This window comes from Nomascus leucogenys, chromosome 10 (assembly GCF_006542625.1).
Source record: "Nomascus leucogenys isolate Asia chromosome 10, Asia_NLE_v1, whole genome shotgun sequence".
NCBI classification, from domain to species: domain Eukaryota; kingdom Metazoa; phylum Chordata; class Mammalia; order Primates; family Hylobatidae; genus Nomascus; species Nomascus leucogenys.
The window spans coordinates 49,490,402-49,562,490 of record NC_044390.1 but is presented as its reverse complement, the minus strand read 5'-3'; the positions used below and the strand labels follow the sequence as shown (position 1 = coordinate 49,562,490).

General features: G+C 43.4%; 1 long non-coding RNA gene across 4 annotated transcripts; it reads left to right on the top strand.

Annotated features, from left to right (window-relative positions):
- The first annotated feature begins 23,815 nt into the window (after positions 1-23,815).
- LOC115836959 lies at positions 23,816-44,473 on the top strand. 4 transcript variants are annotated; one of them, XR_004031976.1, is made up of 5 exons: positions 23,816-23,915; positions 27,306-27,465; positions 32,144-32,239; positions 35,497-35,640; positions 43,962-44,473. It is a non-coding gene; the product is annotated as an uncharacterized LOC115836959 (long non-coding RNA). The 4 variants fall into 4 exon arrangements; XR_004031974.1 differs by lacking the exon at positions 43,962-44,473 and adding an exon at positions 35,754-36,260; XR_004031975.1 differs by lacking the exon at positions 43,962-44,473 and adding an exon at positions 36,032-36,260 and having other exon boundaries at positions 35,497-35,931.
- Positions 44,474-72,089: the final 27,616 nt, after the last annotated feature.

Here is a 72,089-nt window from a genome sequence, read left to right as displayed (position 1 = left end):
CATTTTCTTAATCCAGTCTATCATTGTTGGACATTTGGGTTGGTTCCAAGTCTTTGCTATTGTGAATAGTGCCGCAGTAAACATACGTGTGCATGTGCCTTTATAGCAGCATGATTTATAATCCTTTGGGTATATACCCAGTAATGGGATGGCTGGTTCAAATGGTATTTCTAGTTCTAGATCCCTGAGGAATCGCCACACTGACGTGCACAATGGTTGAAATAGTTTACAGTCCCACCAACAGTGTAAAAGTGTTCCTATTTCTCCACATCCTCTCCAGCACCTGTTGTTTCCTGACTTCTTAATGATGGCCATTCTAACTGGTGTGAGATGGTATCTCATTGTGGTTTTGATTTGCATTTCTCTGATGGCCAGTGATGATGAGCATTTTTTCATGTGTTATTTGGCTGCATAAATGTCTTCTTTTGAGAAGTGTCTGTTCATGTCCTTTGCCCACTTTTTGATGGGATTATTTGCTTTTTTCTTGTAAATTTGTTTGAGTTGATTGTAGATTCTAGATATTAGCCCTTTGTCAGATGAGTAGGTTGCAAAATTTTTCTCCCATTTTGCAGGTTGCCTGTTCACTCTGATGGTAGTTTCTTTTGCTGTGCAGAAGCTCTTTAGTTTAATTAGAACCCATTTGTCAATTTTGGCTTTTGTTGCCTTTGCTTTTGGTGTTTTAGTCGTGAAGTCCTTGCCCATGCCTATGTCCTGAATGGTATTGCCTAGGTTTTCTTCTAGGGTTTTTATGGTTTTCAGTCTAACATGTAAGTCTTTAATCCATCCTGAATTAATTTTTGTATAAGTTGTAAGGAAGGGATCCAGTTTCAGCTTTCTACATATGGCTAGCCAGTTTTCCCAGCACCATTTATTAAATAGGGAATCCTTTCCCCATTTCTTGTTTTTGTCAGGTTTGTCAAAGATCAGATAGTTGTAGATATGCGGCATTATTTCTGAGGGTTCTGTTCTGTTCCATTGGTCTATTTCTCTGTTTTGATACCAGTACCATGCTGTTTTGGTTACTGTAGCCTTGTAGTATAATTTGAAGTCAGGTAGCGTGATGCCTCCAGCTTTGTTCTTTTGGCTTAGGATTGACTTTGCAATGCCAGCTCTTTTTTGGTTCCATATGAACTTTAAAGTAGTTTTTTCCAATTCTGTGAAGAAAGTCATTGGTAGCTTGATGGGGATGGCATTGAATCTATAAATTACCTTGGGCAGTGTGGCCATTTTCACGATATTGATTGTTCCAACCCATGAGCATGGAATGTTCTTCCATTTGTTTGTATCCTCTTTTATTTCATTGAGCAGTGGTTTGTAGTTCTCCTTGAAGAGGTCCTTCACATCCCTTGTAAGTTGGATTGCTAGGTATTTTATTCTCTTTGAAGCAATTATGAATGAGAGTTCACTCATGATTTGGCTGTCTGTTTGTCTGTTATTTGTGTATAAGAATGCTTGTGATTTTTGTACATTGATTTTGTATCCTGAGACTTTGCTGAAGTTGCTTATCAGCTTAAGGAGATTTTGGGCTGAGACAATGGGGTTTTCTAGATATACAATCATGTCATCAGTGACAATTTGACTTCCTCTTTTCCTAATTGAATACACTTTATTTCCTTCTCCTGCCTAATTACCCTGCCCAGAATTTCCTACACTATGTTGAATAGGAGTGGTGAGAGTGGGCATCCCTGTCTTGTGCCAGTTTTCAAATGGAATGCTTCCAATTTTTGCCCATTCAGTATGATATTGGCTGTGGGTTTGTCATAGATAGCTCTTATTATTTTGAGATATGTCCCATCAATACCTAATTTATTAAGAGTTCTTAGCATGAAGCGTTGTTGAATTTTGTCAGAGGCCTTTTCTGCATCTGTTGAGATAATCCTGTGGTTTTTGTCTTTGGTTCTGTTTATATGCTGGATTACATTTCTTGTTTTTCCTATGTTGAACCAGCCTTGCATCCCAGGGATGAAGCCCACTTCATCATGGTGGATAAGCTTTTTGATGTGCTGCTGAATTTGGTTTGCCAGTATTTTATTGAGGATTTTTGCATCAATGTTCATCAAGGATATTGGTCTAAAATTGTCTTTTTTTGGTTGTGTCTCTGCCAGGCTTTGGTATCAGGATGATGCTGGCCTCATAAAATGAGTTAGGGAGGATTCCCTCTTTTTCTATTGATTGGAATAGTTTCAGAAGGAATGGTACCAGCTCCTCCTTGAACCTCTGGTAGAATTCGGCTGTGAATCCATCTGGTCCTGGACTTTTTTTGGTTGGTAAGCTATTGATTATTGCCTCAATTTCAGAGCCTGTTATTGCTCTATTCAGAGATTCAACTTCTTCCTAGTTTAGTCTTGTGAGGATGTATGCGTCGAGGAATTTATCAATTTCTTCTAGATTTTCTAGTTTATTTGTGTAGAGGTGTTTATAGTATTCTCTGATGGTAGTTTGTGTTTCTATGGGATCGGTGATGATATCCCCTTTATCATTTTTTATTGCATCTATTTGATTCTTCTCTCTTTTCTTCTTTATTAGTATTGCTATTGGTCTATCAATTTTGTTGGTCTTTTCAAAAAACCAGCTCCTGGATTCATTGATTTTATTTATTTATTTATTTATTTATTTATTTTATTATACTTTAGGTTTTAGGGTACATGTGCACAATGTGCAGGTTTGTTACATATGTATCCATGTGCCATGTTGATTTCCTGCACCCATTAACTCGTCATTTAGCATTAGGTATATCTCCTAATGCTGTCCCTCCCCCCTCCCCCCACCACACAACAGTCCCTGGAATGTGATGTTCCCCTTCCTGTGTCCATGAGTTCTCATTGTTCAATTCCCACCTATGAGTGAGAACATGCGGTGTTTGGTTTTTTGTCCTTGCGATAGTTTACTGAGAATGATGTTTTCCAGTTTCATCCATGTCCCTACAAAGGACACGAACTCATCATTTTTTATGGCTGCATAGTATTCCATGGTGTATATGTGCCACATTTTCTTAATCCAGTCTATCATTGTTGGACATTTGGGTTGGTTCCAACTCTTTGCTATTGTGAATAGTGCCGCAATAAACATACGTGTGCATGTGTCTTTATAGCAGCATGATTTATAGTCCTTTGGGTATATACCCAGTAATGGGATGGCTGGGTCAAATGGTATTTCTAGTTCTAGATCCCTGAGGAATCACCACACTGACTTCCACAATGGTTGAACTAGTTTACAGTCCCACCAACAGTGTAAAAGTGTTCCTATCAATATCGTGAAAATGGCCATACTGCCCAAAGTAATTTATAGATTCAATGCCATCCCCATCAAGCTACCAATGACTTTCTTCACAGAATTGGAAAAAACTACTTTAAAGTTCATATGGAACCAAAAAAGAGCCCGCATCACCAAGTCAATCCTAAGCCAAAAGAACAAAGCTGGAGGCATCACGCTACCTGACTTCAAACTATACTACAAGGCTACAGTAACCAAAACAGCATGGTACTGGTACCACAACAGAGATATAGATCAATGGAACAGAACAGAGCCCTCAGAAATGATGCCGCATATCTACAACTATCTGATCTTTGACAAACCTGACAAAAACAAGAAATGGGGAAAGGATTCCCTATTTAATAAATGGTGCTGGGAAAACTGGCTAGCCATATGTAGATAGCTGAAACTGGATCCCTTCCTTACACCTTATACAAAAATTAACCCAAAATGGATTAAAGACTTAAATGTTAGACCTAAAACCATTAAAATCCTACAAGAAAACCTAGGCAATACCATTCAGGACATAGGCGTGGGCAAGGACTTCATGTCTAAAACACCAAAAGCAATGGCAACAAAAGCCAAAATTGACAAATGGGATCTAATTAAACTAAAGAGCTTCTGCACAGCAAAAGAAACTACCATCAGAGTGAACAGGCAACCTACAGAATGGGAGAAAATTTTTGCAACCTACTCATCTGACAAAGGGCTAATATCCAGAATCTACAATGAACTCCGACAAATTTACAAGAAAAAAACAAACAACCCCATCAAAAGGTGGGCAAAGGACATGAACAGACACTTCTCAAAAGAAGACATTTACGCAGCCAAAAAACACATGAAAAAATGCTCATCATCACTGGCCATCAGAGAAATGCAAATCAAAACCACAGTGAGATACCATCTCACACCACTTAGAATGGCCATCATTGATTTTTTGAAAGGTTTTTGTGTCTCTATTTCCTTCAGTTCTGCTCTGATCTTAGTTATTTCTTGCCTTCTGCTAGCTTTTGAATGTGTTTTCTCTTGCTTCTCTAGTTCTTTTAATTGTGATGTTAGGGTGTCAATTTTAGATCTTTCCTGCTTTCTCTTGTGGGCATGTAGTCCTATAAATTTCCCTCTACACACTGCTTTGAATGTGTCCCAGAGATTCTGCTATGTTGTGTGTTTGTTCTCATTGGTTTCATGGAATATCCTTATTTCTGCCTTCATTTCTTTATTTACCCAGTAGTCATTCAGGAGCAGGTTGTTCAGTTTCCATATAGTTGAGCAGTTTTGAGTGAGTTTCTTAATCCTTAGTTCTAGTTTGATTGCACTGTGGTCTGAGAGACAGTTTGTTATAATTTCTGTTCTTTTCCATTTGCTGAGGAGTGCTTTACTTCCAACTATGTGGTCAATTTTGGAATAGGTGTGGTGTGGTGCTGAAAAGAATGTATATTCTGTTGATTTGGGGTGGAGAGTTCTGTAGATGTCTATTAGGTCTGCTTGATGCAGATCTGAGTCCAATTCCTGGATATCATTGTAAACTTTCTGTCTCATTGATCTGTCTAATGTTGACAGTGGGGTGTTAAAGTCTCCCATTATTATCGTGTAGGAGTCTAAGTCTCTTTGTAGGTCACTAAGGACTTGCTTTATGAATCTGGGTGCTCCTGTATTGGGTGCATATATATTTAGGATAGTTAGCTCTTCTTGGTGAATTGATCCCTTTGCCATTATGTAATGGCCTTCTTTGTCTCTTTTGATCTTTGTTGGTTTAAAGTCTGTTTTATCAGATACTAGGATTGCAACCCCTGCTTTTGTTTGTTTTCCATTTGCTTGGTAGATCTTCCTCCATCCCTTTATTTTGAACCTATGTGTGTCTCTGCACATGAGATGAGTTTCCTGAATACAGCACACTGATGGGTCTTGACTCTTTATCCAATTTGCCAGTCTGTGCCTTTTAATTGGAGCATTTAGCCCATTTACATTTAAGATTAATATTGTTATGTGTGAATTTGATCCCGTCATTATGATGTTAACTGGTTATTTTGTTCATTATTTGATGCAGTTTCTTCCTAGCCTGGATGGCCTTTACAATTTGGCATGTTTTAGCAGGGACTGGTACTGGTTGTTCCTTTCCATGTTTAGTGCTTCCTTCAGGAGCTCTTTTAGGGCAGGCCTGGTGGTGACAAAATCTCTCAGCATTTGCTCGTCTGTAAACGATTTTATTTCTCCTTCACTTATGAAGCTTAGTTTGGCTGGATATGAAATTCTGGGTTGGAAATTCTTTTCTTTAAAAATGTTGAATATTGGTCCCCGCTCTCTTCTGGCTTGTAGAGTTTCTGCTGAGAGATCAGCTGTTATTCTGATGGGCTTCCCTTTGTGGGTAACCCGACCTTTCTCTCTGCTGCCCTTAACATTTTTTCCTTCATTTAAACTTTGGTGAATCTGACAATTATGTGTCTTGGAGTTGCTCTTCTCGAGGAGTATCTTTGTGGCATTCTCTGTATTTCCTGAATTTGAATGTTGGCCTGCCTTGCTAGATTGTGGAAGTTCTCCTGGATAATATCCTGCAGAGTGTTTTCCAACTTGGTTCCATTCTCCCCGTCACTTTCAGGTACACCAATCAAATATAGATTTGGCCTTTTCACATAGTCCCATATTTCTTGGAGGCTTTGTTTGTTTCTTTTTATTCTTTTTTCTCTAAACTTCTTTTCTCGCTTCATTTAATCTTCCATCAGCGATACCCTTTCTTCCAGTTGATCGCATTGGCTACTGAGGCTTCTGCATTCGTCACATAGTTCTTGTGCCTTGGTTTTCAGCTCCCTCAGGTCCTTTAAGGACTTCTCTGCATTGGTTATTCTGGTTAGCCATTCGTCTAATTTTTTTCAAGGTTTTTAACCTCTTTGCCATTCATTCAGACTTCCTCCTTTAGCTCAGAGTAGTTTGATCATCTGGAGCCTTCTTCTCTCAACTTGTCAAAGTCATTCTCCATCCAGCTTTGTTCCGTTGCTGGTGAGGAGCTATGTTCCTTTGGAGGAGGAGAGGCACTCTGATTTTTAGAGTTTCCAGTTTTTCTGCTCTGTTTTTTCTCCATCTTTGTGGTTTTATCTACCTTTCGTCTTTGATGATGGTGACGTACAGATGGGTTTTTGGTGTGGATGTCCTTTCTGTTTGTTAGTTTTCTTTCTAACAGTCAGGACCCTCAGCTGCAAGTCCATTGGAGTTTGCTGGAGGTGCACTCCAGACCCTGTTTGCCTGGTATCAGCAGCAGTGGCTGCAGAATAGTGGATATTGGTGAACTGCTCCCTGATCAATCCTCTGGAAGTTTTGTCTCAGAGGAGTACCTGGCCGTGTGTGGTGTCAGTCCACCCCTACTGGGGTGTACCTCCCAGTTAGGCCACTCGGGGGTCAGGGACCCACTTGAGGAGGCAGTCTGCCTCTTCTCAGATCTCAAGCTGTGTGCTGGGAGAACCACAACTCTCTTCAGAGCTGTCTGGCAGGGACATTTAAGTCTGCAGAGGTTACTGCTGTCTTTTGTTTGTCTGTGCCCTGCCCCCAGAGGTGGAGCCTACAGAGGCAGTCAGGTCTCCTTGAGCTGTGGTGGACTCCACCCAGTTCAAGTTTCCCAGCTGCTTTGTTTACCTACTCAACCCTCTGCAATGGCAGGCTCCTCACTCCAGCCTTGCTGCCGCCTTGCAGTTTGATCTCAGACTGCTGTGCTAACAATGAGCGAGACTCCATGCGTGTAGGACCCTCTGAGCCATGTGTGGGATATAATATCCTGGTATGCCATTTGTTAAGCCCATTGGAAAAGCACAGTGTTAGGGTGGGAGTGACCCAATTTTCCAGGTGCCATCTGTCACCCCTTTCTTTGACTAGGAAAAGCAATTCCCTGACTCCTTGTGCTTCCCAGGTGAGATGATGCCTCGCCCTGCTTCGGCTCGTGCACTGTTCACTGCATCCAGTCCTGCACCCACTGTCTGGCACTCCCCAGTGAGATGAACCCGGTACCTCAGTTGGAAATGCAGAAATCACCTGTCTTCTGTATCGTTCATGCTGGGAGCTGTAGACTGGAGCTGTTCCTGTTTGGCCATCTTGGCTCTGGGACCTTCTCTTTTTTTTTTACAATACAGTATCAGGGGATTATGCTTTGGTTTCTTCTCACAGGAGATATTTGCAAACAGAAACAAATCTCTTTAAATGTGCTAACCAATGCTTTGTCAAAAAATGATTAATTAAAATATGGTATCAAAAATGTACACTAAACGGCAAATAGTTAATAATGTAAATTAGAGAGAGGAAGTTGACATTTGGAATTTTCAAAAGAAGCTGTTAATTGAGTATATTATTACAAGCCAGAGTTAGGCTGGAGGAATGGGGAGAAAGGGGTAGACTTGAGAAGCTGCTTGGGGCACCTGTGAAAAATGCAGGAAAATGTCAGTCCTCTGTGGAGTCTGAAAATATTTAAGTGGCAGGCAATTTCCATGAGGTAGCTCTAATCCTTGAATTCCTACTTTTAAAAAATCTAACTGAAATGCTTTTTTTTGGTAAATCACTACCTCAAGGGAAACAAAATTTAGGCTTAACCAACTATAAACTGTCAATTAAGCTCTGACTACATAACCAGGAAATTTTTACACTCAAGGTAAAAAGTAAGAAACTATGTAACTGTAACTAACGTATTATTGAATTTAAGTTTTTGCATCGTGCACCTTAAAAAAAGTCTTTCTGGCTGGGTGCGGTGGCTCATGCCTGTAATCCCAGCACTTTGGGAGGCCAAGGTGGGTGGATCACTTGAGGTCAGGAAAAAAAAAATAATCTTTCCTTCACGCTCCTCCCATTGATCACAAACTACAATATTTGAAAAACACTTTCATTTAATTATTTAATATTTTTGCAGTGACTCCCATAAATTTTTCTTTTTTCTCTTTGAAACGGAGTCTTGCTCTGTCCCTCAGGCTGGAGTGCAGTGGTGTGATCTTTGCTCACTGAAACCTTCGCCTCCCAGGTTCAAGCCATTCTCCTGCCTCAGCCTCCAGAGTAGCTGGGATTACAGGCACCCACAACCACATCTGGCTAATTTTTTTATTTTTGGTAGAGACGGGCTGTTGGTAGAGACCACTGTTGGCCAGAGTGGTCTCAAACTCCTGGTCTCAAGTGATCTGCCTGCCTTGGCCTCCCAAAATGCTGGGATTACAGGCATAAGCCACCGCGCCTGGCTGACGTCAATAATTTTTATTTTATTTTTTTCTGAGTCGGAGCCTTGTTCTGTCACGTAGGCTGGAGTGCAGTGGCAGGATCTTGCTTTGCTGCAACCTTCACCTTCTGGGTTAGAGTGATTCTCCTGCCTCAGCCTCCCAAGTAGCTGGGATTACAGGTGCCTGCCTCCATGCCCTGCTAGTTTTTTTGTATTTTTACTAGAGATGGTGTTTCACCATGTTGGCCAGGCTGGTTTGGAACCCCTGACCTCAAGTGATCCACCCTGATTACCTTGGCCTCCTGAAGTGGTAGGATTACAGGTGTGAGCCACCACACCTGGCTCCCAAAATATTATTATTTTAATATGTGAGCAATATTTATTAATAAAGTATATATACTTGGAACTAAATTTTTGAAACCAACTCTGTATTTTACCTTTTTAGCACATTGCAGTTCCAAGCAGGAACATTCCAGGCACCCAGTAGCCACACACGGCCAATAGCTGCCACATTGAAGTACAGCTTCAATGTCAGCAGAGGTGAAGGGCTTGAACATCCCTTTTCTGCCACAGGGGAGGTCTCTACCTACCAACAACTTCTTCAGTTAAAAAGATGAAACAGATAATGGCTACAGAAAAAGCAGAAGGTAGGAAGAATAAAATAACCACAGGCGGACCACTGCCGGCCACCTGTTGTTTACCTTTCTTCCAGGGAACAAAAAATTCTCAGCCAAAGGAGAAGAAAACTCTGTTTTCAGATATGTTCACAGTCTTGATTTCCAATGTTTAGATATGTAGAAAATAGGTTAAGGCAAACTTATTTTGCTATTTGGCCTTTGCCCTAATTGTCAGGCTGCAGTTATCTGTTTTCTCCTATGGTGTGGGTGACTATGTGAGTATAAGGACCAATTACATGCATACATGTCTGCATGTATTTTTTCATTACTCAACGTTATTTCACAAGACATCCAAATTTAAATTAGGGGAAAAACTCAATACTTTTAGGGTGCCCACTGTTAGAAGGTAACTAATAACCAATCTGTCATTGAATCCTGGCATCCTATCTGCACTGACTGTGTGTATTAGTTAGCTACCGCAGTGTAACAAACCATCCAAAACTTTTTAGCTCATAATTGAGATGGTCAGCCATTTAGGCTGGGCTCAGTGGGACCATTCTTTTGGTCTCAGCTGAGCTCCTTCAGACATGTATCATCAGCTGCTTGTTGACTAGGCGGCTGTGCTTCTGAAGGTGAGCATCTGCTTCTGGGGCTATCAACGGGAGCACCTTGCTTCTCCTCCTCATGTTATCTTATCCTCTATCTGGCTTACATGGGCTTTACTCATGGAGATGGCGCATTCTGAAAGAAAAACAGGAGCATTCGAAACCTTTTGAGCCTAGGCCCCAAACTAGCCCACTGTCATATTCACAGATTTCCATTGCCCTGAGCAAATAAGGCCAGCCAGATATATGGTTTGGAAACCAGATTCTGTACTTCAATGGGAAGAGCTGTAAAAGCATTGGGAAATGAATATAAAAGAGATAATAAGGGCCAGGTGTGGTGGCTCAGGCTTGTAATCCCAGTATTTTGGGAGACTAGGGCAGGGGGGCAGATTACCTGAGGTCAGGAGTTCAAGACCAGCCTAACCAACATAGAGAAATCTTGTCTCTACTAAAAATACAAAATTAGCCAGGCATGGTGGTGCATGCCTAATCCCAGCTACTCAGGAAGCTCAGGCAGGAGAATCGCTTGAACCTTGGAGGCAGAAGTTGCAGTGAGCCAAGATTGCACCATTGCACTCCAGCCTGGGCAAAAAGAGCAAAACTCCATCTCAAAAAAAAAAAAAAGATAAAAAATTGCAGCCAGGCATGGTGGCTCAAGCCTGCAATCCCGGCTCTTTGGGAGGCCGAGGTGGATGGATTACTAGAGGTTAGGAGTTCGAGATCAGCCTGACCAACATGGTAAAACCCTGTCTCTGCTAAAAATGCAAAAAATGGCTGGGTGTGGTGGTGGCTGCCTGTAATCCCAGCTACTCAGGAGGCTGAGGCAGGAGAATCACTTGAACCCAGAAGGTAGAGGTTGCAGCGAGCCAAGATCCTGCCTCTGCACTCCAGACTGGGCAACAAGAGTGAAACTATGTCTCAGAAAAAAATTGCTACAATTTTTGAAATCATTATCATTCTGCCTTTTGCCTATGTGGTTTATACAACTATTTCACCTCAAGAAACTTGTTCAGTCAGGCGCAGGGGTTCACGCCTGTAATCCCAGCACTTTGGGAGGCTGAGGTGGGCAGATCACAAGGTCAGAAGACCCAGACCAGCCTGGCCAATATAGTGAAACCCTGTCTCTACTAAAAATAACAGCAAAATTAGCCAGGCATGGTGGCCCATGCCTGTAATCCCAGCTACTCAAGAGGCTGAGGCAGGAGAATTGCCTGAACCCGGGAGGCAGAGGTTGCAGTAAGCTGAGTTCATGCCACTGCACTCCAGCCTGGACGACAGAGCGAGACTCTGGATTTAAAAACAAAACAAAACAACAACAATAACAAAAAAAAAAAACAGCCGGGTGCGGTGGCTCATGCCTGTAATCCCAGCACTTTGGGAGGCCGAGGTGGGTGAATCATGAGGTCAAGAGATCGAGACCATCCAGGCCAACATGGTGAAATGTCATCTCTACTAAAAATAGAAAAATTAGCTGGGCATGGTGGCACGTGCCTGTAGTCCCAGCTACTCAGGAGGCTGAGGCAGGAGAATCGCTTGAACCTGGAAGACAGAGGTTGCAGTGACCTGATATCACACCACTGCACTCTAGCCTGAGTGACAGAGCAAGACTCTGTGTCATTAAAAAAAAAAAAAATTGACCGGGCACAGTGGCTCATGCCTGTAATCCTAGCACTTTGGGAGGCCAAGGCGGGCAGATTGTCAGAGCTCAGGAGTTCGAGACAACCTTGGGCAACACAGGGAAACCCTGTCCCTACTAAAATAGGAAAAATTAGCTGGGCGTGGTGGTGCATGCCTGTAGTCTCAGTTACTCGGGAGGCTGAGGCAGGAGAATTGCTTGATCCCGGGAGACGGAGGCTTGAACCCAGGAGGCAGAGGTTGCAGCGAGCCGAGATCACACCACTGTACTCCAGCCTGGGAGACAGAGTGAGACTCTGCCTCAAAAAAAAAAAAAAAAAAAAAAAATGCAGAAACATTTTGAAAGGACAAAATAATTTGGGAAAATAGCTGAGGGATGAGTTTAGAAAATTAAAGCCCAAAAACACATTATTCATTTTAATGATCGAAAAAATTTGAGGACTTTTTTTTTTTAAATAGAGTTTCACTCTGTAGCCCAGGCTGAAGTGCAGTGGTGCAGTCTTGGCCCACTGCAACCTCCACTTCCTGGGTTCAAGTGATTCTTCTGCCTCAGCCTCCAGAATAGCTGGGATTACAGGTGCACACCACCACGTCCTGCTAATTTTTGTATTTTTAGGGTTTCACCATATTGGCCAGGCTGGTCTTGAACTCCTGACCTCATCATCCACCTGCCTCGTCCTCACATAGTGCTGGGATTACAGGCATGAGCCACTATGCCCGGCCTGGAAAAATTTTTAAATAAAAAAAAAACTTTAGAGAAATTAAATTCAACAGAGTTTAATTGAACAAAGAGTGACTTGCAGATAGAGTAGCCTGTGAATCCAGAGTAGGCTCAGAGAGATTTCAGCATAGCCACGTGGTGGACAAAGACTTATGGACAGACAAAGCAAAGTGACATACAGAAAATGGAAGTGAGGTACAGAAACAGCCAGATTGATTACAGCTTGGGGTTTGCCTTATTTGAACATGGTTTGAACAGTTGACATCCTTTTATTGGCCAAACCGTAGTGGTTGGTACAAGAATGGGTACAGTCTATTTACATATCCAGTTAGGTTTCAATTTATTGTGTAAAATAAATAAACAAAAACTACTGACTAAAATTAAACAGGAAAGGGGGCAGCTAATTTAACAATTTCTCCCTATGGTCATAGACCAAAACTTTTTTTTTTTCTGAGACAGAGTTTTGCTCTGTCACCAGGCTGGGGTGCAGTGGCACTATCTCAGCTCACTGCAACCACCACCTCACAGGTTCAAGCAATTCTCTTGCCTCAGCCCTCCAAGTAGCTGGGACTATACGGGTGTGCCTAGCTAATTTTTGTATTTTTAGTAGAGATGGGGTTTCACTGTGTTGCCCAGGCTGGTCTCAAACTCCTGACCTCAAGTGATCTGCTTCCTTTGGCCTCCCAATGTAGTGGGATTACAGGCATGAGCCACCACACCCAGCTGAGATAGACCAAAATTTAGACGTTGATATCACTGTGTCACCATCAAAAATGAACTTATTTAGTCTCAAATCTCACTGTGAAATATCAGAACTGTGGGTTTTGTAAAGTGGAAACAAGAACTTCAGGTTATTATTTTATTATTATTATTTTTAAAGGATTAGGCTACAGGGGACCTCTTTGTGTTGAAATCTGCTATTTACAGAAGAAAACAAAAACTGGTTTGTATTTTTTTGTTTTTTTTGAGATGGAGTTCCTCATTCTTGTTGCCCAGGCTGGAGTTTAGTGGCGTGATCTCCTCTCACTTCACCCTCTGCCTCCCAGGTTAAAGCAATTATCCCGCCTCAGCCTCAGGAGTAGCTGGGATTAGAGGCATGTGTCATCATGCCCAACTAATTCTGTATTTTGCTTTTTCTTTTTTCTTTCTTTTTTTTTTTTGAGACAAAGTTTCACTCTCGTTGCCCAGATTGGAGTGCAATGGAATGATCTCGGCCCACTGCAACCTCCGCCTCCCAGGTTCAAGTGATTCTCCTGCCTCAGCCTCCCGAGTAGCTGGGATTACAGGCGTTTGCCACCACACCCAGCTAATTTTGTATTTTCAGTAGAGATGGAGTTTCTCCAAGTTGGTCAGGCTGGTCTCAAACTCCCCACCTCAGGTGATCCACCCACCTCAGCCTCCCAAAGTGCTGGGATTACAGGCGTGAGCCACTGCGCCCGGCCTTAATTCTGTATTTTTAGTAGAGACAGGGATTTCTCCATGTTGGTCAGACTGGTCTTGGACTCCTGACCTCAGGTGATCCGCTTGCCTCGGCCTCCCAAAGAAAAACTGGTCTGTTTTAAGATCTACCTATTTTCTTAAATTTTAGGTTTGATAAGCTCGCTTTTAGCATGAGTGACTCATTTTGTTTTGTTTTGGTCTGTTTGAGATGAGTGCACATGCTCAGTCCAGATGATGGCCATACATAATTTTGTTTAAAAAATTCACCCCAGGCCGGGCACAGTGGCTCAGGTCTGTAATCACAGCACTTTGGGAAGCTGAGGCTGGTGGATCAAAAGGTCAGTAGATAAAGACCAGCCTGGCCAATATGGTGAAACCCCATCTCTAGTAAAAATACAAAAATTAGCCAGGCGTGGTGGCACGCACCTGTAGTCCCAGCTACTTGGGAGGCTGAGGCAGAAGAATCTCTTGAACCTGGGAGGCAGAGGTTACAGTGAGCCCAGATCATGCCACTGCACTCCAGTCTGGGCAATGCAGCGAGACTCCATCTCAAAAAAAAGAAAGAAAGAAAGAAAAAAAAATCACCCCATTTGTTTAAGTTCTTACATAGGTCATGGTGTGACCAAAACTCAGGGCCTTAGTGCCACTCTGTTTCCATTTATTTTTTATTTTTTATTTTTTTTTAAGATGGAGTCTTACTTTGTTGTGCAGGCTGGAGTGCAGTGGCACTATCTCAGCTCACTGCTACCTCCGCCTCTTGGGTTCAAGTGATTCTCCTGCCTCAGCCTTCCGAGTAGCTGGGACTACAGGCCCATGCCACCATGCGTGGCTAATTTTTTGTATTTTTAGTACAGACAGGTTTTCACCGTGTTAGCCAGGATGGTCTCCATCTCCTGACCTCATGACCCGCCCACCTTGACCTCCCAAAGTGTTGGGATTACAGGCCTGAGCCACCACGCCAGGCCAATTTTTGTATATTTAGTAGAGATGGGGTTTCACTATGTTGGCCAGGCTTGTCTCAAACTCCTGACCTCATGATCCACCCACCTCAGTTTCCCAAAGTTCTGAGGTTACAGGCATGAGCCACCACGCCTGGCCTATTTTGGGTTTTTGTCCTTATCATGTCATTCATAGGTTATGGTGTCTTCATAGTCACATACATCTTTGAGTTTCTGTCATTCTGGTTTAAAAGAGACCATTTGACATTCTAGAAATGACTGCATGCAAACATTTACAACTTTTGAGAGAATACAGTGAAGTAGGGAGATACAACTATTTTAAGTGTCAGGAAGATGATACCAAGAGTTTGAAGCATGCTTTTTAGCCAGGGTCCCCATGAAAAACCAACTAAAATTAAATAGGTCAAATAGTTAGCTAGATAAGTGGTCTACTCAAATAGTTAGCTAGATAAGTGGTCTACTCATTTCAACCAAGCACACTGTTCATTAATCCTCTGCAACTGCATCTCTGTGGATGCAGAGTAGGCTCAGGGAGCCTACCCAATGTATTTCTGCAGGTGCAACTATCAGTGTTAGCAAGTTCACAGGTACTTCTTTGTTCATCCAGTAAGTAATTAAAAGAAATAATATTATTTAACACAACTTTAGTAAGTAAATTTAAAATCTATTGTGTAACCATAGCCTTTACAGTATAATCCCCTATAGAGCCCTGTTGGGGGGATACATTTCTAACCATTGCCTCATTTACTCTATACCATGGAATGAAAGACCTAACAAATGATGGCCATTCAGAAGAGTAAGGGCATCCTGGCAATGCTGCTTAACTTATTGTGAAAAAGTTGTCTTTAACTTACGAAGTAAGTTAAGAGCAGTGGACCAATATTCTGTTTCTGATATTGTGAGGGAACAAATATCCCCTAAAAATTTCTCACCCACACTGGCCCTTCATCTTTTATCTATCAAGGTGTAAGTTTTTTCATATATAATCTTGGCTGCAAAATTCTCTATATTTGAGTATACCCCATAAGTGCACATAAGAGACCCCTTTCTTTATTTCTGTTGTTTGTAGAGCCATAAAAAACTGTGAAGTAAGGGTGTCATGATAGCAGAGAAGTATGATCATGTTCTGAGTGAGTGTGTCTCACCATGAAACAAGCAAAAAAAATACTGCTGTTATTTTGAGATAGTGAGTTAGCATTTTGTGCAAATATGTACTATGTAATGTTTTATTGATATGTAATATGCATAGAGAAATACATGCACAAATTCTTCATTCAAGTAAAGCTCAGTGAATTTTGAAGAAATACACTTCTGTAACGAGATAATAAAACTAGGCTGGACACAGTGGCTCATGTTTGTAATTCAGTACATTGGGAAGCCAATGCAGGCAGATTGCTTGAGTTCAGGAGTTCAAGACCAGCCTATCCAACATGGCAAGGCTCTGTCTCTACTTTTAAAAAATACCAAAAAAAATAATAATAAAAGATCCAGGCAGGCTGGTGCATGCCTGTTGTCCCAGCTACTGGGGAGGCTGAGGTGGGAGGATTACTTAAGACTAAAAGTTTGAAGCTGCAGTAACCCAGCATTCAGCCACTGCACTCCAGCTTGGGTGACAGAGTGAGACCTGTATGTGTAAACACACACACACACACACACTCTTGCACATGGTGGGGGATGTGAAAAAGAGAAAGTGTGGCTCCTGCAATTCAGTGAGACCTGGTTCTCCATCTTGGGAATTGCCCATCCACACTGAAACCACAACCTAGCACTTGCCAATTCTCACACTAAACCTCCTGAGATACCACTGTTTACCCTTAAAAAAAATTGAAATATTTCACCTAAAAGAAGGGAAAAAGAAAAGAAGGATTTCACATCTAAAGCCTTTGTTTCCTTTATAAAACAACAGCCCCTTGTCATTCGTGTTGTCCAGAGGTGTCTGACAACACTAACACACTTATGGAACCAGCCAGGAAAAATGGGCCTCTCGGGTGACAAAGAGGCACAATGGTAACTAAAGGCAATCCATTCTCATCTCTACATGATGCCCCCCTCTCATGAAGTGGTGTTAACGATGTGAACCATATTCACCAGAGGAAAGTATGTTCAGAACAACACAATCGTGAGGCTGCAAATCAAACTGGGGGCGGGAAGCACGTAGGTTTCCATGGCCAAGACACTGGTGGCTATCCTTGGGTGTCATTTAAAAATTTGAGGTGAAAAATCCTTTTCTTCCAGTTAGCTCAGGAAAACTAACAGACATTACTATTGGAATTCGTTTTACTTTTTAGAATTTCTAAGACATAAAGCAGGCTTCAAACACACCAAAAGACATTCAGCTATACCTGAGGCTGAGGACCTGCCTCCTCCTCCATGTTAGGGCCCTGACAGCCGGCAAAGAGAAGGAGCACAGGGGCCAGGTGTGGTGGCTCACAGCTGTAATTTCACCACTTTGGGAGGATGAAGCAGGCATATCACCTGAGGTTAGGAGTCTGAGACGAGCCTGGTCAACAAGGCAAAACCCCTTCTCTACTAAAAATACAAAAATTAGCCATGTGTGGTGGTGAGCACCTGTAATCCCAGCTACTCGGGAGGCTGAGGCAGGAGAATCATTTGAACCCAGGAAGCAGAAGTTGCAGTGAGCTGAAATTGTGCCATTACACTCCAACCTGGGCAACAAGAATGAAACTGCCATCTGAAAAACAAAACAAAACAAACAACAACAACAACAACAACAAAAACAGAGAAGGAGCACAGGCAGGTGGGGACAGAGAGCAGCCTGGGCCTATAGGGATCCCCAACCACCCCCAGAGCTGGTGTCTATAGGAGGGACTGTGTGGCAAGAATCAGGTAGGGAGCTGGGCTTCATGGAGAGGTTACCACCACTTCTGTACCTTTAAGTTTTCCCAAGGATTTATGATTCCACTCTGGTTCTCCCCAGGTCCCCCACCCATCCTACCCTCACTCCCTCATTGTGTGTTAGGCAGGTCTGGTTAAAACGGGGAGAATAATACATTCAGATTGTAGCCTTCAAGGTATTCCCATCTGGGGTACAGGGAGTAGAGAGGCAAGTCAGAGTCTGTGGTGGTGCTTACTTCTGGGCCTGAGGGCAGGAAGGCCAGGGCTGGGCACATGGATATCTGGGGAAACACCACTGCTAATTCCTTCTCCCCACCCGGAGCTGCAACCAGGCCAGGACAATCAAAATTAATAAAACCAGTGCAGCTCACATCCTGCACAAAACTAAAGTGTACCCCAACCCCCAGTCCTACCACAGATCTGCAACTTTCCAACCTAGAACACAGGAAGCCCTCCGTCTTTTTGACCTAAAGCCTGGACTTTAAGCCAGGTTGGGCCTGGGGGTAGTGGCAGCAAAAGCAGCAGCCACAATGTCAAATATACCAATGACCTGAGAAATCTCATCTGCACGTCATTCACTCAGAACAGACCTGGAGTTGTGTACAAGTTAAGAAGGCCAGATCTATATACTCATGGGCATGGACACCTTCCACACTTGCTGGGGAGAATGAGAGGCACCTGTTTCCCAGCTGCAAGCTGATGGCCACATACACCATTCACGTGTTTTCATTTAGGCCTCTGTATTGTGTATTCATTGAGCCAATGCAAATATATATTCTGGGGGCATCATTTAGGGCAACACCACGCCCCACTTGTTCTGGGGGACAGTCAGGAGGGATCTGGTCGGCTCCCAATTCCCTAGGACAAAGGTGCCTCCCCCTTTCCAGCACTCATATCCAGCAGCGCCATCTCAGGTATTTTTTTTTTTTTTTTTAAACATGAACAGCCTTAGGAAGCAGGCATGGTACGACAGGCTCAGCCCCAGCCCAGATAGCATTCAAATCTTCCTGGATGGGGTTGATGCCCATCACTCACCTGCTCTTTAGCACTGCCTTTTGTTGGTTACTCAGGGCCTGGGGAGAGGTAGTGGGGATTGTAGATCCAGGGTGGGAACCATCTCACACCCAGAGTTCACCTGGCCACAGGCCAGCAAGCAAGTCCAAGTGGCACAGCTCTAGACCCTGAGCCTTGGCACCTCCAGCTGCAATTTCTATTTATATATCAGGATTTTAAAAACCAAAAATAAACACACAGAAACAGCCACTTTGATTGAGGAGAAAGTGGGAGCCTAAAGCAGCTGATCCTCAAACATCTCCACCAAGCCCCAGGCCAGGCCATCTGAACACTCCAAGGCCACGATAGTTATAGAGGATGACAGTTCCCACAGGTACTTGTCAAGCACTGTGCTAGCTTCTCACAGAGTCTCAGAATGCCTCCTTGCCAATACCCTGTGAGGGGAGGCCTTTCCTCACTAGGGCACAAGAGGTTCCTAAGCTCTTCCCAGGAAATGGTTAACAAAGTGTGGAGCTGGGGGAAAGCCCAGTCAGAAAAAGTGACTAGCCAGGGCCTTCCTAGACTCCATCCCTTCCTCCACATGCGGCCCGGAGGTGATGCAAGCAGCCTCCTAACCCCCTCCATCCCACTCTCTCCTCAATCAAAATGTCTGTTTTTGTGTTTACTCATTTATTTATGGTATTTTAAAAACCTGATTTTTTTTTTTTGAGACAGAGTTTTGCTCTTGTTACCCAGGCTGGAGTGCAGTGGCACAATCTCAGTTCACTGCAACCTCTGCCTCTTGAGCTCAAGCAATTCTCCTGCCTCAGCCTCCTGAGTAGCTGGGATTACAGGCATGCGCCACCATGCCCAGCCAATTTTGTATTTTTAGTAGAGAAGGAGTTTCTCCATGTTGGCCAGGCTGGTCTCGAACTCCCGACCTCAGGTGATCCGCCTGCCTTGGCCTCCCGAAGTGCTGAGATTACAGGCATAAGCCACCGCGTCTTGCCAAAAAAAACCCCTGATATTTTACTTATAGTACTTTTAGGCTTGTATGTATGTATTTGTATAGGTTTTACTGGAAGGAAGAGGGCTTAAGACAGTAATATTTTTAAAAGGTCTCAGTGGGGAATAGACTTCCATGGCACAAATGATGACGCTGACCTCGTTCTGTTGCTTTTGGGCAAAGTATAAATAGTGTGAGAATTAGCATGTGCTGGGTTGTGGTTTCAGTGTGGGAAGGCAGTTCCTTAAGATGGAAACCAAGTATCACTGAGTTGTAGGAGCCACACTCACCTTTTATCACATTCCCCACCACTGTCTTTCACTTTTCTTCTGTGCTTGAATTTCTTTCGACATACATATTATTTTGAGTATACATATACATATATATATATATATATATATATATACAGAGAGAGAGAGAGAGAGACATATATATATATGTGTGTGTGTGGGTGTATGTATGTATATGTTTGTGTGTGTGTACACATACAGGTCTCACTCTGTCACCCAGGCTGGAGTGCAGCGGCCAAATGATGGGTCACTGCAGCCTCATTCTCCAGTGATCCTTCCACCTCAGCCTCTCAAGTAGCTGGGACTGTAGGCATGCAACATCACACAAGGCCAATTTTTAAAATTATTCTAGAAACTGAGTCTCACTATGCTGCCCAGACTGGTCTAGAGCTCCTGGGCTTAAGCAATCATTCCACCATGGCTTTCCAAAGTGTTTGGATTACAGGTGTTTGCCATCAAACCCAGCCAAAAATATTTTTAAAAGAACCATTACAACCAAATTATGAGCTATGGTTGTGCCACTGCACTCCGGCCTGGGCACCAGAGTGAGACCTTGTCTCCAAAAACAAAGCAAAACAAAAAAACTTATGACCAAATTAAATTTCTAAGGCTGTGTCATCTGTGTCCCCTTTCTGCCCTGTAAGCTATCATTGTTAAATATAATGGCTATTGAGAAAACTGTTAGATATTAAGAAATTCCTATATATCCTCTAAGTGAGAATAAGGTATTCTGATGTGGCCCAATATTTCCTAACCTCTACCTCCAGAGTCTAAACTAGCAAATCAAATCAGGACACCCACAAAGGACTGTTGGCCATTTTCAAATGGAAAATGAAATACCCCGTTAGTGAGAGTAATCCAGTGATTTTAAAAAAGAGAAGTCAGACTGAGATGCAGTGCAGTCAGGGCATGATTACCCTGGAATAGCCACTTCACACAGAACGATAGAGGAGCCTTTCTAAGATGAATAAATTTGGGTAACATCATTCTTGCTTAACCATTCTCAGCCTCTGCTGCCCCCCACCCCTGCCCCATTCCAAATGGACCCATCCCATATGGGTCAACCATATGTTGACCCATATGGTCAACAGTGTGGCACAGCATGGTGAGAAAGGGGCTCAGGGATGGGATGAAGGTCTTTCCTGCATTATCAAAATGATTAAAAAGTTGTTAAAAAAAATGTCCAAATGGGCCGGTCGCGGTGGCTCACGCCTGTAATCTCAGCACTTTGGGAGGCTCTGGCGGGCGGTCAGGAGTTCAGACCAGCGTGGCGTCAGGAGTTCGAGACCAGCCTGGGCAACATGGTGAAACCCTGTCTCTACTAAAAATACAAAAGTAGTCGGGCATGGTGGCATACGCCTGTAATCCCAGCTACTAGGGAAGTTGAGGCAGGAGAATCATTTGAACCCAGGAGGCGGAGGTTGCAGTGAGCCCAGATCGCACCATTGCACTCCAGCCTGGGCAATAAGAGTGAAACTCGGTCTCAAAAAAAAAAAAAAAAAAAATCCAAATGATATTTTCTTACCCTTAAGTAGCAAATAAGATGCTTTATACAAGCAGACCCAGGTAAGGGAAAGAGCAAGTGCATTTCAAGTCTCAGCTCACTTCTTAATTAGCTATAATTCCCTGTGCATTTTACCCTACCTACTTTAGCCTGTTTTTCTGTTCATAAAAAGCACTAATGCTAAGCAGGGGCAGGGGGGTGGGGGTGGGGGTGGTATGGGGAGAGTGCCGGTGCTTTATCCAATCATTGGCGCTGGCGCGGGAACCGCCCAATCAAGCGCGCGGTTGAAAAGGAGGGCGTGGTTTCCAGCTTTTGGCTGGGCCTTTGTGTCTCGCTCCCACCAGAGCCTGGGATCCGTCTCTGCTCTTCTGTGTTCTCCACCTCGGGAGCCCTTGGTGACTCTGTGACGGCCTCTGTTGCCCTGTGATCTGCAGGTGCGGAGAGACGCACAGCCAAGATGTCAGCACATCCTGGAAGCTGGGAAAGGGTGAGTGTGCGGGGTTGGGGCATCCCAAGAGGGGAGAGCGGGCTGTGAAACCGGCGGGCTCCTCACCGCTCCCGGGTTTCCGACCTGAGTCCCTGCTGGCGCAGTTCCACCCCAGGCCCCTCTAGCCGCAAGATGGCGGCTGGGCCCCCAGCCAGGACCCCCGCGTTCAGCCCCGTCCCTGTGGAGCCCTGTCTGGAGCTCCCTGGGCAGCTCGGCACGCAGTCCCGAGTATTTCCCAGATTGTTGAGGGATGCCAGGCGGGTCATCAGGGCAGAATCCTGACTCGGTGTGTGCGTGTCAGGAGCTGCGGCAGGTGGGGCTCCGAAGTCTCTTTTCTTAAACATTTTGTTGGTTTGAGACAGAGTCTTGCCCTGTCGCCCAGGCTGGAGTGCAGTGGCGCGATCACTGCAACCTTCGCCTCCCAGACTCAAGCGATTCTCGTGCCTCAGCCCTCCGAAAAGCTGGGATTACATACCTGCGCCACCACGCCTGGCTAGTTTTGTATTTCTAGTAGAGAAGTGGTTTTGCCATGGTGGAAGCTGGTGTGGAACTCCTGGCCTCAAGTGATCCGCCCGCCTCGGCCTGACCGGGAAATAGAAGCCTGAACTCAGTGAGTCCAAGCTAAGGATAGTTTAGTTCTGCCTGCGGAGTCTCTCCTGCAGATGTCCCAGCCTGCTCACAGTAGCCATGGACAGAGCCTTTATGCTTAGAGAAGCTACAGAGCCCTGAAAACCTATACATCCACAGGCAGATGCAGTTGGGATTGGCACAAAAATGGGGTTGGGAGGCTTTTTCTGGGAATAGAGTTTTTGTTCTGAGGTTGTTTCTAGATTTTGTGATACATGACAAATTTAGATTTAGGTAAGTAGATTTTTTTTTTTTTTTTTTTTTTTGTGCCAGAGTCTCATTCTGTTACCCAGGCTGTAGTACAGGGGCGCGATCTCGGCACACTGCAACCTCTGTCTCCCAGATTCAAGCGATCCTGCAGGCTCCCTAGTAGCTGGGGCTACAAGCAGGCGACCCGACGCCTAGCTAATTTTTGCGAGGTTTCACCATTTTGGCCAGGCTGCTCTCCAACTCTGGACAAGAGGTGATCCACCCACCTCGGCCTTCCAAAGTGCTGGAATTACAGGTGTGAGCCACTGTGCCTAGCAAGAAGTTAATTTTTTTTTTTTTGAGACGGAGTTGCTCTCAGTCGCCCAGGCTGGAGTGCAGTGGTGCGATCTCGGCTCACTGCAGCCTCCGCCTCCCAGGTTCGAACAATTCTCCCACCTCAGCCTCTCAGGTGGCTGGGATTACAGGCGCACCACCATGCCCAGCTAATTTTTTGTATTTTTAGTAGAGACGGGGTTTCACCACGTTGGCCAGGCTGGTCCAGAACTCCTGACCTCAGGTGATCCACCCTCCTTGGCCTCCCAAAAGTGCTGGGATTACAGGCATGAGCCGCTACACCCGGCCAAGTCAGCCTGTTTTTAAGAGGAACATAGGCCGAGTGCGGTATTTTTAATATAAAAATACAAAAAATTAGCCGGGCTTGGTGGCATGCTGTATTCCCAGCTATTCGGGAAGCTGAGGCAGAATAACTTGAATCTGGGAGGTGGAGGTTGCAGTGAGCCGAGATTGCACCACTGCACTCTAGCCTGGTGACAGAGCGAGACTCGGTCTCAAAGAAAAAAGAGGAACATAAAGAGGGGTTGTGGTTGGGTCAAAATTTGGGAGCCTGAGGAAATAAAGAAACCTAAGCAAAGTTTGATTAACAGGTATTTTGTTCTGACTGCTAAAGAGGAATGTATTAATTATTTATAAGGAAAAAAATAGTAATTTAGACAGTCTGTGGCTTCATGATATCAAAAATAGGAAGGGTGTTTCTTTGCAATAAGATGCTCTTGAAAAACACAAAGGTTCAGGAATTTCTTTAATCACTGCTCTTACCTGCCCACTTCGTCTTCCACCATGAGTTTTCCTTGCCCTGTACGTTTCTTACATTTAGCTTTTCCTGACTTGTATCTTTTATAATAAACTTGTAAATGTAAGTATAATGCTTTTGTTTTGTTTTGTTTTTTGAGACGGAGTCTTGCTCTGTTGCCCAGGCTGGAGTGCAGTGGCGTGATCTTGGCTCACTGCGAGCTCCGCCTCCTGGGTTCACGCCATTCTCCTGCCTCAGCCTTTCCGAGTAGCTGGGACTGCAGGCGCCCGCCACCACGCTCGGCTAATTTTTTTTTTTTTTTTTTGTATTTTTATTAGAGACGGGGTTTCACCGTGGTCTTGATCTCCTGACCTCATGATCCACCCGCCTCAGCCTCCCAAAGTGCTGGGATTACAAGCGTGAGCCACCGTGCCCGGCCGCAAGTATAATGTTTTGCTAAGTTCTGTGAGTAGCTGTATCATTATTTAACTTGAGAAGATTATGAGAGCCCCCAATTTATAGGAACTGGCTCAGAAGTATAGATGAGACCCTAGGAATTGTGACTGGGATCTGCAGTGGTGGCAGTGTTGTGGGACTGAGCCCTGAACTTGTAGGGTCTACGCTGACTCAAGGAGGTATCAGAATTGAGTTATTGGACAACCAGTTGGTGTTGGAGAATTGGTTGCTGTTCAGCAAACTCCACACATTTGTTGTCAGAAAAAGAATATCACAGATATTTGAGCTGGAGGGAGACTCTTGGTTTCTCTGGGAAGGGGAACTCTGTTCTGCACACAGGCTGTCACAATGCATATTGTCCTGTGATTCCAGATCTCTTCCCAGGGCGAAAGGGGACTGAGGGCTTGGAAGAAAGGAGTTCTGAAAACAGACTCCCTGCCCTCAACCTGCTACCACCAATGATTTCCACCTACTGATGAACATACCCACTAGGAATGGGCATGGCCAGAACCTTCATAAAACAAGAGGACTTGACCTGAGGAATTACTCTGTAGTGGCTTTACCTCTAAAATTTCTCACCAAAGAATTACACAAGTGCCTAGAGGACTCCTGGATTATCCCTACCACAAACCCTGAACTTGAAGCAGCAACCTGGTCTCTCTATCACCCTGGGCTTGTGGACTACCAATCATAATCTCATCCACCTGCATGGACACAGGAATATGTCAGAACATAGCCCTGCCTGAATCAGTATCTATAGCATAAACCAGTCTTTCCAGCTACCGTGCACTGTCCCCCACTCACAGGTCATTGGTAGCACCTTTCCCTCTTCTGTCTTTTACTTTTCTACAAACCCTTTCTGATGTGCACAGTGTGCCTCAGATGCCTGAATCCAGCACCTACTGGGAGTCAGATGCCCATGAGTTCAAGATTATGGCCCTAGACCTGGCTGTCGTAAGAACAGATAAAAATTAGAAATACAGGCCGGGCGCAGTGGCTCAAGCCTGTAATCCCAGCACTTTGGGAGGCTGAGGCAGGTGGATCACGAGGTCAGGAGATCGAGACCATCCTGGCTAATCCGGTGAAACCTTGTCTCTACTAAAAATACAAAAAAATGAGTCGGGCATGGTGCCAGGCACCTGTAGTCCCAGCTACTTGGGAGGCTGAGGCAGGAGAATGGCGTGAACCCGGGAGGCGGAGCTTGCAGTGAGCCGAGATTGCGCGACTGCACTCCAGCCTGGGCAACAGAGCAAGACTCTGTCTTAAAAAAAAAAAAAAAAAAAATTAGAAATACAGGCTTCATCCTTGAAAATAAAAGATTTTTCTCTTTCCTTTTCTTAAAGCATTTACTTTAGAAAACTTTTATATTTATTTATTTTTATGTTTTTTTTGAGACAGAGTCTTGCTCTGTCACCCAGGCTGGAGTGCAGTGGCACAATCTCGGCTCACTGCAACCTCCACCTCCTGGGCTCAAGCAGTTCTCCTGCCTTATCCTCCCAAGTAGCTGAGATAACAGGCGTGCGCTACAATGCCTGGCTAATTGTTTTTTTATTTATTGTTTTTTTTGAGATGTAGTTTCGCTCTTGTCCCCCAGGCTGAAGTGCAGTGGTGTGATCTCGGCTCACTGCAACCTCCACCTCCCCGGTTCAAGCGATTCTTCTGCCTTAACCTCCTGAGTAGCTGGGATTACAGGCGCATGCCACCACGGCCAGCTAATTTTGTATTTTTTGTTTCTCCCATGTTGGTCAGGCTGGTCTCGAGCTCCCGACCTCAGGTGATCCGCCTGCCTTGGACTCCCAGAGTGCTGGGATTATAGGCATGAGACATCACGCCTGGCCCTAATTTTTTGTACTTTTAGTAGAGATGGAATTTCACCATGTTGGCTGGGCTGGTCTCGAACTCCTGACCTGAGGTAATGCACCTGCCTCGGACTCCAAAAGTCCTGGGATTACAAGCGTGAGCCATTGTACCTGGCCAGAAAACTTTTATATAATTCTTTTCTGCCTACTTGAAATATATACAAATTATTCTAACTGCTAAATAGGGTTTTTGTCAGTATTTTTGACTCAGGACTGTCTGTTTTTAGAACCTAGGAATCATTTATTTAAAATGTAAATAGCAAAGGAAATAGAGCTTTATTCCATTTTCTGTTGGAAGATAGGAGTTTACCTTCAGCACAGTCCTGGTTCCAGGTTTCAAAACTACCTCTCATGAAGACATAAGTTTATTTTTCCTTTAATTATAGGCAATTAGCAACCAGAGAAGACCTCCAATTTTTAGGTGAATTTAAGATAAACTGTATGTGACCAATGGTGCTGTCAGTTCTTCCACTTGAGAACTAATTATGGTGGCTATTTGCAATTGTCTTTGCAATCTCTTAGCAGTTTGCTTATAATGCCCTTCACATTCTGGAGTAATTCTGTAATAATTTTTTTTCTGTTCTCCAATTGTGTATAATTTTTCTGAGGCTTCAGATAATTCTGTTTATAATTATGTTTCTCTAAGTTTGTCCAGAATTACTAAACAGGATATGAACACATACTGTGCCCACCATGCTACATTCTGTATGGACCAGTCACAACACACAATTGTGCAATTGGGCTTCCATTCACAACACACAATTGTGCAGTAAAGTGCACACTGCCCTCAAAGTCTGCAGGCAGAATGGCCTTTCTTCGTATTTGGGATCTACAATCATTAATAGCACACTTTTACCAGATTTCTACAAAAATTAGTATAGGGCAACAATTAACTATTCCAGCTCTGTCTTTCTATCCCCCTGGCATCTTCAGATGCGAAACTCTTTCAAATACCATTTGGCCTGAAAACTCAACCAGGTTCACACATTTGCATTGAGTAAGCCTGAGAATCTAAACATTTTGCTTATTCTCTTGTCCAAATGCCTATGCATGTGACAAGGGTGCCTTTGGCTTGCTTTTCTGCTCTCCTAAACCTAAACCTGCAGTTCCAAATTCTGAGTGCAGCTAATGGGGTTCTCCATTCTGTGTTGGAGCAATCTTCATGTGGGGATTTCTCCTCTACTTTTCCTCTCCTCACTGTAACACAATATGGAGCCAAGTTAATGGTACCTAGAATCCACACGTAAGGGCTGAAATCCACCTGGGATTCACAAGACAGAGCCAGGCTTTGGATCTTGTCCAGTGAAATTTTGAGATTGTGTGAGGAGCTCCTGGTATAAACTGAATCTGGTGGCAGAATCTCTAAGTGTAAAGAAGCACATTAGCCGAGGGAAGGCAGGGCCACAACTGTCCAGAGCCATGAATGCATGAATGCAACCCCATCTCCTATGTGTGAATTGTATTACTGGAGAAAGTTTTTGTTGTTGTTGTTTTTTATTTATTTATTTTTTTATGAGACAGAGTCTCTGTCTGTTGCCAGGCTGGAGTGCAGTGGCGTGACCTCGGCTCACTGCAACCTCTGCCTCCTGGGTTCAAGTGATTCTCCTGCCTCAGCCTCCCAAGTAGCTGGGATTACAGGCTCTCGTTTCCTGATACTTGGGTGAAGAACAAGTAGGAGGTCTGGAGGCTCAAACTGATAGGTAAACAAATTCCTTTTATTATTATTATTATTTGCCATTAGAAGAACAGGTGAAACAGTCATGGACTCTACTATTCAGGAATTATTATTCTAGAGCTAATAAATACATGGTTGAATTAAGAGTAATGTGATCAGAATGAAGAAGGGAGTTGCACAGATGACTTAGGCTTTATTTGGGACACTGCTCTTATGTTGTTGTGAGTTCTGATGTCACCGCCTGAAGGGACATCATAGACAGAAGAGTTGTTACAATTATTTCTATTGCTTTTCCCTTGTTAAGAATCGTTTCTAATATAGTATTTCTAGAAAGTACTACATGTTTTGGTTAAGTCGGTTGTTAGTGTGTCATGCAAAATAGAGAAGAGGCTTAAACCATTAAAATCAGAAAAATTCTGGGAGTCAAGTTCTTGTTGGTCCAGCTTAGAAAAGATAGGACACAAAATAATCGAGCAGCACAGAGAAGAGAAGCTGAGGGCCACCTCCCTGCCCCAGCCCTATCCAGACCTACGCTCTTTAAGCCTTGTCCAGGTCTGGCCCCACCCTGAAATCTCCCCTCACAGAACTAATCAGGACTAATTAGAAGAGATCAAACTCCTGTTTGGAACAACTGTTGGATCTGCAGAAGTGTAAAACGGGTGTTTACCCTTGGTGTCTCTTCAGAGCTGGAGCTCACAATTTTTCCAAACCTAAAAGCAAACAAATGAGAGCAAAGGAGTATACATTTGGAATCTTAATGTCTTTCTGTCTCAATGAAACCAGTGCTTACATTTTACACAGCAACCTGTTTTACACTTCTGCAGATCCAATAATTGTTCCACAGTCATGAGAAAGTAAATAGAAACACAGCAATTAATTCTCTCTACTTACCCCTTCCTTTCTACATCCCTCCCATCTGTCTGTATTTAGCTTTTATAGTGATAGGGAAACCAGAAGAAATAGCCTAAGCCATCATCTAAATCCTACTGGGAATTATGAGACACTTAGTACCCACCTTTCAAAATTTTTTGAGGCTTAACTGACACCACGCGAGTTTCCCGGCACAGCACATTACATCATACTTGGTGAGCACATAGTACAAGCTCAATAAACACCGTATTAATGTATGTGTACATGTTGTTCAAATGCAGATGTAGACATTACTACATTCTTCAGCCTTCTGTAAACTTTAAAAAGCTGGCAACCATGTGATCCTTTGAGACAGTGACTTGTGGTCTTCACTGTAACAAAAAGTATTTGTGTTGCAATAAAGGTATTAGATGTAAGGGACTCTGTGTGCTATGCTTTCTCTGAGTGCTGGAGAGCAACATCAGCATTAACAGGGAACTTTCGATAAACAAGCCAATTTCTGGACCCCTCCAAAACCTGCAGAATCACATTAGTTAGGAGTGGCTCAGAATACCAAATGAGCTATATGCACATCGAAGCTTGAGAAGCAATGGTCAGCTAAGTGGTTCTTAGCCCAGGCTTCCAGTTAGGATACATGACAAGTTTGAAGAAATACCAGTACCTGTGTCTTCCCTACAGGTTATGTTTTTTCATGATTAGATTCAGATTTTTATTTACTTTTCTCTCCACCAATATCACGGCAATAATTATGGGCCCATCTGTGCATTGGCCTCTGGATCCAATTTGTCTAATTACAGCTGACACTAATTTTATTCATCTGGCTAAGGTGTTGTCTGCCAAGTTTCTTCACTATAAACTTATTTTTCTCTTTATTATGAATGAGTATCTTGGAGGGATGGATTTCCTAAGTGAGGTTTATAAATTGTCACATTTAATTGAAAAGCTCTGTTTCTTTTTCTTTTTAGGTTTTTTTGTTTGTTTTTTGCTTATGGCTTGCTTTGGAAAACAAATCTCATATTTGTTGACTATAGATATCAGCTTTTGAAACTGGAAGTTCTAAAAAAGGTGTCAGTTTTGTAGGTTTTTATTTTATTTCATCTTTATTTTACAAGCATACACTTTATTTTCTGTATTTTCAGAGAAAGAACAAAAATTAATATTTAACTAATATATCATCTTAAAAATCTAAAATATAACATGGCACATAAAGCCAAAAAAAAAAATTTTTTTTTTTTTTTGAGACAGAGTCTTACTTTGTCGCCCAGGCTATAGTGCAGTGGCACGATCTCAGCTCACTGCAACCTTAACCTCCTGGGTTCAAGCAATTCTCCTGTCTCAGCCTCCCGAGTAGCTGGTACTACAGGTGCATGCCACCATGCCTGGCTAATTTTTGTATTTTTACTAGAGACGGCGTTTCACTATATTGGTCATGCTGGTCTCAAACTCCTGACCTCAGGTGATCCACCTACCTTGGCCTCCTGAAGTAATGGGATTACAGGCATGAGCCACTGTGCCCGGCCAAAGCAAAAAAATTTTAAAAAACACCCGATTCAGTAACAATAGCTCTTAAGTTAGTTTATATCATTAAATGTTTTGATCTTCGTCCTTGTTTTAGGAAACACAAAAAAGCATACATAAAGAGGCTTATAATTTTTATATAATTTAAAATATTTCTTCATTTAAACAGAAATATTCTACTTTCCCACTTTTCATGTGTACATAGTTACCATTTCTGTGGGTGTGTGCATAAAATGTAAGCATCATTTGATCAATTTTCTGTTGTTGCCTTGTTTATATTAATCTTCCCAGTTATGAAAACTGCTCTGGATGTTGTTTTACAGTTATCTCTGTATATTGGCTCGTAAGTCCTTTTGAGATACATTTCAAGTCAGATAAATAGGGGTAAAACGAAAAGCTCGGCTGGGCGTGGTGGCTCACACCTGTAATCTCAGCACTTTGGGAGGCTGAGGCGGGCAAATCATGAGGTCAGGAGTCCGAGACCAGTCTGGCCAACATGGTGAAACCCCATCTCTACTGAAAATACAAAAACTTAGCTGGGCATGCTGGCGGGCGCCTGTAATCCTAGCTACTCGGGGGGCAGAGGCAGGAGAATTGCTTGAACCTGGGAGGCGGAGGTTTCACTGAGCCAAGATTACACTACTGCACTCCATCCTGGCGACAGAGCAAGACTCCGTTTAAAAAAAAAAAAATACAGGCCAGGCGCGGTGGCTCACGCCTGTAATCCCAGCACTTTGGGAGGCTGAGGCGGGTGGATGACGAGGTCAGGAGATTGAGACCATCCTGGCTAACATGGTGAAACCCCATCTCTACTAAAAATACAAAAAATTAGCTGGGCATGGTGGCAGGCACCTCTAGTCCCAGCTACTTGGGATGCTGAGGCAAGAGAATGGCGTGAACCCGGGAGGCGGAGCTTGCAGTGAGCCGAGATCGCGCCACTGCACCCCAGCCTGGGCAACAGAGTGAGACTCAGTCTCAAAAAAAAAAAAAAAAAATACAAAAATAGCACTCAAAAATGTATATTTTTATATTGATTCCTGTTTATATTTTGTTTTATATGTACATATTTATGCTAGTTTTGTGGATCTTATATTCTATTTCCACAGAATTAGTGAATATATTCGAAATATTACTGTGTTTAAAAGTATCTTATTTAGTAACTCAGGTCACTCATAAGTCAGAACCAGTTCTCTTAACTTTCTTATTTCATCTTGGGTCAAATTAGGGACTCTGCCCTTGACTGCATGATCAATGTGTTATTTATTTTTATTACAGAAACTGTTGACATTCAGGGATGTGGTCATTGAATTCTCTCTGGAGGAGTAAAAATACCTGAACCCTTCTCAGCAGAATATGTATAGAGATGTGATGTTAGACAACTATACATACGTTGTCTCTGAGTCGGAATAACTTGCCTTCAGAATAGCTAATGTCTAATAACTATGATACCCTACCTTGTTTTAACCTGATTGTCTCTCTTAGCTGAGAGAGCCAGACAGACTCCATTTTAGTTTCTTCACTTGCAGCCCCCTTACCCGCCTCCCTTAAGGGCATAACCAGTGCAAGCTGACTCCAAGCACATCCAGGAATACACTTACTGATAAGATACTGAGGCAAGCTGTACCAGCAGCTCCTGGGAATGCGCTCGAAGCCCCTGCGTTTATCACTTTGTGATAGTTTAAGCCCCTGCACCTGGAACTGTTTATTTTTTCTGTAACTGTTTCTGTAACCATTTATCTTTTTAACTTTTTGCTTGTTCTGCTTCTGTAAAATTGCTTCAGCTAGGCTCCCCCCTCCCCTTGTAGACCTAGGTATAAAAGGAAATCTAGCCCCTTCTTCGGGGCCGACAGAATTTTGAGCACTAGCCGTCTCTCGGTCCCTGGCAATAAAGGACTCCTGAATTAGTCTCAGAGTGTGGCGTTTCTCTACAAATTGCTGGGTTACAACATAACAAGGGCTTTATTTCTTTCCTTTTTAGAATGTCTCCTTGGGAGGTAGTGCTTTGTCTGAATGAATTTCAGAGTCTTGCTTTCAGGGAAAAAAAAAATGTAAGTTTGTTGATGTAGAAAAAAATCTTCCTAGTGTTTCCAGCCCTCCCCCTTAGTTTTGATTCATTCAAACTTGAAAATGATGCGCAGAATTTCTAAATGTAAAATACTTCCTACATATTCTAAAGAAGCTGGTAGGAAACGGTATTTTGGGGAATAATTTTTAAAAATCTTATATAATGTCCCCTTTTCTCTACTGAGCGCAGTACTGAGCTGGAAATTACAGATCCTCCAGCATGAGTCATCTGACTTTTTATTAAAAAACAGGTCTTGCCGTCTCTAAGCTGGACCTGGTGACCTTTTTGGAGGGAAAGAAAGAGCCCTGGACTGTGAAGAGTGAGGAGACCATAGCTGCACAGCCAGGTAAGTGGGAGTAAAGATAGTAGGTGGCCTGGATGAGAGGTTCAAAGGTCAATAAGCCAGATTTTTTTTTTATCTTCCATTATTTTATTATAATATATATATATGTGCAGATCTGTTTTATGTACAACAATTGATTCTATCAGATAATCAGACCAAGGCATTCCATTGGTAATTTTCCCTCAAATCAATTCAGGTGAAATTAGATATTTATGCACTTCCTGGGCTATCGAAACTTGAGATTTCATTATCAGCTTCAGTTCTGAAGCCATACACACAATTCAAAGTATACATTAACTAGGTTAAGTCAATAAAAGTAGGCTGAAAGAAACCACAGGATTCAAATAATGAAACCGTGTATTTTGTTTGCCTGAGAGACACAATGTGAACAGCAAGTATTTCGCATATCTCAGCTCTTCAGTGTAGAGGGAGTGGCTTCTGAACATAAGGTCATTGCACAGCAGGTGGGCAAACAGCTGGTGTGGCCTCCTGGAGGCTTCACCCAGTGCTGATTTCTTCTCTGCCTCTCCTTTTTTAGGTTGTATTTTTTCATCTTTCATCTTTCCTCTTTTTTTTTTTTTTCCTTGAGATAGAGTCTTGCTCTGTTGCCGAGGCTGGAGTGCAATGGTGCAGTCTCAGCTCACTGCTACCTCTGAATCCTGAGTTCAAGTGATTCTCATGCTTCAGCCTCTGAATAGCTGGGATTACAGTTGTGCGCCACGATGCCTGGCTAATTCTTTGTGTTTTTTTTAGTAGAGACAGGGTTTTGCCATGTTGGCCAGTCTGGTCTCGAACTCCTGACCTCAAGTGATCCTCATGCCTCGGCCTCCCAAAGTGTTGGAATTACAGGTGTGAGCCACTGTGTCTGGCCTCATTTCCTATATTCCTATTTTTTTTCTCCCTTTCTCTCTCTTTCTTTCTATGTGCCTTTCCCACTTTCTCTCGTCCTTTTTTTTTTTTTTGTATTTCTCTCTTCCTCCTCTCTTTCCGTTTGTTTCTTTTTAATTTTTTTTTTCGTTGTAGAACTTGGTTTCTTTTTTCCTTCCTTCCTATCTTTCTTTCTTCTTTTCTTCCCTCCTTTCCTCCCACCTGTTTTCTTTCCTACTACATGAGCATGCCATGGTGCCTGGCTAAATTTTTTATTTCTTGTAGTAGAGACGAGGCCTCACTATGTTCCCAGGGCTGGCGTCAAGCTCCTATGCTCAACTAGTTCTTCCATTTCAGCTTCCCAAAGTGTTGGGATTATAGGTTTGAGCCACCATGTTCTGTCCTCTTTTTATTTTCTTTTTTCCTTTTCATTCTTCCTTTTTTTTTTGCTCTCTCTTGCTGCTTGCTTGCTTCTTTCCTTCATTTTTTCTTTATTCTACATTTTTCTTTTTTTCTTTTCTTTTTTTTTTTTTTTTTTTGAGATGGAGTTTCACTTTTGTTGCCCAGCCTGGAGTGCAATGGTGTGATCTCGGCTCACCGCAACCTCTACCTCCCTGGTTCAAGTAATTCTCCTGCGTCAGCCTCCCAAGTAGCTGGGATTATAGGCATGTGCCACCACGCCCAGGTAATTTTTTATTTTTAGTAGAGACGGGGTTTCCCCATGTTGGTCAGGCTGGTCTCGAACTCCTGACGTCAGGTGATCCACCCCCTCAGCCTCCCAAAGTGCTGGGATTACAGGTGTGAGCCACTGCACCCGGCTCTTTTTTCTTTTCTTTTCTTTTTTTTTTTTTTTGCAATAGAGTCTCGCTCTGTCACCCAGAGCTAGGTGGGAAGCTCTCAGACTTAGTCGCCAGAGGGACAGCTTTGGGCGTGAGCACCACACGTGGCCTGCAGGGTGGACCCAGTGGCTTCCTGGTCACGCCGTCAGGTGACCAGATGTGGGCTGCGAGCTGTGGCCAGTACTTGTGGCCGCTGGCCTCACGTTTGGGTTGATCAGAGATTCAAAGCTTAGGAAGGTAGGTTGGCGGACTTAGAGGCTGGCCACTGAGGTGGGCCACCTTGGGGGGGATAAGTTTCCAACGGGGACAGCTTCAGGCCGCGAGCGCCACACGTGGCCCAGGTTGGAACCGGTGGGCTTCTGCCTCTGCCATCAGCTGGCTTCTCCTTCTGGCTGCCAGGTCTACAAGATGTCAGCCACAAGCGTAGGACTTGGTCACCAGCTTAAAATGTTTAAGGGGGACCAGATGGTTCTCGCTGGTGCAGTACCCCTTAGGTCCACCAGAAAAGTTCAGTGATGGCTCACTGTGCCCTCCACCTTCCTGGGCTCATCCAGGTGATCCTCCCATTTTGGCCTCCCAAATAGCTGGGGATCTGGGGATAGTTCTGTGTTTTGTTTGTTTTTTTCTAGCCCCACTTTTAGTTTGTTTCCACAGTACATTGAGTTTTGTTGGTTTTTGTTTTTTGGGTTTTTTCTTTTTCTCTCTCTCATGCTCCTTCCTGTATGCTGAAGTTGCTGTTGTTTTAGATTTCTTTCACCTAGGCTTAAGTGCAGTTACGTGATCACAGCTAACTACAGCCTCGACCTCCCTGGGCTCAGGTGATCCTTCTATCTCAGACATCCTGCTTCCTTAGTAGCTGGGACTAAAGGTATACGGCACCACACTGGCACATTATTTTGCATATCTTGCTTTTTATTTTTGTAGAGATGGGGTTCCATCATGTTTTCCAGGCTGATCTCAAACTCCCGTGGCCAAGCGATCTGCTGGCCTCGGCCTCTCAAGGTACTGAGCTTACAGGCGTGAGCCACCATGACTGGTTCTCTCTATCCATCTATCTACCTACCTACCTACCTACCTACCTACCTGTAATCAATCTATCATCTAGCTCTCTCTTTTTTTTTTTTCTTAAGAAGAGACGTGGTCTTGCTATGTTTTTCAGGCTCTGGTTTTATATATATATATACACGTATGTATATATACACACACATATATGTGTATATATATGTATGTATATATACACACACATATATGTGTATATATATGTATGTATATATACACACACATATATGTGTATATATATGTATGTATATATACACACACATATATGTGTATATATATGTATGTATATATACACACACACACACATATACACACACACATATATATATATTTTTAATTATTTTTTAATATAGGTGTTGTCTCACCATGTGGCCCCCAGGATAGTCTCAAACTCCTGGGCTCAAAGTATCCTCCTGCTTTGACCTCCCAAAGTGCTGGGATTACAGGCATGCGCCACTGGTCTGGTCATATTTTTGATGTGTTGATTCTTTCCAGTCCAGATGTATAATCTCATCCCTGAACATGTCTGACGGTGTGATTATGACATGTGACTTTATCCAGCAACAGAGTGAGTTGATGCTCCGGCCTGAGCCCAGCCCACAGAAAGGATTGTGACATATCGTTGGATCCAGAATTGAGGTAATGTAACTCTTCTACTGCCTTGGCACTGCCCACAGAAGACATTGTGACATATCGCTGGGTCTTGTACCCAGGTGGTGTGAATCTTCTCTTCTGCCTTGGCTCTTCCACAGGGGGCATTGTGTCATATCGCTGGGCCCCACACATAGGTTATGTGACTCTTCTGCCTGTGCCCTGCCCATGTGGCCCATTGTGACATACTGTTGGGGCCAAAACCTAGGTGATGTAACTCTACTGCTTAGGCCCTGCCTACAGAGGACATTGTGACATATCCCTGCATCCATCACACAGGTAGTGCAGCTCTCTTCTGCTTGGCCCCTACTCACAGAAAGGATTTTGACGTATCACAGGGCTCAGCACCTAGCTAACGTGACTTTTCTCCTCTTCCTAGGTTTTTGCCCACAGGGGATATTGTGACATGTCACTGGGCCTAATACTAAGGTGACAGTACTCTTGTCATGGCACTGCCCTCAGCAGGTGTGGTGATATATTACTGGGCCCAGAACAAATGTGATATGAGTCTCCTGCCTGGACCCTGCCTACAAGGTGCATTGTGACATATCTGGGCCCTTTGACTATTTTATTTTATTTACTGTATTATATTTTATTTATTTTAATTTTATTTTTGAGACAGAATCTCACTCTGTCACCTAGGATGGAGTGCAGTGGCATGATCTCTGCTCACTTCAACCTTTGCCTCCTGGGTTCAAGTGATTCTTCTGCCTCAGCCTCCTAAGTAGCTGAGACTACAGGTGTGTGCCACCATGTCTGGCTGATTTTTGTGTTTTTAGTAGAGACAAGATATCACCCTGTTGGCCAGGCTGATATCAAACTCCTGACCTCAGCCAGTCCACCCGCCTTGACCTCCCAATGTGCTGAGATTACAGGTGTGAACCATTGCTCTTGGCACCCTTTGACTATTTTATGTGACTCTTCTCTCTTACCTGGTTGTTGATCAAATGGGCCCAGCACCAAGGTGATATGACTCTCCTCTCCTGCCTGGGCCTTGCCCACAGAAGAGAGAGTGACTTACTGCTGAATTTAGCATACAGGTGATATGATTCTTCTGCTGACTCCCAGAAGTCACTGTAACATATATCTGGGCCCATCGCTGAGGTTGTGTGACTCTCTTCTCCCTGGGACCTGTCCACAGTAGGGATTGTGACATATTGCTTGGCAAAGCACCTACATTATGTGACTTTCTATTTATTTATTTTTTTTAAGACAGAGTTTCGCTCTTGTTGCCCAGGCTGGAGTGCAATACCACGATCTTGGCTCAGCTGGGATTACAAGCATGTACCACCGCGCCTGGCAAATTTTTTTTATATTTTCAGTAGAGATGGGATTTCTCCATGTTAGTCAGGCTGGTCTCGAATGCCCAACCTCAGGTGATCTGCCTGCCTTGGCCTCCCAAAGTACTGGGGTTCCAGGCGTGAGCCACTGCACCTAGCTTCGATATGACTGTCTTCTTATGCCAGGGCCCTGCTGACTGGAGTGATTTTGACACATAGCTGGGGCCAGCTCAGATGTTATGTGACTCCACACTTCTTCCTGAGCCCTATCTATGAGGCGCACTGTGTCTTATCTCTGAGACCGTTAATTAGGTAATGTAACTTTTTTTTTTTTTTTGAGACAGAGTCTGGTTCTGTCGCCCTGGTTGGAGTGCAGTGGTGCGATCTTGGTTCACTGCAACTTCCGCCTCCTGGGTTCAAGTGATTCACCTGCCTCAGCCTCCTGAGTAGCTGGGATTATAGGCACACATCAACACAGCCAGCTAATTTTTGTATTTTTAGTAGAGACGAAGTTTCACCATGTTGGCCAGGCTGGTCTCGAACTCCTGACCTCAAGTGATCCACCTGCCTTGGCCTCCCAAAGTGCTGGGATTACAGGCATGGGCCACCACACCTGGCTGATGTAACTCTTTTGTTTGGACTGTCTTCTTGGGGTATTGTGATATATTGCTGGGCCCAGAATCTAGGTGATGTGACTCTGCTGTTCCATCTCTGCACAAAAAGGGATTGTGACATACCACTGGGTCAAGAACCTAGATGAGGTGACTCTCCTCTCCACCCTGGGACCTGCACACATTGTGTACTAAGACATATCACTGAGCCTTAACACCTAGGTAATGCAACTCTCCTGCATGGGCCCTGCCCATAGGGGTATTATGAAATATCTTTCTATTAATCACCTAGGTGATGCGACACTTCTCTTCTACCTGGGAACTGCCAAAACAAGTATTGGTACATATCACTGGGCCCAGCACATAGGTGATGTGACTCTTTTCTCATGCATGGGCTCTGCACACTGGGGTGTTTGTTACATATAGTTGGGCCTAAACCCTAGGTCGTGTGATTCTTTTATTTTCCTGAGCTGTACTCACAGAGAGCATTTTGACATATTTTTGGGCCCATAATTTAGATGATGTGACTCTCTTGGGTGGGCCCTCCCTGGAGCGGGTATTGTGACATATTGCTGAGCCCATTATATAGGTGATGTGACTGTCTTGCATGGGCCCTCCACATAAGGGGTAGTGTGACATATTGCTGAGCCCAGTACATAGGTGATGTGACTCATAGTTCTCTGGTTTGGGCTTTGCCCAAGCAGGGATTGTGATGTGTTGCTGGACTCACCACCTATGTGTTGTGACTCTCCTCTTCTGCCTAAGCCCTGCGTACATTGTGTGTTGTGACATGCCTGGATTCAACACCTAGGTGATACAACTTTATGGCATGGGAACCACCCACAGAAGTATTGTATCATCTTTCCATCACTTAGGTGATATGATTCTTTTATTTTTCCTGTTTCTGGCATATTTTGGGTATAGTGACATCATTGAGTTCAACACCCATGAAATGGGAGGCTTCTGCCTAGTGGCCTTGTGACATATCTTTGTATCCATTATCTAGGAGATTTAACTCTCTTTTTTGCCTGCACCCTGACCACTGGGAAGATTGTGGCAAATGACCGGTCTCAGCAATCAGGTGATGTGATTTTCCTGCCTGGTCCTTGCCTGCAGATGATTGTAACACACCCAGGTGATGTGACTCTGCTGACTGTATTCTGCTTTCAAGAGGAGATTGTAACATATCCCTAATCAAGCACCCAGGTGGTGTGACACTTCTGCCCTATCCCTGCCCTCAGAGATGATTGTGACATATCATTGCCCCAAAAGGCAGGTGATGTGAGTCTTTTGGTCAATCCCTCTTCACTGGTGGGATTGTGATGCATATCGTATCCAAACTTACAGGGGCAATATGACTCTTATACCTCTAAACAACCAATAGCAGATACACTATCTCTCATAGCCAGGGTCAGGAAAATGAGTAATGTCTTGGGTTTCTTCTTTGTATGAAGGTCATAAAGAATTAACACTCTGTCACATGCTGTGTAAAGTCATCAAGAGGTACAGGGAACGTCCTAACAGAACTCAGCACACAGGGAGGTTGTGACACTCATATGCATAGCCTGACAACAGTAAAGACTGTCATCCTTCCACATAAACACAGCTCACTGTTGAGGTTCTGAATCTCATACTCAGATGCAGTCGAAAGTTAGAAAATTAAATCTCATGTTAATTCGATCCATAGAGAGGTTAGTGTCTCTGAGACCAAGATTCAGCACACCTGTGAGTCAGTGACTTCATTAAAATGACAATTTGCAGGAAGGATTGAAGTTCTCATGCACAAATCCAGACCATCATTGAGATTGTCACTCAGGTACTTACACCCAACATACAGAGGGTATTATGTCTCATACCTAGAACTAAGAAGTGTGTGAAATTGTTAATCTCATACCTCGACCTTAATTCAGGTGTGTTTGTGACATACACCTTTTTTAAGCACCTAAGTGATTTGACTCTCCTGCCTGGGCCCAACAGATGGGATTGTGCCATATTTCTGGACCCAGCATTTAGGTGATGTGAGTCTATTCTCTTGTCTTAGTGCTTTCCACAGAGAACACTGGACATATCACAGGGCCTAGTGCCCAGGTGATATGACTTTCCTCTACTTCTTAGGCTTTTCCTAAGGAGGGATTGTAATATATTGCTGGGTCAGAAACTAGGTCATGTGACTCTCCTCTGCTGCCTGGTTCCTGTTGTACATTGTGTATTGTGACACGTGGCTTGTTCTAACACCTCGGTGATGTGAATCTCCTGCATGTGCCCTGCCCACAGAGGTATTGTAACATATCTTTTTATTCATCACCTAGATGATGTAACTCTTTTTCTGCCTGGGCCCTGCCAAAAGGGAGGATTGCAGCGTATCACTGGGCCCAGCACCTAGGTGATGTGATCCTGTTTTCCCTGTGCCTCAAATATTTTGGATATTGTAAAATATTACTAGGCCCACTACCTATGAGATTGCATGCTCCTGCCTGGGCTCTGCCCACAGGGACCTTGTGACATATATCTGCGTCCATGACCTAAAAGGTGACACTTCTTGCCTGTACCATGCCCTGCACAGGAAAGATTGTGACATATCCCTGGAACCAGACACCAGATGATATGGCTTTTCTGCCTGTGTCTTGCCCCCAGGGAGCATTGTGACATAGTGCTTAGCTCAGCACCCAGGTGATGTGACTCTGTTGCCTGTGCTGTGCTTTCAGGAGAGAATCGTAACATATCCCTGGCTGAGCACCCAGGTGATGTGATGCTCCTGCTTGTTTCCTTCCCTCAGGGAAGATTGTGAGATACCTTGGCTGAAATCCCAGGTGATGTGACTCTCTTGCTAACTCCCTACCTACAGGTTAAATGGTGACATATACTATAGTCAGCTTATAAGTGCAATGATGACTCTCATACCTCAAGTCAGCTATTGGAAGAAATACTGTCTCTCATAGCTCGACTTAGATAAATGAGTCACATCCTTGGTCGTCTCTTTTTATGAAGGTCATAAAGAATTACCACACTCTAACATATCATATAATGCCCTCGAGTGTTACAAAGAGTGTTATCCCAGGGCACACAGCACAAAGGTGAGATTGTTTCTTATATGCACACTTCACCAACTATTAGGATTATCACCCTCACACAGGGAAAGAGCCCATGGCTGAAGTCTTGAATCTCAAATGCAAACACTGTCCACAGTTGGAATTGTGACTGTCATATATGAGCCTCCAGCCACAGTTGAGATGGTGACATATTTCTAAACTCAGAACAGAGCAGATGAGGACTCTACTCTCTTCAACCCAACAAACTAAGAGAGATATTTACTAATACCTGGGCTTAGGGCCACAAGTATGGTCATGGGTGCTTACAAACATGATTTTAGAGTAAATTGTGCCTCTCATTTATAATGGATAAAGTCTTTGAGTAGTATAGAGAGTGTAGTAACCAGGCACAGTGGCTCACGCCTGTAATCCCAGCATTTTGGGAGGCTGAGATGGGTGAAACGAGGTCAGGAGTTCAAGACCAGCCTGACCAACATGTTGAAACCCTATCTTTACTAAAAAATACAAAAAATTAGCTGGGCATGGTGGTGGCACCTGTAATCCCAGCTACTCGGGAGCCTGAGGCAGGAGAATCGCTTGAGCCCAGGAGGCGGAGGTTGCATTGAGTTGAGATCATGCCACTGTACTCCAGCCTGGGTGATAGTGCGAGACTCTGTCTCGCCAAAAAAAAAAAGAGTGTGCTAACAAGACCCAGCACACAGGGGAGATTTTCTTTTTTTCTTTGTTTTTTTTTTTTTTGAGATGAAGTCTTGCTCTGTCCCCCCAGCTGGAGTGCAGTGGTGCGATTTCAGCTTACTGCAACCTCTGCCTCCGGATTCAAGTGATTCTCCTGCCTCAGCCTCCTGAGTAGCTGGGATTACAGGCACACACCACCATGCCTGGCTAATTTTTGTAGTTTTAGTAGAAACAGGGTTTCACCATGCTGGCCAGGATGGTCTCAATCTCCTGACCTTGTGATCTGCCTGCATCGGCCTCCCAAAGTGCTGGGATTGCTGGCGTGAGCCACTGCAGCTGGCCTGGAGATTTTCACTGTTATATGAACACCCATCAAACAGTATATATCATCATATTCTCACATAAACACAGCCCAATTTTGAAGTTCTGGATCACACATAGAGGAAGTCAAAGGTGGAAAAATTGACTGTCATATATGGATCCAGTCCACAGGTGAGTTGGTGACACTCAGAGCAAGATTCAGCACACCTATGAGGCTGTGACTTCACTAATTAGACAAAGTCCACAGGAGGAGTATAGGCTGTCAGGTACAAATTTAGTCCGCTGTTGACATTGTAACTCCTGTTCTTAGACACAACATATAGGAAGGGTTAACCTCCTTTACCTAAAACCAGAACATGTGTGGGATTGTTAATTTCATCTCTGCGCCTTCCCACAGGTTTAATTGTAACATTTTTCACTGCCCAGCACCCAAGTGATCTGACTCTCTTGCCTAAGACCAGCCCACAGATGGAATAGTGACATATAGCTGAACCCACAACTGAGGGGATGTGCTTCTATTTTTCTGCATTGGTGCTGCTCACAGAGGACATTGTGACATATTGCTGGACCTTACACTTAAATGATGTGAGTCTCCTCCCCTGCCTTGGCACTGCCCACAGAAGGCATTAGGACATTTCTGTGAGCCCTACATCCAGATTATGTGACTCTCCTGCCTGTTCCCTGACCACATAAGCAATTGTGACATGTTGCTGGGTTCGACACCCTGGTAATGTAACTCTACTGCCAAAAAGGAGCATTATGACATATATTTCCACTCATTACCCAGGTGATGTGACTCTCTTCTCCTGCCTGGTCCCTGCTCACAGAGGGAATTGTGACATATCCCTTGGCTCAGTACCAAACAATTGTGATTCTTCTTCCATCATAAGTTCTGCTGGCAAGGGAGATTGAGACATATTGTGGAGCTCTATGCCAATGTGACATTACGTTTTGCCTTGGCCTGGACCTCAAAAGGCATTGTGACATATTACTGGGCCCAGCAACATGGTGACATGAGTCTCCTGTATGGACCATGATAACAGAGCATTGTGACATATCTTTAAGAGCATCAGCTTTTTGATGTGACTCTCCTTTTCTACCAAGGTTTCCCCACAATGAGAGATTGTGACATATCTTCTGGCCCAGGAATCAGGTGATGTGTTTCTCCTGCCTGAGCTTTGCTCACAGGGAGCATTGTGACATATCACTCGTCTCAGCACCCAGGTGATGTGACTCTACTGTCTGCCCTGGTTTCAAGAGGAAATTTAACATATCCCTGACTGAGCACCCAAGTTTTAATTCTTCTGCCTGGTGCCTTCTCTCAGAGAAGATTGTGACATATCCCTGGCCTATTACCGAGACGATGTAACTCTCCTGCTCACTCCCTATCCACAGGGGAGATTGTGACATATATCTTTTTTCAGATCATAGGTGCGATGTTGGCTCTCATATCTGAAATCAGTCAATAGAAGACATACTATCTCTCATATGTGGGCTTAGGTACATGGGTAAGATTCTCACTCTCCTCTTTTTAGGAAGGTCAGAAAAAATTACACTCTCTCACATATTGTATAAAGCCCTCAAGTGGTACACAGAGTGTCATAATGGCTCTAGAAAACAGATGGGATTGTGATTTATGTATGCACACTTTGCCAGTTGTTAAGATTGTCACCCTCATCTATGGACAAAGCCTACTGGTGAGGTCCTAAATCTTACATGTGGATGCAGTGCAGAGTTGAAATTGTGACTGTCATGTGTGAACATCAGGCAACAGCTGAGGTGATGACTCATTAGTAAGCCTAGCTTATAGGCAGGTGACAACTCTCATATCTGGACCCAGTCATTATAGAGGTGTTAACTCTCATATCTGGGCATAGAGCCACAGGTACGATCATGGGTCCATACCAGCACAATTGTCTCCCAGTCACAAAAGATTGCGACTCTCATGGGAACCTTATAAATTCCTCAGTTGGTACAGAGAGTGTTCTAACTAGGCTCATTGTACAGTTGAGATTTTGACACTCATGCACACCCAGCCGACAGTAAAGATTGTCCTCTTTTCACATGAATACAATCAACTGGATGTTCTGAATCTCATATCCAGAGACAGTTGCAAGTTGGAAAATTTATAAGTGAATCCAGTCCAAAGTTAAGTTGGTGACTTTCAGACCAAGATTGAATACACTGTTAGTCTGTGATTCCACTAAGGTGACACAGCCAGTAAGAGGGACTGAGTCTCTCATTCAGTGATTCAATTCATTCTAAAAATGTGACTTGTGTACTTGGATTTAACATACAGGAGGTGTTGACTCGCATACCAAGAATTGGGGTATATACAGGATTGTTAGTCTCATCCTTGGTCTTTCCTTCAGGTGCGGTTTTGACGCACTTCTGCCCAGCAGCTGAGTATTGTGATTCTTCAGAATTGGCCCAGCCTACAAATAGGATTGTGCCACACTGCTGGACCCAGCACCTAGATGATGTAACTATTCTCCTGCCTTGGTGCTACTCAAAAAAGACATTAACATATCTCAGAGCCTTGCACCCAGGTAATGTGAGTCTCCTCTCCTGCCTTGCTGCTGCACACAGAAGTGAGATATGTACAGGATTGTTAATCTCATTTGGACCTTCCTGCACGTGTGATTGTGACACATGCCTCTGTGTAGAACCCAAGTGAGTTTTCTCTCTTGCTCGAATTTAACCCACAGATGGAATCGTGACGTATCGCTGGACTAGAAACTAGGTGATGTGACTCTATTTTCTTGCCTCTGTGATTTCCACATTAGGCATTGGGACATATCACTGGGCCTTGCATCCAGGTGATAGGAGTTTTCTTTTTCTTTCTCTTTTTTTTTTTTTTTTTTGAGACAGAGTTTTGCTCTTGTTACCCAGGCTGGAGTGTAATGGTGCAATCTTGGCTCAAGGCAAACTCCGCCTCCTGAGTTTAAACAATTCTGTCTCAGCTTCCCAAGTAGCTTAGATTACAGGCGTGCACCACCATGCCTGGCTAATTTTTGTATTTTTAGTAGAGACACGGTTTCTCCATGTTGGTCAGGCTGGTCTCGAACTCCTGACCTCAGGTGATCCACCTGCCTTGGCCTCCCAAAGTGCTGGGATTACAGTCATGAGCCACCATGCCCGGCCAGTGATGGGAGTTTTCTCTCCTCCTTTGGTGCTGATCACAGTGAGCATTGTAAAATATTGCTGCCATCACCCATAGATTATGTTACTCTCCTCTGCTTTGCCCACGTGGTTCATTGTGACGTTACTGGGTCTAAAACCCAGAAAATATAACTCCCTTATTTAGGTTCTGCCTGCAGGAGCCGTTGTCACAAATCTCTGTGCTCACCACCCAGGTGATGTGACTGCCTTTTACTGCCTAGTTCCTTCTCACAAAACATATTGTGGCATACTGCTAGGCCCAGTACCTGGCTGGTGTGACTCCTCTCTTCTTTCTAGGTTCCACCTGCAGCAAAGATTGTAACATACCGCTGGGCCCAACAGCATAATGACGTTACTCTTTTGCCTTGGGCCCGCCCTCAGAAGGCACTATAAAGTATTCATGGCCCCAGCGCCAAGGTGCTGTGTGTCTCCAGCCTGGATCCTGCCCACAGAGGGCATTGTGACATATCTCTTGGCCCATCAGATGTTTAATATTATCCCCTCCCCTTTCCTACCCTGTGTTTGCCTATACGAGACATTGTCACATGTTCCTGGGCCCAGCACCTAGGTGATGTCTTCCCGAGACCTGTCCATATGGGAATTGTGATATATCGTGTGGCCCAGAACTTACTTGATGTGACTCTCCTCTCATGACTAGGCCCTGCTCGCAGGTGTGATTGTGACACACAGCTTGGCCTAGCCCCTAGGTTATGTTACTCTCCTCTTATTCTTCAGTCATTTTCACAGGGGGCATTGTGATGTATTTATTGCTGGACTGAGAATCTAGGTGATGTGACTCTCCTCTACTGCTTGAAATATACCCAAAAAGGGAGTTTGATATATTGCTTAGCCAGGATCCTAGGTGATGTTACTCTTTTCTCCTGCCTAAACCCTGCATACATTATGTATTTTGACACATCACTGGAGCCGCAACCTAGGTGTTGTAACTCTCCTGCATGGGCTTTGCCTACAGGGGTATGATGATGTATCTTTTCTTTCATCACCCAAGTGGTGTGACTCTCCACTTATGCCTAGGTCTTGATGAAAGAGGAATTGTGACATATCCCTGGCCCTAGCACTTAGGTGATGTAACTTGCCTTTATTGCCAGGGCATGGCATATTATGAATATTGGACATATCTCTGGGACTGACACCTAGGGGATGAGAGGTTCCTGCCTGGGCCCTGCCCACAGGAGGCTTTGTGGCATGTCTCTGGCCTCATTACCTAGAAAGATGTGACTCTTCTCTTCTACCTGCATTCTTCCCACAGAGAAGATTGTGACATCACTGGATCCAGCAATTAGAAAATGTTTCTCTCCTGCCTGAGCCTTGCCCACAGGAACATTGTGACATATCCTTGGGCTCAGCACCCAGGTGATGGAACTCTGCCACCTGTGCCCTGTCTACTTAGGCTATTGTGAAGCTGGTTTCAATACCCAGGCGATGTAACATTCCTGCCAGGCCACTGCCTTCCAGGGATATTGTTACATACCTTTGTGCCAATCACCAAGGTGATATGAATCTTTTCACCTGCCCAGTCCTTGTTCACTGGGGGATAATGATATCTATTGCTGGTTTCAGCACTGAGCTGATGTGACTTGCCTCTTCTTCATAGATTCTGCCCACAAAAAAACTAACACATCACTAGGCCCGTCAGCAAAATTATTTTGCCTAGCCCTGCCCTTAAAAGACATTGTGACATACTACAGTGCCCAGCATCAATGTAATTTGTCCCCTGCCTAAACCCTGCCTACTGGGGGCATTGTGACATATCTCTTGGCCCATCAACTATTTGATGTGACTCTACTTTGTTACCTGGGCGTTGCTAATAGTAGAGCTTGTGACCTATCTCTGGGCCCAGCACCTAGATGTTATGAGTCTCCTGCCTGGTCCATGCGCACAAAAAAGAGAGTGACTTATACTAGGATCAACACACAAATGATTCTATTCTTCTGCATGATCCCAGCCCACATGGCTTATTGTGATATCTCTAGTTTCATCATCTAGATGATGTGACTCTCCTTTTCTTCCTGGGAACTGTCCATAATGAGGATTGTGACACATCACTTGGCCCAGCACCTATGTGATATGACTCCTTTCTTTTGCCTGGGCCTATCAGTTTGGGTGATTGTGTCATATAGCTTTACTCAGCACCTTGATTATGTGACTCTCCTGTTTCTCCTGAGTCCTACCCACAGAGGTCACTGCAGCCCCTAATTTAGGTAATTTGACTCCTGCCTGGGCCCTCCCCTCAGTGATTTTTGTGACATAGTTTTTGACTCATCACCTAGGTAATGTGATTCTTCTCCACTGCTTGGACTCTGTCACAGAAGGTATTGTGATGTATCACTGGGCCTGACACTTAGGTGAAGATACTGTCTTCTCCTGCCTGGGCCCTGCATAAATTGTATATTTTGACATTTCACTAGGTTCAACACATGGGTGATTCAACTCTCTCACATGGACCCTGAGCATGGGGTTATTAAGACATTTATTTTTGTTCATCACCTAAGTGATGTGACTCCTCTCTGATCCCTGTCAAAAGGAAAGATTGTGACATATCACTGGAACCAGAACTTAGGTGATGAGACTCTTCTGTCTAACAACTACATATTTTGGTTATTGTGACATTTCACTGGGCCAAACACCTCAGCCCTGTCCACAGGGGTTCTTGTGACATATATCTGCATCCATTACATAAAAGATGTGATGCCTTTTCTACCTGCACCCCGCCCACAGGAAAGGTTATAACACACTGCAGAGCCCAGCCACCAGGTGATGTGCCTCTCCTGCATGTGCATAACTTTCAGGAGAAAATTGTAACATGCCACTGGTTGAAAACCCAGATGATGTGACTCTCCTGCCTTTTCACAGCCCTCAGGGAAAAAAATTACATATCATTTGCTCAGCATCCAGGTGATATCACTCTCCTGGATGGTTTGTGCCAACAAGTTGGTTGGTAACGTATATCTTGGCCCAGCTCATAGGTTTGATGATGACTCTAATACCTCATACCAGCCAATAGAAGAGATACTGTCTCTCACAGGTAGGCTTAGAAAGAGGAATAAAATTCCTGGCTGGGTGTGGTGGCTCACACCTATAATCCCAGCACTTTGGGAGGTCGAGGTGGGCGGATCACCTGAGGTCGGTATTCAAGACCAGCCTGACCAACGTGGAAAAACCCTGTCTCTACTAAAAATACAAAAAATTAGCTAGGCATGGTGGCACGTGCCTGTAATCCCAGCTACTCGGGAGGCTGAGGCAGGAGAATCGCTTGAACCCAGGAGGCGGAGGTTGTGGTGAGCTGAGATCACACCATTGCACTCCAGTCTGGGCAACAAGAGCGAAACTCCGTCTCACAAAAAAAAAAAAGAAAAAGGAGTAAAATCCTGGTCTCCTCTCTGTATGAAGGTTATAGAGAATTACCACTCTCTTGTATATTGTATAAGGCACTCAGATGGTACAGAGCATGTAATCTGCACCATAGGACCAAGCAAACAGGTTAGATCATGTTTCATGTAAGCACACCCTGCCAGTTTTTAGGATTGTCATCCTCGCACATGAAAGAGCCCACTGATAAAGTCATAATTCTCATGGATGGATGCAGTCCACAGTTAAAATTGTGACTATCATATGTGAACATGTGGCCACATTTGAGATGGTGAATCATTTCTAAACCCAGCTCATAGGTGGGTGAGGACTCTCCTCTCTGGACCCAGCCAATTGGAGAGATGTTGACTGTCATACCTAGACTTAGGACCACATAAGATCATGTGTTCAGAGCAGGTTGCAACTCTCATGCACACCATATACAGTCCACAAGAGAGTGTCCTGACAGAGACAAGCACACAGGTGAGGTTGTGAAATTTATATTCACACCCAGTCAATACCAAATATTGTCATCCACTTAAACACACTCTTCTTTTGAGGTTCTGAATCTCACTTTTGGAGGCAGTTGAGTGTTGGAAAATTGACTCTCATTTGTGGATTTTTGTCCACAGTTGGGTTAGTGACTCGTTAACCAAAATTCAGCACACCTTTGTGACTGTGACTTCACTAAAGAGCATAATTTATTTATTTTGAGATGGAGTTTTGCTCTTGTTACCTAGGCTGGAGATCAGTGGCACGATCTTGGCTCATTGCAAACTCTGTTTCCTGGGTTCAAGTGATTCTCCTGCCTTAGCCTCCTGAGTAGCTGGGATTACAGGTGCCCACCACTATGCCAGCTGTTTTGTATTTTTAGTAGAGCTGGGGTTTCACCATGTTGGTCAGGCTGGTCTTGAACTCCTGACCTCAAGTGATCCACTTACCTTGGCCTCCCAAAGTGCTGGGATTACAGGTGTGAGCCACCTTGCCCAGACTAAGGCACATAATTTGCAAAAGAAATTGAGGCTCTTATGCACAAATCCAGTCCACCATTGAGACTGTGACCCCTGTACTTAGACCCAACATGCAGGAGGTGTTGACTCTCATCCCTTGACTCAGAACATGAATGTAATTGTTAATGTCATCGCAAGACCTTTCGAAAAGTGTCATGTGACATATATCTTAGCCCAGCATCTGAGTTATTTGTCTTTTCCTGGGCCTAGTCCACAGTGCCATATCACCGGGCCCAGACCCTTGGTAATGTGATTCTATTCTGCCTTGATACAGCCCACAGTGGTCATTGTGACATATTGCTGGGTGTTGCACCCAGGTGGTATGAGTCGGCTCTTCTGCGTTGGTGCTGCCCACAGATGTATTGTGACATATTGCTGGGCCTATGTTATGTTAATCTTTTGCTTGTGCCGTAAACACATAGGCTGAGTCCAACACCTGGGTGATGTAACACTTCATCCTGGACCTGTCTACAGAGGGGATTGTAATATATGTCTTCACCAATCACCCTGGAAATGTGACTTACTTTTCCTGCCTGTCCATAATCACAGGGGGTATTGGGACATATTGTGGGGCCCAGCACCTAGGTGATGTGACACTTTTTTTTAGGTTCTGCTCACAAAAGAGATTATGACATATGACTGTGCCTAACACTAAGGCGATGTTACTTTTTTTTTTTTTTTTGCTTTGGCTCTGCCCTTAGAAGGCATTGAGATATACAGCTGGGCTTAGCACTAAGAAGATGTGAGTCCTCTGCCTGAAGCCTGACCACAGGGAGCATTGTGACCTATTTCTTGACCCATTACAATCTCTCCTGTGGGCAAAGCTGAAGTAAATGCCCGTTTTACCTACGTGATGTGACATTCCTCTTCTGCCTGGGCCATGCCCACAGAATAGAGAGTGATGTATTGCTGGGGCAAGCAAATGGTGTAATTATTCTGCCTGGTCCCTGTACACAGGAGTCACTGTGATACATATTTGGGCCTCCCACCTAGATGATGTGACTCTTCTGGGGTTTGTCCACAGTGGGAATTGTGATATGCCACGTGACATAGCTCCTATGTGATGTGACTCTTTCTCATTCTTGGCCTCTTTCCACTGGGGTGACTGGAACATAAAGCTGAGCCCAGCACCTAAGCTGTGTCTCTCCTTTATAAGCCCTACCCACAAAGGACATTGTGACGTATCTCTAGGCTTCTCACCTAGGTAATGTGACTTTTTTACCTAGGCCCACCCCTCGGGTATTGTGAAATACTGCTAGACCAAGATCCTAGATGATAGGAATCTCTGCTACTGCTTGGGTTGTGCTTAAGAAGAAATTGTGATGTGCATTTGGGCGCATCCAGCACCTAAGTGATGTTACTCTCCTCTTGTGCCTGAGACCTGCATGCATCATGTTTTTTTGTGTGTGTTTTTTTTGTTTGTTTATTTGTTTTTGAGATGGAGTTTCGCTCTTGTTGCCTAGGCTGGAGTGCAATGGCGCAATCTCAGCTCACCACAACCTTCATCTCCCAGGTTCAAGCAGTTCTTCTGCCTCAGCCCCCCGAGTATCTGGGATTACAGGCATGTACCACCAAGCTCGGTTAATTTTTCTATTTGCAGTGGAGACGGGGTTTCTCCGTGTTGGTCAGGCTGGTCTTGAACTCCCAACCTCAGGTGATCCACCCACCTCAGCCTCCTAAAGTGCTGGGATTACCTGTGTGAGCCACCGCACCTGGCCGGCATCATGTATTTCAACATGTCTCTGGGTCCAACAACATGATGATGAGAATTTCCTGCGTGGGCTCTCACACAGAACTATTCTAACACGTCTTTTCATTCATTATCTTGGCGATTTGACTTTTCTGTTCCGCTTGAGCACTGCCAAAAGAAAAATTTGTGGCAGATCACTTTACCTAGCACCTAGGTGATGTGGCTCTTCTCACTTGCCTGAGACCTGCATATTTTGGTTATTGTGACATATCACTGAAACAAACACTTAGGGGTTGGAAGGCTTCTGCCTGAGCTCCTCCCACAGAGGGCCCTGGAGTATATTTTTTCATCCATCACCTGGTAGATGAAACCCTCTACTTCTACCTGCATTCTTCCCATAGAGAAGATTGTGATATATTGCTGGGCCCAGCAACCAGGTGTTTTGTCTATCCTTTCTGGGCTTTGCCTACAGTAAGCCTTGTGACACATTTAACTGAGCCCAGCACCCAGGTGATCATACTCTTCTCCCTGTGCCCTGCTTTCAGGAGAGGATTATAACATCTCTGGTTGAGAACCCTGTGATGTGACTCTCTTTGCTGGTGCATGCTGTCAGGGAAGATTGTGACATAACCCTGGGTCAGCACACAATTGATGTGACTCTTGTGCTTGTTCTCTACCCACAGGTGGAATTGTGACATAAAACTTGGCCAAGCACACAGATGTAATGGTGTGCTGAATCCAGCACCTCGGTGATTTGACTCTCCTCTTTTTTTGTGGGAGGGATCCTGCAAATTTTGGATATTGTCAATTATTGCTGAATCCTGCACCCATGTTACGTGACTCTCCCAAATGTGCCTTACATGTTGTGTCACAATATATCACATTAGAAATTGTTAAATATTGTTGAGTTCAACACCTGGGTGATGGATGTAACTTTTTTTCTGGGCCTGCCTACAGGGGACTTTGTGACATAACTCAATGCCCATCACCATGGTACTGTTACTCTCTTCTGCCTTATCTCTGCTCACAGAGAAATTGTGACACATCACTGGCCTAGCACCTAGGTGATGTGACTCTCCTCTTTTTTTCAGGCTCCACATATTTGGGTGTTGTGACATATTGCTGAACTCAATACCTAAGAGATGGGAGTCTCCTACCTAGGCCCTTCCTACAGGGGGCATTGTGACATGTCTCTGCATTCCTCATCCAGGAGATGTGACTCTCCTTTTCTGCCTACACCCTGCCTACACAGAAAGTTGTGGCATATTGCTGTGGTCAGCAACCAGACGATGTGTTTCTCCTGCCTGGGTCTTTATTACAGGAAAGATGATTGACATATTACTGGGCCCAGCATCCAGATGATGTGACTCTTCTTCTGTTGGTCCCTGCTTACAGGGAAATTGTAGCATATTGCTACACCCAGCACCTAGCTTATGTGACTCTTCTTTTAGGTTTGCCTTCAGGGAACATTGTGACATATTGCTGGCCCTGCACTGACAATTTGTGACTCTTCTGCCTGTGATTTGCCCACTTGGGGCATTGTGACGTATTGCTGGGTTTAACACTCAGGTGATGTAACTTTTAAGCCTAGGCCTTGCCTACAGGAGGCATTTTGAAATGTTTTTCTGGCTGGGCACAGTGGCTCATGTCTGTAATCCCAGCACTTTAGGAGGCCAAGGTGGGCAGATCACAAAATCAGGAGTTCGAGACCAGCCTGGTCAACATGGTGAAAACTCGTCTCTACTAAAAAAAAAACAAAAATCAGCCAGGTGTCGTGATTGGTGCCTGTAGTCCCAGCTACTCAGGAGGCTGAGACAGGATAATCGCTTGAACCCAGGAGGTGGAGGTTGCAGTGAGCTAAGATCGCACCACTGCACTCCATCCTGGGCAACAGAGTGAGACTCCATCTCCAAAAAATAAAAAAAAAAATACAAATGTCTTTGCACCAATCCCACAGGTGATATGACTCTTGTGTTACCTGGTCTCTGCTCCCAGGAAGAATTGTGACCTTTCACAGTGTATAGCTATTTTTTTTTTTTTTTATTTCTTAGTTTTTTCCTGCAGGAAAGATTGTGAAATATTACTGAACTAAGCACCAAAGGGATATATTTTTTTTCTTGGACCTGCCCACATAAGACATTGTGACATATTGCTGGGCCCTACACCTAGATGATGTGAGTTTTCTGCCCGTCAACTATTTTATGTGACTCTCCTCTCTTCACTTTGTCCATAGGTTAGCTTTTAATATACCTTTGGGCCTGGGTCATGCTAACAGAAGCAAGAGTGACTTATTGCTGGGTCCAGCACACAGGGGATATGATTCTTCTGCTTGGTTCCTGCCCAAGTGGTCATTGTGACATATCTCTGGGTCAGTTGCCTAAATGACAGGACTCTTTTTATCTTTCTGGAGCAGTCCACAGTAGGAAATTTGACATATCGCTGGGCCCAGCACATATCTGATGTGACTCTCCTCTCGTGCCAAGGCCTTGCCTACTGTAGTGATTGTGCCATATAGCTGGGCCCAGCTCCGTTATCTGACTCCTGTTTTCTTCCTGAGCCCTATGAAAAGATAGCATTATTAAATATTTCTGGGTCTTTTACCTAGGTGATGTGACTTTTCTTTCTGACTTGTCCTCTCAGAGGGTATTGTGACATGTTGCTGAGTGCAGCATTTAGATGATGCGACCCTTCCTCTACTGCTTGGACTCTGACCAAAAAGGGATTATGATATATCACTGGGCCCAGCACCTACGTAATGGGACTCTTTCCCTTGCCTGGGCCCTACAAACATTTTGCATTGTGACGTAGCTGGGTCTGCCACCCAGGTAATGTGAGTCTTCACATAAGCCCTGGCCACAAGAGTATTATGAAATAACTTTTTATTCATCACCTAGGTAATGATGTGACTCTTCGTCAGCCTCTACCCTGCCACAAGGGAATTGTGTTGTGTCAGTGGGTCCAGCACCTAGATGATGTAACTCATCTTTTGGCTGGACCTTTCATATTTTACATATTGTTACATATCACTGCATCTGACATTAGGGGATGAGAGGCTTCTGCCTGGGCCCTGCCCACAGATGGCCTCGTGACATGTTTTGGCATCCATTACCTAAGAAATGTGGCTGTCCTCACCTACATGCACCATGCACAAAGAAAAGATTGTGACATCACTGGGATCAGCCAACAGGTATGGTGTCTATCCTCTCAGGATGTTGCTCACAGAGAGCGTTGTAACATATCACTGGGTCCAGCACCCAGGTGATGTGACTTGTGGCCCATGCCTATCTAGTCTTTTTTTTTTTTTTTTGAGGCAGAGTCTCACTCTGTTACCCAGGTTGGAGTGCAGCGATGTGATCTTGGCTCACTGCAACATCTGCCTCCTGGTTCAAGCAGTTCTCCTGCCTTAGCCTCCCAAGTAGCTGGGATTACAAGCATGCATTACCACTCCGTTCTAATTTTTGTATTTTTAGTAGAGGTGGAGTTTCACCATGTTGGCCAAGCTGGTCTCGAACTCCTGACCTCAAGTGATCTACCTGCCTTGGCCTCCCAAAGTGCTGATATTACAGGTGTGAGCCACTGTGCCACGCCTTATTACCCTCCTCTTTCAAATCATCCCTGTGTATTTTGGGTATTAAGACATATTTCTGGGTCAAACCAAATGAGTGAAAGGCTCTTGCCTGGGCCCTGCCCACAAGAGGCCTTGTGACACATCTCTGCATCCACTGCTTTGGAGGTGTGACTTTCCTCTTCCATCTGCACCATGCCAACACAGAAAATTGTGACATACCTCTGGGTTCAGCAACCAGGTGTGTACCCAGGTCTTACCTGCAGAGAAAATTGTGACATATAGCTTGGCCCAGTACCCAAGTAATGTGACTTTGTTGTCTGTGCCTTGCTTTCAGGAGAGAATTGTAACATAACCCTGGTCAGGCAACCAGGTGATATGACTCTGTCTGATCCCTGCCCTGGAAAAATTGTGACATATTTCTGACCCAGCACCCAGGTGATGTTACTCTCCTGTTTTCTTTCTACTCACAGTTTGGGTTGTGACATATACCTTTGCCAAGCTCACAGTTGTGATGATGACACTAATAACACAAACCAGCCAAAAGGAGAGTTACTGGCACTTGTAACTATACTTGGAGAAATGGGTAAATTCCTGGGTCTTCTCTAGGTAATAACTTCATAAAGGATTACTTTTCTTTCACATTTTATATAAAGTCTTTGGATGGTACAGAGAGTGTCATCACAAGACCAAGCACACAGGTGAGACTGTGTTTCTCATACGCACAACCTACCAAATGTTAGCATTGTCACCCTGACACATGGACAGTGCCCACTGGAGAGATCTTGAATTTCACAGGTGCATGCAGTCCACAGTAAAAATTCTGTTACATGTGATCATGCCACTACAGTTAACATGGTGACTCATTTCAAAGTCCAGCTCATAGGCAGGGGAAGAGTCTCTTCTCGGGACCCAGCCATTTGGAGAGATGTTGACTCAAATACATTGACTTAGGTTCACAGGTATGATTATGAATCCATACCAGGAAGAAAGTTTCAGAGAAAATTGTGACTTTCATGAATACTGTATAAAGACCTCAGGTGGTACAGAGAGTTTTATAAAGAGGCCCAGAACACAGGTGACATTGTGACACTTATATGCACACCCAGCCAACAGTAAAGATTGTCATCTTTCCACATGAATGCAGCTCACTGCTGAAGTTCTGATTCTCATACCTGGAGGTAGCCAAAAGCTGGAAAATTGACTCTCATACATGGATTTGGGCTATATGTGGGTTGATGACTCTCAGACCAAGATTCAGCATACCGATGAGGCTGTGACTCCACTAAAGGGACACAGTCCACAGCATAGATTGAGGCTCTTATGCATGTATTCAGTCCACCTTTGAGATTGTAACTGATATACTCTGACTCAGCATACAAAAGGTGTTGACTCCAATACCTAGAAATGGGACATGTGCAGGATTGTTAATGTTATCCCTACATTTTCCTGCAACTGTTATTGCAACATACACCTCTGGCCAGCACCTGAGTAATTTGATTCTCCTCCCTGGTGCCCAGCCCACAGATTAGATCATGACACACCACTGGACCCAGCACCTAGGTGGTGTGACTGTACATTTGCCTCAGCACTGCCCACAGGGAGGCATTGTGACATATGGCTGAGCCCCACACCTTGGTTATGTGACTCATTCCTGTGCCCTGCCATTATGGGTCATTGTCACATATTGCTATGTCCAGCCTCCAGGTGATGTAACTCCTTGCTGGGTCCTGCCTACAGGAAGCATTACAACCTATCTCTGTACCAATCACCAAGGTAATGTGACTCTTATTCTACCAGGTCCCTGCACACATAAATAATTTTTTCTATTACTGGGCCCAGCATCTAGCTGAAGTGACTTTTCTCTTCTAAGTAGGTTCTGCTCTCAATGTAGATTGTGACATACTGCTGGGCTAAACAAGGTGATGTGAGCCTTCTGTCCAAACCCTGCCCATAGCAAGCACAGTGACATATCTGTGAATCCATCATCTTTGTGCTGTGACTCTTACTTGGGTTTGGCCTATAGGAGAGATTGTGACATATCTCTGGGACCAGCACTTAGATGATGTGAATCTTCTTTCCTCCCATGGCCATGCTCCCATAAAAGAGCATGACTTATCCCTGGGATAAGCTCACAGGATATGTCATTCTTCTATCTGGCCCCTGTCCACAGGGGTTATTGTGACATATCTCTGGGCCCATTACCTAGATGATGTGACTCTACACTTCTTTCTGGGGCCTGTCCACAGGATTGTGATGTATCACTTGGCCCAGCACTTATGTGATGTGACTCTTCTCATGCTTTGGCTCTGCCCACTGGAGTGATTGTGATATGTAGCTGGGTCCAGCTCTTAGGTTATGCAATCTATCTTTTCTCTGTGAGCCCTTCCCACAGGGGGCATTGTGACATATCTTTGATCCTCTCACTTTGATGATGTGAATTTTCTGCCAGGGCTGTTTTCTCAGAGGGTATTGTGACATTTCTGGACCCAGAACCTAGATGATGTGACTCTTCTATTGCTTGGGCTCTGCCCAAAATGCAACTCATTTTTGTGACTGGTATCTGCATACGTGTATTGTGATGTATGGCTGGAACCAGCACCTGTATAATATGAGTCTTCTGCATGGACTCTTTTCAGGAGGGCATTATGAAATATCACTTTGTTTATCACTTACGTGTTGTGACTCTCTTCTTATGACTGGAACCTGCCACAAAGGGCAATTGCAACATATCACTTGACCCAGCACCTAAGTGATGTGATTCTCTTTTTGCGGGGGAGGGGGTCTCACATATTTTGAGCATTGTGATACATTGCTGGGCCCAACACCTAGGGAATAGAATGCTCCTTTCTTGACCCTGCCCATGGGGGCTTTGTGACATATCTCTATTGGGGGAACCAGCCCCCAATATTTCAATGTAGGTTCTTTTCTATTTTCCCTAAGTGTTGGCTGGTCTGAGAAATAAAAGAGTACAAAAGAAAGAAATTTTACAGCTGGGTCTCCGGGGGTGACATCACATGTCAGCAGGTTCCATGATGCCCCCGAGCTGCAAAACCAGCAAGTTTTTTTTTGTTTTTTTATTTATTTATTTATTTATTTTTTATTTATTTTTTTTTTATTATACTTTAGGGTTTTAGGGTACATGTGCACAATGTGCAGGTTTGTTACATATGTATCCATGTGCCATGTTGATTTCCTGCACCCATTAACTCGTCATTTAGCATTAGGTGTATCTCCTAATGCTGTCCCTCCCCCCTCCCCCCACCCCACAACAGTCCCCGGAGTGTGATGTTCCCCTTCCTGTGTCCATGAGTTCTCATTGTTCAATTCCCACCTATGAGTGAGAACATGCGGTGTTTGGTTTTTTGTCCTTGCGATAGTTTACTGAGAATGATGTTTTCCAGTTTCATCCATGTCCCTACAAAGGACACGAACTCATCATTTTTTATGGCTGCATAGTATTCCATGGTGTATATGTGCCACATTTTCTTAATCCAGTCGATTGTTGTTGGACATTTGGGTTGGTTCCAACTCTTTGCTATTGTGAATAGTGCCGCAATAAACATACGTGTGCATGTGTCTTTATAGCAGCATGATTTATAGTCCTTTGGGTATATACCCAGTAATGGGATGGCTGGGTCAAATGGTATTTCTAGTTCGAGATCCCTGAGGAATCGCCACACTGACTTCCACAATGGTTGAACTAGTTTACAGTCCCACCAACAGTGTAAAAGTGTTCCTATTTCTCCACATCCTCTCCAGCACCTGTTGTTTCCTGATTTTTTAATGATGGCCATTCTAACTGGTGTGAGATGGTATCTCACTGTGGTTTTGATTTGCATTTCTCTGATGGCCAGTGATGATGAGCATTTCTTCATGTGTTTTCTGGCTGCATAAATGTCTTCTTTTGAGAAGTGTCTGTTCATGTCCTCTGCCCACTTTTTGATGGGGTTGTTTGTTTTTTTCTTGTAAATTTGTTTGAGTTCATTATAGATTCTGGATATTAGCCCTTTGTCAGATGAGTAGGTTGCAAAAATTTTCTCCCATTCTGTAGGTTGCCTGTTCATTCTGATGATAGTTTCTTTTGCTGTGCAGAAGCTCTTTAGTTTAATGAGATCCCATTTGTCAATTTTGGCTTTTGTTGCCATTGCTTTTGGTGTTTTAGACATGAAGTCCTTGCCCATGCCTATGTCCTGAATGGTATTGCCTAGGTTTTCTTGTAGGATTTTAATGGTTTTAGGTCTAACATATAAGTCTTTAATCCATCTTGAATTAATTTTTGTATTAGGTGTAAGGAAGGGATCCAGTTGCAGCTTTCTACATATGGCTAGCCAGTTTTCCCAGCACCATTTATTAAATAGGGAATCCTTTCCCCATTTCTTGTTTTTGTCAGGTTTGTCAAAGATCAGATAGTTGTAGCTATGCGGCATCATTTCTGAGGGCTCTGTTCTGTTCCATTGATCTATGTCTCTGTTGTGGTACCAGTACCATGCTGTTTTGGTTACTGTAGCCTTGTAGTATAGTTTAAAGTCAGGTAGTGTGATGCCTCCAGCTTTGTTCTTTTGGCTTAGGATTGACTTGGCGATGCGGGCTCTTTTTTGGTTCCATATGAACTTTAAAGTAGTTTTTTCCAATTCTGTGAAGAAAGTCATTGGTAGCTTGATGGGGATGGCATTGAATCTATAAATTACCTTGGGCAGTATGGCCATTTTCACGATATTGATTCTTCCAACCCATGAGCATGGAATGTTCTTCCATTTGTTTGTATCCTCTTTTATTTCATTGAGCAGTGGTTTGTAGTTCTCCTTGAAGAGGTCCTTCACATCCCTTGTAAGTTGGATTCCTAGGTATTTTATTCTCTTTGAAGCAATTGTGAATGGGAGTTCACTCATGATTTGGCTCTCTGTTTGTCTGTTATTGGTGTACAAGAATGCTTGTGATTTTTGTACATTAATTTTGTATCCTGAGACTTCGCTGAAGTTGCTAATCAGCTTAAGGAGATTTTGGGCTGAGACAATGGGGTTTTCTAGATATACAATCATGTCATCTGCAAACAGGGACAATTTGACTTCCTCTTTTCCTAATTGAATACCTTTTATTTCCTTCTCCTGCCTGATTGCTCTGGCCAGAACTTCCAGCACTATGTTGAACAGGAGCGGTGAGAGAGGGCATCCCTGTCTTGTGCCAGTTTTCAGAGGGAATGCTTCCAGTTTTTGCCCATTCAGTATGATATTGGCTGTGGGTTTGTCGTAGATAGCTCTTATTATTTTGAGATACGTCCCATCAATACCTAATTTATTGAGAGTTTTTAGCATGAAGGGTTGTTGAATTTTGTCAAAGGCCTTTTCTGCATCTATTGAGATAATCATGTGGTTTTTGTCTTTGGTTCTGTTTATATGTTGGATTACATTTATTGATTTGCGTATGTTGAACCAGCCTTGCATCCCAGGGATGAAGCCCACTTGATCATGGTGGATAAGCTTTTTGATGTGCTGCTGGATTCGGTTTGCCAGTATTTTATTGAGGATTTTTGCATCAATGTTCATCAAGGATATTGGTCTGAAATTCTCTTTTTTGGTTATGTCTCTGCCAGGTTTTGGTATCAGGACGATGCTGGCTTCATAAAATGTGTTAGGGAGGATTCCCTCTTTTTCTATCGATTGGAATAGTTTCAGAAGGAATGGTACCAGTTCCTCCTTGTACCTCTGGTAGAATTCGGCTGTGAATCCATCAGGTCCTGGACTCTTTTTGGTTGGTAAGCTATTGATTATTGCCACAATTTCGGAACCTGTTATTGGTCTATTCAGAGATTCAACTTCTTCCTGGTTTAGTCTTGGGAGGGTGTATTTGTCGAGGAATTTATCCATTTCTTCTAGATTTTCTAGTTTATTTGCATAGAGGTGTTTGTAGTATTCTCTGATGGTAGATTGTATTTCTGTGGGATCGGTGGTGATATCCCCTTTTTCGTTTTTTATTGTATCTATTTGATCCTTCTCTCTTTTCTTCTTTATTAGTCTTGCTAGCGGTCCATCAATTTTGTTGATCTAGCGGTCCATCAATTTTGTTGATCTTTTCAAAAAACCAGCTCCTGGATTCATTAATTTTTTGAAGGGTTTTTTGTGTCTCTATTTCCTTCAGTTCTGCTCTGATTTTAGTTATTTCTAGCCTTCTGCTAGCTTTTGAATGTGTTTGCTCTTGCTTTTCTAGTTCTTTTAATTGTGATGTTAGGGAGTCAATTTTGGATCTTTCCTGCTTTCTCTTGTGGGCATTTAGTGCTATAAATTTCCCTCTACACACTGCTTTGAATGTGTCCCAGAGATTCAAAACCAGCAAGTTTTTATTAGCAATTTTCGAAGGGGAGGGAGTGTACGAATAGGGTGTGGGTCACAGAGATCACATGCTTTAAAGGCAATAAAATATCACAGGGCAAATGGAGGCAGAGCAAGATCACAAGGCCAGAGTGAAATTAGAATTACTAATGAGGTTCCATGTCCCGCTGTGCACGCATTGCCATTGATAAACATCTTAACAGGAAACAGGGTTCAAAAGCAGAGAACTGGTCTGACTAGAATTCACCAGGCTGTAATTTCCTAATCCTAGCAAGCCTGGGGGCGCTGCAGGAGACCAGGGTGTATTTTATCCCTTATCTTCAACTGCATAAGACAGACACTCCCAGAGTGGTTATTTTAGAGGCCTCCCCCTGGGAATGCATTATTTTCCCAGGGCTGTTCCTTGCTGAGAAAAAGAATTCAGTGATATTTCACTTTTGCAAAAAGAGAAGTATGACTCTGTTCTGCCCGGCCCTACAGGCAGTCAGGCCTTATGGTTATCTCCCTTGTTCCCTGAAAATCACTGTTATTGTGTTCTTTTAGGGTGCCCAGATTTCATATTGTTCAAACACACATGTTTTACAAACAATTTGTACAGATAACACAATCATCAGAGGGTCCTGAGGTGACATACATCCTCAGTTTATGAAGATGACAGGATTAAGAGATTAAAGTAAAGAGAGGCATAGGAAATTATAAGAATATTGATTGGGGAAGTGATAAATGTCAATGAAATCTTCACAATTTCTGTTCAGAGATTGCAGTAAAGACAGGCAAAAGAAATTATAAAAGTATTAATTTGGGGAACTAATAAATGTCCATGAAATCTTCACAATTTATATTCTTCTGCTGTGGCTTCAGCCAGTCCCTCCGTTCGGGGTCCCTGACTTCCTGCAACATATTTCTGCATCCATGACCTAAATATGTGATTCCTCTATTCTGCCTGCACCCAGCTTACAGGGAAGATTATGACATATTGCTAAGTAAAGTGTATCTTGTGCTGATCTCCTATTTTGTTCTGTGACTAAGAATGCCTAACCTGGGGATGCAGCCCAGTAGGTCTCAGCCTCATTTCACCTCAACACTATTCAAGATGGAGTTGCCCTGGTTTGAATGCCTCTGACATAGAGATCCACTATAAAATTATGAAAAAAATTTATTTGAATTGCAGTGAATAAGAAATGGAAGACCTAGGATGGGCTATTCTGAAAGATTTAGCAATATTTATATTTGTCTTTTTAAGTTTTCCATTAATACTTCTGAACAGATACATTGTTTTATTCTGTCAAGTTTAAACAGATACGCTTGATAATAAAAGGAGTTCCCACTGTGAAAGAAAAATAAATCTGATGCCAAAATTACGAATCCAATAGAAAAGTCAAGCTGGAAACTATATCAGGCAAACCTGTTTCCTATTTTATTCTTAAATAAGATAGCTACACAGATAAAAATCTATATACCTACCTCACAATTTGCTCAGAAGGAAATTCCTAGTGAATAGATGACAGACAGAACTCAAAGTCATCCCTCTGAGGCTCACCTGAGACAAATGCAGATCTGTTTGTTTCCTCTGCCTTATTGTTAATTTTAAAATGCAGATTCACTGAGCCAGGCTAAATTGTGTATTCAGTGGAAGACTTATCAAGGACTCAAATAAATTTATTATTTTTTCTCTTATCTACTTATGACGTGGAAGCCCCAACCTCAAGTTTTCCTGTCTTACCTGACTACACCAATGTACATCTTAAACATGTTGATTGATATCTCATGACTTTCTAAAATGTATTAGAAAACTGTACCCCAACCACCTTGGGCACATGTCATCAGGACCTTCTGAGGCTGTGTCACAGGCTCCTACTTAACCTTGGCAGAATAAACTTCCAAATTTATTGACACTTGTCTCAGGTACCTTTTGTTTTACACAGCCAAGGCACTGCTAGCTGGCCACTACTGCACCCCAGACTGATCCACCACCATTGCAGGGACTCTGGTTTCTTGATAGCAATTGTTTCACTTCAATGGAAGATGGACAGGTGTGTACCTGAGACTGCAGCACTGAGCTCCTGGGTGATGTGGGATGTTCCAAGCATCAGCTTTCAGCCAGTCTATCTTATGACTGTTGAAAGTTATTTAGTGTAGTGTGAAGATGGGAATAAACAGCTCCTGAATGCTAACAGTGGCTGTTCGTTCTAGGATGACCCAAGATGGCCATGCAATGGTTCTGGGTTCTTCTGTGGCTTCTCTCTCAGTGGCTGATGGGGTGGTTTTTTTGGTCTTGTGATACAGGGTGTGTGTGTCTAAAGGAGTGGAGGGCAGGGTGGGGAAAGGAGGTGACAGGCAGGTTCCTGGAGGTCACCTCCCGGCATTATTCTTGTGGATTGCCAAGTTTCTTGTTTGAATTTGTTTCTTGTTAATAGTTCATGTGTCCTCAGCAAGGAGGTGAAAATAAAAAAAAATAGCTTGGAGCAGTCTCAGCTCTGTGAGGTCTGCACAGTTTATCAAGCCCAGAAAGATGAGAGTGTGAAACTTCACCCAGGGGCATTTTTTCTTACTGTTATTTGTTTCTTTTGAGACGAAGTCTCACTCTGTCACCCAGGCTGGAGTGCAGTGGCATGATCTTGGCATGCTGCAACCTCTGCCTCTTGAGTTCAAGTGATTCTCCTGCTTCAGCCTCCCACATAGTTGGAATTACAGGCACATGACACCACACACGGCTGATTTTTGTATTTTTAGTAGAGATGGGGTTTCACCATGTTGGCCAGGCTGGTCTCCAACTGCTGATCTCACCTGATTTGCCCACTTTGGCCTCCCAAAGTGCTGGGATTAGGGGCAATTGTTTAAAGACATTTACTTTCTGACTAGCAGTCTCACCCATTATTTCTTTATTCTGGAATTTGGAAAATAAAGGAATATATGCAGCCCATCAATAGCTTATGCATTTAAATATGAATTCTTGGTTAATAACTTAGGAACTGCCTTCTCACTTTTTCAAAAAGACTCACTTTCAATGGCTGCTAATTAAAACATATATTCAGGGCAACTTAAATCTGTCCTTCTCTTGGCTATCCTCAATATCTGACCTTGAGTAAATGTATTTCAGGTTACATTTTAACCTTTTTTATTATTTTAAGTTGACTGAGGGCTGGCCTGGAACATTCTCCTTGGTGTAAATACTCCAACTATAAGCTACCTGCTCAGTAGAGGAAACTAATCAGCAGCAGGGCCTAGCATAGGTCAAAGACACATGCAGTGGGAAGCTTTTTGGGGCCTGGCTCTTAATTGCAAGGACAGTTGCACAGGTGTCTCTGAATGCTTAGACAGCCTGGCCTTTCCTGACCCAATACTCCCCATCAGCTTTTTCAAGCACATCTTGACCTTTTGTCTTTTTGTTCTCTGGGGTGAAAACTCATCCTCAGGGCTGTTTACAACAAAACAGAAGCATCAGGTTACTAAAACCTCAGGAACAGAGATTACGGATTGGGTTAAGAGTGTGCCCTTTCTTAAGGATGGTACGCATGGAAAAGCAGCAAGCAGTTTCAGAAAGATACAAGAAAAATTGCCTCTAATGGGTATTTATACTTCAACTCGATTTGTTCTGTAAGTGGTAGGGAAAATGGGATAAAATACCATATGTTCAAGCATTTTTGCTGCTCAGTCAGAATGAAACCCTGCAGCAGGCATGTCCATGTTTCATGAGAGAAATAGAAGAAAAAGAGTCGGACATACAAGCTGATCCTTATTACAAGCCGCCCTGCCACTTCGTTCAGCGGGCATTTTTGGGTGAAGCAGAACCTCTTTCTGTCAGGTCTGAAGGTTCAGATGTGTTGGTCTTTTTTCCCACTAGTACACCTGAAAGTTCTATTGAGAACCATTTGTCCCTCCTCCCTACCCTTCTAGTCCCACTTTATACCCACCACTCCCTGAAGAACTTAGCCCAGTGAGTACTACTCGTAGTGGAGCTGCCTATCAACCTCCAAGGGGAAATCTTTGTCCACTTACAGAGGTTGCAAATGGGGAAGAAGGCCTGTGAGAGTACATGTCCCCTTTTCTCTGTCTGGTTTGGCTCTATAATAAGACAAGTTTGGTCATTTCTCTGAATATGCAGGAAAATTCATAGGTGAATTTGAGAAGTTAACTCTGACCTACAGTTTAACATGGCAGGATCTGTACATTTTGTTGTCTTTGTGTTGTACAGTGGAAGAAAAACAATGCATTTTGGGGACGGCTAGGACTCATGCAGATGAGGTATTGGCTTGCAACCCAAACCGTAATATATATCAGACAGGAGGTATAGCAGTTCCAGATCAAGATCTAGAGTGGAACTATCAAAGGGGGTGTGAGGACTTGGAAGAAGAAATCATATGGTCACTTGTTTGTTGAAAGAGATGAAGAAATGTATGAAAAAACCTGTTAACAATGAAAAGGTTAAGCAACTTTCTCAGGGCAAAGATGACAATCCAGCTTTGTTTTAATAGTGTTTAGTTGAGGCAATCAGGAAATACACCAACACTGATCTTGCCTCAAGGAAAAGATAAACCCTTCTGGTAGTACATTTTATAATCCAGTCTGCCCCTGATATCCATAGAAAACTGTAAAAGCAGCTATGGGTCCCAAACTTCTCTGGAACAGCTTTGGATATGGCATTTTTAGTTTTTAATAACAGGGACAAAGCAGAGGATGCAGAAAGAGGAAGAAGGACCTCCCACAAGTTGCAGCTCTTCGTTGCAACCTTAAGCTAACCTCCCACGTGGGGTTGCCCTCCTGGGTCTTGGCTTGAACAAGGGAAGCTGAAAGGTGGGAAGCCCAAACCTGGGCGTCTGAGTCACTGTGCCTTGGGCATAAATCAGGGTGCACACTGTAAGAAAACTGACCACTGGAAGAGGGTTTGTCCAGTGTTCTGAAGAGAGCCATCAGCACCCGAACTATTGATGGGTAAAACAGCCAGGCAAGCACCCAAGATTGATGGGGACTGAGACCTTCCACCACGGTTTCCATCAGACAACTAGCCATATATCTGGAAAAGCCTCAGTAACTTTTGCCATGGCAGGTAAGAATATGAAGTTTCACCAGGTGCGGTGGCTCACACCTGTAATCCTAGCACTTGGGAGGCCGAGGTGGGTGGATGACTTGAGGTCAGGAGTTTGAGACTAGTCTGGCCAACATGGTGAAACCCCATCTCTACTAAAAATACAAAAAATTAGCCAGAAATTGCTTGAACCTGAGAGGCGGAGGTTACAGTGAGCTGAGATTGTGCCACTGCACTCCAGCCTGGGAAACAGAGACTCCATCTCAAAAAAAAAAAAAAAAGAATATTAACTTTCTTCTGGACTGCTTACTCTGTTTTGACCCATTATAATGGGTCTCGGTCACCCCAAAACTGTATGGTCACAGGGACAAGCCCATAGTTGCCATTTTACCTAATCTCTAAGCTGTTTTTCAGTGACTTTGGTTTTCTTACGTAACTTCCTTATCATGCCTGGATGCCTCAGGGAAGTTGTAGCAACTTCTCTTTCAGTAGATAAAGCCAATAAACTGGCTTTAGAACAACATCCTGAGGTTTAAGCCCACACCAAGTACGAGGAGTTCTATAAGCCAAAAGACACCAGTGGATGACAGGGGACACATTGAAATAGCAGGCATTTTGCTAGACACTCTAATAAACCTGATACGAGGTGCTACTCAATAAAAAATAGTTAAACATTTGCATGACTCTCCTCATTTGGGAATAAATTCTCTGTTTAATATCTTGGCTTTTTATAGAAAAATAATTACTTAAAAGAGTAAACCAGGTAACCCGGGCCTGTGAACTGTATGCCTGGAACAACCCAAATGACCAGTGTTTACCTCCTCCTTTAGTAAGGCCTGTTCAGCATAGAGGCGCATACCCTGGTGAAGACTGGCAAATAGACTATATGCAGATGCCCCCGTGTAAAGGGTTTAAATATTTATTAGTATTCATTGACACCTTTACTCTTTGGATTGAGGCTTTTCCTACCCAGTCTGAAAAGGCAATTGAGGTTTCTAAACTACTAAAAGAAATAATTCTGATGGGTGCAGTGGCTCACGCCTGTAATCCCTGCACATTGGGAGGCCAAGGCGGGTGGATCACCTGAGGTCAGGAGTTCGAGACCAGCCTGGCTAACATGGCAAAACCCCGCCTCTACTAAAAATACAAAAATTAGCTGGGTGTGGTGGTGTGCACCTGTAGTCCTAGCTACTCTGGAGGATGAGGCACTTGAACCTTGGAGGTAGAGGTTGCAGTGAACCAAGATTGTGCCATTGCACTCCAGCCTGGGCAACAAGAGTGAAACTCTGTCTCAAAAAAAAAAAAAAAAAAAAAAAAAAAAAAAAAAAAAAAAAAAAAAAAGATAATATCGAGTCTCGCAAAATATAGTAATTAAGAAAATTCTTTATCACAAACCCTTGTGGCAGAGCACATCTCATAGGTAGAAACATTGTAACTATGGTAAATGTGTTCCTAATAGTAAATTAATTATTAAAATTATTCAAAATTAATTTTTCAGAACAATGCTTATGTTTCATATAGCTAATTGCTGTAATTCTTTAACAAAAACTGGGCCGGATGCAGTGACTCATGCCTGTAATCCCAGCACTTTGGGAGGCCGAGGCAGGTGGATCACGAGGTCAGGAGATCAAGACTGTCCTGGCTAACATGGTGCAACCCCATCTATACTAAAAAAAAAAAAATACAAAAAAATTAGCCGGGTGTGGTGGCAGGCACCTGTAGTCCCAACTAGTAGGGAGGCTGAGGCAGGAGAATGGCATGAACCTGGGAGGCAGAGCTTTCAGTGAGCCGAGATTGTGCCACTGCACTCCAGCCTGGGTGACAGGGTGATTCCATCTCAAAGAAAAAAAAAAAAAGTCTTTAACAAAAACCAAGCTCACAGCAGCTCAACACAGAAGTCAAAAATAAATCCGTCTTGTAACTTTTCCTTTTGGTTTTCTGTCGGCCTTTTTACTTAAAATAATTTTAAAAAGTAGCAAACAGGCTGGGCGTGGTGGCTCACGCCTGTAATCCAAGCACTTTGGGAGGCTGAGGCGTGCGGATCATGAGGTCAAGAGATCGAGACCATCCTGGCCAACGTAGTACAACCCTGTCTCTACTAAAAATACAAAAAATTAGCTGGATGTGGTGGCACTCACCTGTAGTCCCAGCTACTCAGGAGGCTGAGGCAGGAGAATTGCTTGAACCCGGGAGGTAGAGGTTGCAGTGAGCCAAGGTCACGCCACTGCACTCCAGCCTGGTGACAGAGTGAGACTCCATCTCAAAAAAAAAGAAAAAGAAAAAAAAAGAAATAACAAATTCCTGTTCACATCCATTCCTGTCTGGTCTGGGACAATTAATTGGCTCTAAGTCTTTTGACTCTTAAGGCCCTCAGCCATAGGGAATCCTGCCATGGGAAAACTGACACTGTACAATTACATGACTTCTCCTGTGACAAAACCTTTTCTCTCCCAAATACCAGTATATGGTGCAATACAAAAATCGGAGAAAAAATAGATTTGTCTACTGTTAACAAGTATATAACAATATAGACACCGAGGACCAGGCATTTCTTGCATTGAATTTACACACTCCTCAGGATACTATACCTACGGAGATAAATTGGCTGGAAAAAAATTAAATTTATTAAATTCTAATTTAATGTTGGTCCCACAATTCTCAAGTAAGATTTATCACAAGGTCCAAATAACCCTTGATAAGGAGGATAAACACATTGTGAGTCTGATCAAAAAGTATGATGATGCATGCAGTGGTTTTTTGGATGGTTAGGCTGTTTACTGCCCTCTGACTCTACCTATAACCTTTTGGGTGCCTAATCCTTGCTATCTTCTTATATATTTTTTGAAAATGTTATGCTGGATGCAGCAGAAGGAAAGGCACAATTAAAGACCCTGCATCACGATAGCTCAGAAAATAGATTTTATCTAAGATTTTTTATTTTAGACTAAATCTGGGCCTGACTCCATCTCACCCCTTAAACAATTGGCTGTTACATCAGGTCAGACCATGTCCTCATAGCATTATCCAAATTGCTAATATTTAAAACTACTACCAACCAGACTACTCTAGAAATGAGCCTTCCTAGCATTGTGGGAGCTCACCTAATGACCAGATCAGACAACTCTAGGAAGAACCCTTCCTAGTACCATGAGACCTACTGCTGTTCGCTTATATATGCATTCTGTAGAATGCTTTTTGGCCAAGAGGAGGACTGAGGACTGACTTCTGATTTTTTATCTTGCCCAAATTTGAACCTAGGGGATCTAGGGAGTCATGCCCTACAAACCATAAATTCTCATCAGATGCAGTTTATTTGACCCTATATGTCATGACTTACTTTTCAGTCTAACTCTGGCATAACATTATGAGACAAGAAAAAAGTATTTAAATCCAAAATATATTTCATTGCCATATCTGGAAATTGCCCCACAAAGTCTCTTGTGGGAAAAATTCACATTCTGTTGAGAATCTCCTTCCCCCTTTGTTTTCCCTTCTTCCTGTGCAGATCCAGGAGATAATCAACTAAGAGCCAGGCACCCTTTCAGGTCTGATAAGAAACATTTTACAGCCTGTTCTCTCTCTGAAGTCAGCTATCTGAGAGATTTCTCTGCACAGTAAAACTTGGTCTCCACAATTCTTTACCTTAACCTAAAAATTCCCTTTTATTGATCCCAGGTCTTCAGATAAATTCCACCAATTGTCAACCAGAAAATACTTAAGTTTACCCGGAAGCCCCCCGCTTTGAGTTGTCCCGCCATTCTGAATCAAACCAATGTTTTTTTTTTTTTTTTTTTGAGGCAGAGTGTTGGTCTGTCACTCAGGCTAGAGTGCAGTGCCGCGATCTTGGCTCACTGCAACCTCTGCCTCCCAGGTTCAAGCGATTCTCCTGCCTTAGCCTCCTGAGTAGCTGGGATTACAGGCACCCACCACCGCACCTGATTAATTTTTGTATTTTTAGTAGAGACGGGGTTTCACTATCTTGGCCAGGCTGGTCTCGAACTTCTGACCTCTTGATCCGCCCACCTCGGCCTCCCAAAGTGCTGGAATTACAGGGGTGAGCCACTGCATGCATTGGTGGACAGGTGCAGTGGCTCACGCCTGCACTTTGGGAGGCCGAGGCAGGTGGATCACGAGGTCAGGAGATTGAGACCATCATGGTTAACACGGTGAAACTCCGTCTCTACTAAAAATAGAAGAACATTAGCCGGGCATGGTGGCATGTGCCTGTAGTCCCAGCTACTCAGGAGGCTGAGGCAGAAGAATCTCTTGAACCTGGGAGGTGGAGATTGCAGTGAGCCCAGATCGTGCCAATGCACTCCAGTCTGGGCAACAGAGTGAGACTCCATCTCAAAAAAAAAAAAAAAAAAAAAAAAAAACCAAAAAACTATTTGATTGATGTCTCATTACAAAGTATATAAAAGCAAGCTCTACCCCAACCACCTTGGGCATATGTTCTCAGAACCTCCTGAGAGCTGTGTCACAGGCCATTGTCATGCATATATGGCTCAGAATCAATCTCTTCAATTTTTTTTTTTTAAATCATCTGTGACAAACCCACAGCAAACATTAAACTGAACAGGAAAAAGTTGGAAACATTTTCTCTGAGAACTGGAACAAGGCAATAGTGCCCACTTTCATCACTTCTATTCAACATAGTACTTGGAAGTCCTAGCCAGAGCAATTAGAGAAAAGAAAGAAAGAAAGTGCCTCCAAGTTGGTAAAGAGGTAGTCAAATTGTCACTGTTCACTGATGTTACAATCATATAATTAGGAAACCCTAAATACTCATCAAAAAGCATCTAGATCTGATAAATTCAGTAAAGTTTTAGGATACAAAATTAATGTGCACATATTAGTGGCATTGGTATACACCAACAGCGACCAAACTGATATTTAAATCAAGAACTCAACCCCTTTTAAAGCAGCTGCAAAAAAATAATACTAATAATTAGGATTATCCCTAACGAAGGCCATGAAAGATCTCTACAAGAAAAACTATAAAACACTGCTGAAAGGTACCATAGATGACACAAACAAATAAAAACACATCCCATGCTTATAGACGGGTAGGGTTAGTATTGTAAAAATGATCATATTACCAAAAGCAAGCTACAAATTCAATACAATTCCCATGAAAATAACATCATAATTTCCTCACATAACTAAAAAAATCTAAAATTCATATGAAACAAAAAAGAACCGTATAGACAAAGCAAGACTAAGCAAAACAAAAATCAACTCAAGATGGATCAAAAACATTAAGACCTGAAACTATAAAAATTGTAGAAGGTAATACTGGAAAAACTCTTCTAGACATTGGCTTTGGCAAAGCTGGATGACCAAGAATCCAAAAGCACATGCAACATGAAACAAAGACAGATGAGACTTAATTCTCAAAAGAAGATATGCAAATGGCCAACAAACATAGATAAAAATGCTCAACATTACTAATGATTAATGATCAGGAAAATGCAAATCAAAACCACAATGTGATAACACCTTATTCCTGCAAAAATAACCATAATTAAAACATCAAAAAATAATGCATGTTGGCATGGTTGTGGTGAAAAGGGAATACTTTTACACTGCTGGTGGGAATGTATACTAGTACAACACTATGGAAAACAGTATGGAGATTCATTGAAAAACCTAAAAGTAGAACTACCATTTGATTCAGCAGTCCCACTACTGGGTATCTACACGGTGAAAAAGAAGTCATTATATGAGTAAGACACTTGCACATGCATGTTTATAGCAGCACAATTTGCAATTGCAAAAGAATGGAAGCAGCCTAACTAATGCCCATCAACTAATGAGTGGAAAAAGAAAATGTGGCATATACTACATTTTCTTTATATATATATAATATATAAATAATATATAATATATTTACAATAATATATATATACCAATGAATGCTACTCAGTCATAACAAGGAATAAAATAATAGCACTTGCAGCAACCTTGATGGAGTTGAAGAACATTATTCTAAGTGAAGTGACTAAAAAATAAAAAAACAAACATTGTATGTTCTCACTTATAAGTGGGAACTAAGCTATGAGAATGCAATGGCATAAGAATTATATAATGGACTCTGGCTACTCAGTGGCAAGGGTAGGAGAGGAGTGAGGGATAAAAGACTACATATTGGGTAGAGTGCACACTGCTTGGGAGATGGGTGCTCCTAAATATTAGAAATCACCACAGAAGAACTTATCCATGTAACCAAACATCTTCTGTACCTTAAAAACTTTGGAAATAATAATAATAAACAAAAAATAATTCCAAACTCCATAAGTTTAACTTTCTATGCTTTGGGTGTTTTTGGTTTTTTTTTATTTTTTAGAAA